The 63,387-nt window shown below is 43.8% G+C and overlaps 1 protein-coding gene across 1 annotated transcript; it reads left to right on the forward strand.

The window, feature by feature from the left end:
• The first annotated feature begins 15,354 nt into the window (after positions 1–15,354).
• Positions 15,355–59,934, forward strand: LOC109860186 (mushroom body large-type Kenyon cell-specific protein 1). Its single transcript, XM_020439109.1, has 9 exons — positions 15,355–15,519; positions 38,583–39,415; positions 39,682–39,999; positions 41,529–41,774; positions 42,300–42,379; positions 48,930–49,353; positions 53,521–53,758; positions 54,545–55,448; positions 55,575–59,934. Exons 1-9 carry the CDS (start codon positions 15,426–15,428, stop codon positions 56,842–56,844), a joined length of 4,407 nt encoding a protein of 1,468 aa, XP_020294698.1. The 5' UTR covers positions 15,355–15,425; the 3' UTR covers positions 56,845–59,934.
• Positions 59,935–63,387: the final 3,453 nt, after the last annotated feature.

The raw sequence follows: 63,387 nt of genomic DNA on the forward strand, positions 1-63,387 counted from the left end.
GACGTGTCCCTTTTTCGTCGCGCGATGATAGTGGCGTGCGTTCGTGCAAGAAAGACGATAGAAAAGAAAGAGCCCATCGGCAGGGAAGGAACGCGGGGGTAGGAAAGAGTAGAAGCCTAAATTTAGCAGAGAGACATCGAAAGTATAGCATCGTGCAAGCGTGCGCGCAAGAGGACGAGCGAAGAAGAAGAAGAAGAAGAAGAAGAAGAAGAAGAAGAAGAAGAAGAAGAAGAAGAAGACGAAGAAGAAGGAAGATAAAACGGAAGAAGAAAAGAGTAAGAGAGAGAGAGAGAGAGAGAGAGAGAGCGGGTGTCGGAGGAAACTCTGTGTATTGGCGGTGTGGTGGTTTAGGGTGGCAAAAGGAGGACAGAGGGTGGAGGCAACGGAGGGTGAAAGGAGGAGGGGGTGAGGAGCGAACTGTTGCTTCCACGAGAGCCGTGCCGCCAACCCGCGCTGCCAACTTCCAGCGCAGGATTCTCGAGAACCACCAAACACAGGATTTTAAGCCTCTCTTCTCCATCCGCGAGAGGACTATCGCTTCCTGCTCTCCTATTCCGCCCCGCGGAAGACGTCTTTACTCAACCGCGCTCACCCGCGTCTCGGCTTTAATTCCTTCTTCTTTGAAGAAACTTTGAGAAACACGCACCACGGCCGGCGCACACTTCAATGATTCTCCGAAAAACAAAAAACTTTTCCAGCAGTCAGGTCACAATTTGTGACTTTTTAATTGGGCAACGATTGTCGTTGACCGCAACTTGTCATTGTACGTAGATTATTACAGCGCGAGCTTGTGTGTATATTGAATTGCAATCATTATAACCGCGGCACAAAGTTACATATTGAATTGCAATTGTATCGATCGCGTCGGGATTTTTTGTTTGCAATATTAATGTAAAGAAAAAGTTTGAAAATACCGTTTGTCTTAATTCAATATGATTATTCGAAATATTGTGGCTCGCACAAAAATGAATGTACGACTTAATATCTTAATATCTTAACTTAAATAAAAAATGTCGTATATTATCGTACGTAGCACGCATGCGCGCAAGTTGCTTGAAGTTAAACAAGAAGGAATATTAATAATCACAAATACGTTACCCGAGTCGAAATTTAGCGTCTACATTGAACCTCAATTTTTGAAAAAAGGAAATTTCGGACGTACAGCAGCGTCAAAGTAGCATCTACTTTTTTTCTTACTCCTACTTTGAGCCTATCAGAGCCTGCAATGCGCAGTCTGATCTGAGAATTNAACCCTACTTTAAAACTTTAGCAGGAAAAAAGGAAATTTCGGACGTATAGCAGCGTCAAAGTAGAATCTACTTTCTCTCTTACTCCTACATAAAAAAAGAGGAATTGAGGTTCAATGTAGACGCTAAATTTCGACTCGGGTATACTTGTGAGAGGGGAAAGCTCTTGAATTAAATTATTCGTGAAACAGGATAGATGTGCGTGAACGTCATCGAAGCGGAAGAAGAGAAAATGTAACGCTGTGACAATATCAACCGACAGTCGGTCAGCTGGCGCGAACTCCATCCGGACAGATTCCGCTGTCCGTGGAGAAACGAAGAAGGAACAAATGCGAGAGCGAGGAATGTATCTTTCTCTCTCTTTTGTTCCTTTCTTTTCTCTTGCTCTCTTTCTCTCTATAGCTACTCTGACCCGAGATTACTCTTTCTCTCGGTCTCTCTGTGAACAACACACAGTTTCCGCGGCGCTCACGCATTGTGTCGGAGAAGCTCTCCGAAGATACTACGCGACGTACCATTTTCTTAAAGAAGATAGTCGCCTCGCACATCGATCTTCAGATTCTGCGAGCGTGTGAATTTATTTTTCAAAACGATTTAGTTTTTTTTTTTTTCGAACGTACGTTCGGAGAATGATTGTCGGGGAATTCTTTGCTTAAGGAGTCGGGAAAAAGTTTTTCGACAAAGTTTTCAATGTGGAAAAATCGAAGAAAAAGATCTATCTCTCTTCGGGGAAGCCCGTTTGTATCTCTCGAAGAATCAGGGAATTAACGAGAAATATTTTCTATTTTAGGAAAGCTCGCAAAGAATTCTCAGAGAGTGTTTTTTATCCGGGAAAATCAAGAAATTCTTAGAGAAAAAATTTTTCACTGAAAAATTATCGCGCACGTACGGGGAAACTTTTTCTTTTTTTTTAGAAATTTTGGATCAAAATTCAGGAAATATTTGATTTGAAAAAAAAAAAAAAAATTGTAATAATAATTTTCAGAAATTTTCTTTCTATTTGCACGACGACAACGTTTGTGTCAAACGTTAGTTATAATCCTCTCTCCATTGCGAGAATGCAACTCTCCGAAATATATATCTTCTCGTCGCGTCTGGAGGAAAATCGATTACGAGATATCCGGGATCTTCTTCGGCGCTCAGCTGGTCTTCTACTTTCGATATCGCTTCCCCGCGATTCTTATCGGCGTGTCCTGGTGGTTCTTGCCTTTGGCAACAAGTTGCACCAGTGACCCGTCCCGACTATAGAACGCCTTTGTAAATACTCGCTGCTCGTGCGCCTCTTAGAAATCCTTTGAGATTTTCTCTGCTGTGTACATCGCAGTAATATTGTAAGCGTACCGTTGCGCGCAACTTTAGCCTCGATATTTATTCCTGTGGCGCAACAGCGTCCTCGTTGTATCTGCAATATTAACGACCGGCGGTTGCACCAACGCGGTTAACCCTGGCTAAATAAGTTTTCTTTCTCAGTGTCTACGTTACAGATAGCGGCTACAATCTATAGAGAGCCGCGTTATTAACTCAAGACCCTTGTATATATATATACATATACATATATACAATATATAGAGTCTGAGATTAGTTGGAGGATTTGCTACTTGGAAATATAATTTCGAGAGCGACGTATATATTTCACAACGGACGTGTTTGAGCGATCTCGGAGCTTGTATATAATCTCGCGAAGACAACACAATCGATGCTAAATAACTTTAACGCGACAATACAACTCTCCCGACTGTAATACACACGTATATATTCGATAATTTCAACATTTAATCAATTTTCTAAACGATTGTTAATGAAAAATTCGCTCGGTGAAGTGATCGCGCTTTGCGTCTCGTAGGCAAACACTTGCTGCTCTATTACCCTTTTTCTCTTGGCGCGCGTTCACGCTCGCGTATTTGATGGCAATACACAGTCGCGACGAAAGCTCGCGAGAAGAAAAAGATTACGGTTATCAAGCAGGATGTCGTGAGCGAGAGAGGGTGAGAGAGAGAGAGAGAGAGAGAGAGAGAGAGTTCGGTCGGCTTTGGCGAACCCTCGCGCCATTAGCGAAGCCCACTTACCCCTTTTAGCCTTTGTTGCGCGAGGAAGCGCGGAGAGCCTCGCGAAACGAGCGATATTATGCGGATTAGTTCGCCTCTCAATGGCCGACGAGGAGTTTTACTACCCTTTTGCTTGCTATTTGTTTGCACCTACTGCCTGCCACCTAAGTAAGGCTATATGTAAGTTAAGAGTGCAAAGAATTATACGTATATATATATATACATATATATATATATATATATATATATATATATTTGCCGCGATCGATAGCCATCTATACGCCATTCCGTTTGAACTTGTCCGTTTGATGCTGAGGTTCCGCTCGTGCCGCTGATATATTCATAAGTATAAAACGCGAAAAGGCAAAAAGAATTGCTTTTTAACCTCGAGTCGATCGAGGTTTTTTTTCCTCGGTCAGTTTTTAATTGACGCGAGAAATGATTTTGCAAAGTCACTTTTTACATCTTTTTGTAGTTTTTTTTTTTTTTTTTTTTTTTCAACAACCGCAAATAATGAATTCGTGTTTTATTTTTTTTATTATCATTTCGACGCTCGATAGATGATTAATTTGAAGCGAGACTGTGAGGCGAGATTCACCTCAGAATGACATTCTCGAACACGGTTTAGAACGGGGGGATATAAAAAAGAGACGCTCGCGCGCGCGCGCGCGGGGGATGAAAGCGGACACACAGGTATACTACGTGCGCGCGGACCAGAGGGTAGTGTCGGAAATATGAGGAGACGCAGATGGAAGAAGGGAAAAAGCGCGAGTCTCGACGAAGGGAGCGTAGAAAGAGAGACGCGCACACACAGGAGGACCATGCGAAAGGGGTGGCGCCGCTAAGGGAGACGAAGGTGGTGGAGTACGGTGGGAGAGACGCGTACAGAGAAGGAGAGGAAGGACGTATAAAACAAAGTAACGACGAAATGCACTTCCCCCCCAGGGTCCATCCCCCTCGGCCACCCTCGCGCCCACTCGGCGTTCACCCGGAGGGAAACGTCGAACGAAACGTTAAAAACCGAGAAGAGGAATGAGAGGATGAGAGGACGCGGGGGATGAAGAAGAAGGGGGAGGGTTAGAGGCAGGAGGGAGCGGGCGTGCTAGGTGGTGGCTCGTCGGTTCGTGGGGCCCCGTGGAGGCGCGAGGCGGAGGTCGGATGAAGAGGGTGGGTTTGCTGTGGCAGGCGGGCCACCCCGGGAGGTTGGCGGGAGGTTATGACAGCCGAGGTATTGAGCGGATCCTTCGTTAAAAAAACGAGAAGCACCGCGCTGAGGCGTGCGGCAGGGAGAAAGAGACGGCGGAAAGGGAGAGTGAGCGAGAACGAAGGTGTGCAAAGGGAAGAGCGCCGGCGAGGCGAGGCGAGGCGAGGCGAGGCGGCGGCGGGAGAAAGACGAAGGGAAGAGAAAGAGGTTGCCGCCGAGGGGGTGGAGATGGAGTGCACGGCTGCTGCCGCCGCCACCGCCGCCGCCACCGCCGCCGCTGTTGCTAGAGGCGGCAGTAGTGGTGGTCCAAGGGGTGAGACCAAGTAACCGAATCCGACGCACCCTTGCCTCGCGCCCGCCGCCACCCCCCCAGTGGGGAAAAAAACGGTGCGCACGGTGCTCCCCTACTTCCCTTCGCTGTCTCGCTTCTCGATCGTCCTCGAACGACTGCTCTTCCTGGAAACAGTTCTGTGCTATCGTCTTCCTCTCTCTCTCTCTCTTTTTCTCTCTCTTTCTCTCTTTTTTACCCTCTGTCTCTTTCTTCCCTGCAGCCGCCCTCTGAAGCGCTCTATCTTGTTTGCTCATCGGCGGCTTCCTTCCGCCTCTGAAAAATATTTTGACGCGGGTGGGCGGCAGCGCTCTGGCTGTGACGGCGATGCTGCAACGAATCGAACGGCACAAAAGGTGGAGAGACCTCCCGGCGCGGCTCTTGATTACTATTTTAATTCCGTCGACGTGCCGCGCGGAGAAACGCGCTCGACGCTAATTAATTCTCTCCCGCGGGTCCCGCGAAATTTGCAACCCCGCCTCGGGAGAGAGGCCGCGATTACCGCCTCGTACGCCGCGCGCGCGCGGAAACTTGCTGACCGTGGATATTAAACTTCTCTTCACGTCGGTCCGTCGTCGTCTTCGATGCCCGCGAGCCGTATCGCGCCTCGATCAAAGGGCTCTTAATTGAAAGAAACGCAGGAAGCAATTTCGCGAGTCAATAAAGCCACGAGGCAGCGCGAGTACACCGAGGTTCCCTCCTCTCTTCCCGACCTTTATTTAAATCGCAACCTTTCGCAAAATTCAATACCAATCTGTGAATGCGAAATAGCAGGATGCTAATTATGATACTCTGATATTTCGCCATCGATATAGGTGGTGGTGATGTTTCGAAATTACACAACGCGACGCGTTTTTATTTAATACAGATATATGACGATGGGGTTTTTTTTTCTTTTTATTGTGTCTTTTTGCGCCCCTCCGCGCCCGGGCGAATCGAGAAGCTTAATTTAAGGGAGGAAACGGAGAGAAATCGATTCTCACCGGACGCGTCTCTCTTTGTTCGTTTTTCTCTTCAACGAATATAAAGCGCACTTTTTATCATCTCTTATTTGCCGATACCGCATTTATTTCCTAAAATTTCACATTTTTTGCCGCAGTCTTGCGCCAACAATTTCGAAACNNNTTTTTTTTTTTTTTTTTTTTTTTATTCATAATTAATTTAAGCCAGCCACCGCGATTAGAGACAAAAACAGAGATAACGCAATAAAAAACAATCCGTGTTTGTTTTTTGTTTTTTTGTTTTTTTTGTTTTTTTTTTTTTTATGTGATAAAATAAACAATTTTATTTTCTGCCGTGTTGGTTATGTAATTTTTTTGAATTTTTCGAGAATCGCGATTGCGTTATCTCGAAATCGGCGGCTCGCGCTGTTGAAAACGAAGGGAAAGGGCGGACTGAATTGACGGGACAGAGGGTTGAGAGTACACGAGAAAGAGAAGGAGGAGGAGGAGGAGGAGGAGGAGGAGGAGGATGATGATGGTGGTGGTGAGAGTCGGGGCGAGGTCGGTGGGAATCGAGAGTTCGTTTGTTCGCCGCGCAACGGAAATGCACGCTGGACACGGAAACGACGGAAAGGAGAGCGTGTATGGGGAGGCGCTCTCCGGATTCGTGTAATGAGAAAATCGATCAGGACGGGGAGCAAGTAAGGTGGTCGGCTAAGGTGTCGCGGTTACGCGCGTCCAAGGTTCTTCGGTTTGATTTAGGGGATGTCGGAAACTGGCCAAGTTTTGCCGCCCCGAAAAAAACGGCTTATCGAGTAAATATAATTATTAAGTGATTCGAATGTGTCTCTGGTAAATTATTTACGCAAATTTTAATACCAATATTTTAATTCGAAATTGTTGATTAGTTTAATTATTTGCGCGTTTGCGTGGAAACTCTTTGTCGCGCAGAAAGATCGCATTTTTATAGAGAACTTTTAGTGAGAGAGAGAGAGAAAGAGAGAGAGAGAGAGAGAGAGAGAGAGAGAGAGAGAGAGAATCGCGAAGACAATATTTACATATTCATAGAATAGCGCATACAACACGATCGTCCGCGAGCGATCGTGTGGATTTTACTTCTAGCGGATTTTGAGCGAGATTATCCCGCCGTCGCGTTTCTTATCAGTGATACTCCTGATGACTCGGTTTCAGGCGGTTTCTCAGAAGAAAAGAGCAACGTTTCTCGCGATAACGCACAACTGAAACCGTAATTTTTTTTTCTTTACGCAGAATCGATGAAAAGAAAATTGTTCAGCGTTCACTGGTTTTTGTAATATTTTTTGCGCATTTTGTCATGTGTGTGTGTTTTTAAAAAAAAAACAAAACAAAAATCAGAATGCTGTTTTGATGTCTCAAATTTCTCGAAAATATATACTATTGTAGTTTCTGCTACGTGTGTATGTAAAATATTACACATAAAGAAACAATGCGTGAAATTATAAATACGTTATGATGCGCGCGTATATAATATACGTGTGATGTGTATATCCGTTTCGCATACGCGCGCGACGCGCGCAATTATTTCCGCGAAATTCGATCTTTCGTAATCTCAAAGGATCTTCAGCGTGCAGTTAGTTCGCGGAGTGTACGAGTATTATCGAGCAGTTAGGGAAGTAGAAGTTTCGCCTCCTCCTCTTGACGTTCTTTGCAACCGGCATTCCACAATGACTCACGTCGTTACTTAGTGACATTCTACGCTTAAATCGATTCGCACGAAACGGCACGGACGTTATAGAACAGGCTTCCTCCACGTATATAGTATATATATATATATATACCGGGGGAACTCTCTCTCGATAATTAAGCGGGCCGCGTTTAAATTTCCACCCGCGCGAGTCTCTCTCAAGTAAACTGTGCGAATTTTATATCCCGTTTATTTTAAATAAATATATATATTCCGTTGAGAATTTTAATTTAAATATATAATAAAATATACGCGATTGTGCAAATTGTTTTAACTTATTGCATTCCGTTTTTTTTTTTTTTTATCACATTCCGCGATTTAGGTGGGAGGACTATATATATACTTCGCAATTTAATTATCTCACATATCTTTTCGATATACTTTTTTAACAGGCGCGAGAACACGTGCGCGCGCGCGCGCGCGCGAACATTTAAGGTAACACATTAAAAAAAGCTTAGTTGACGTTAATTGAAATTATTATTATAAATGTTAAGCCGTGTGGAAATTTATGAAAAGAGAAGACTCGTTTTAAAATTGAAAATGTATTTCGGCGGATTAGTCGTTGGGGAGGGAAAAGGGGGGGGAGGGAAGAGGGGAGAGAGATACACGTGTCTCGAGAGTCAACCCTTAAAAAGGTCGACAACTCGCAGACTTGATCGTTCAATATTAAATTCCGTTTCCGTGTGATCGATACAACTCGTAAGTCGATTCTACCGGATGCGCATACAAAATTGTGCATCCGCGACGTATTTTTCTCGCCACTTCGAAAAGCATTATCGACAAACAGCTTGCATCGCAATGACGTCGATCGCGTCTCTCGAACACACACACACGTTGTGTGCGCGCAACTACGTGGCGTGCAATGTGTATAAAGATATCGACGTTTGTCGTTACATTCTCGATGGAATGATCGATGCGCTTCTCAAATTCGAAATTGCGCTTGCACCGCGCGAGACCGTATCTCCCGCGAGTCGGTATTACACAAAGTGCTTTTTTGAAACTGAGCGCCGGCAAAGCCTCATCCTCGGAATGAGTAGCCGCGGAAAATTCAATGATGACGTCACGCACGCGCGGGACGTTTATTTGCGCGTATTAGATGAAAAGTGCAACGACATCTGTGTGGTGTTGGCTCCTCAAAAATACATAAAAATTATTGCGATTAAGGACGTTCTCTTACTACAGTGGTTAGCAACCTAAAATATCTCTTCTCGTGAGTAAGTTTGTACTGCTGTAACAAAGTTAAGTCGAGCTATTCAGCACCGCTAAGACCCGCTTACTCTGCGCAGAAGTTCAAAAATAGCTGCGGTACACAGCGCACATAAATCCAGCAAAACAAAAAAAAAACCAAAACAAAAAACAAAAAAAAGCTACAGTTCGAAAAAAAAGGTTGCTTGCCATATTATTCAAAATCGTATTTTAATTAGGACACTCTCCACTACCGCATACTTGTTTTTTAAAAAAAATCCAAAGAAAATTTGTCGTCAGTAATTTGAAAAAACCAACCCACTTCACAAAGGCTCGGCATAGGAAATCCATGTTAAAAATTGAAATATAAATCTTTCATATTTTGGAATTTAACATTCTGCTACCCCTGTTATCCAAAAAGGCTACGTATAAATAAGATCGTAAACTATGTATATCGCAAATTTAAAGAAAATCCTAAACCGAAAAAATTGTATCCTTGTTTTGAGGATATCCCACTTACTTTAAGTATATTTTATACTAAAATAGGCGCCAAGAAGAGTTTCTTATTTTAATAGGAAAATCCTCTAAATAGTAATATTGATAAGAATATATACTGATTAGAATATAAAAAGCCTCTATAGAAAAACATATATATATATCACTATCGAAAAAGACTATATTCTTAAATAAAGAATATATTCTTAATTTCAGAAGAATATCATCTAAAATCTTTAAGAAGGTTTTTTAAGTATAAAATCTTCTACTTACGAGAATATAATTTTTTCGGTGTAAGAAAATCAATAATTCGGAGAACGTCCCTTAAATGTGACGTGTAACTCTGCTGTTCGTTCGTCTTCTTTCTTATCACTCTCAGACGAAGCGTGAGAGTGATATTTGTTTGTTTATATCTGTGTTATATCTGCAACAAAGTATATCTTGCGGGTTGTACAATTTAATGTAAGAAATTGGACGACAGATTTTTGTGTTACCGAGTTTGTGTGTCATCGAAAACAGAAAATAAACTTTATTTCGAAAAAATTTACACGATATTTTTCATATTCGCTTTCTACTTCTTCGTTCGGCTGGTTAAGCTCGATCGTGTCATCGCGAACCGAAGCATCTGTATAAATATATGACGATCGAAGATGTAACATACATAACTAAGGATATCGGAGGCTGTGTGTGTGTGTGTGTGTGTGTGTGTGTGTGTGACGGAACGAAGAATGTCTTCGACAATCGTTTTTTTTCGGAAAATCGTTTCTCACACTGTCAAATTATTTGCATCTCCTCATCGTGAGCTAAACAGACAGAAAATAAGTAACAAAGAAGATAATAAGCGCAAACATTTTTGGTTTGAAATATTAAATTGCTATTTTATTCAGAGCGCAAATTATATTGGCCGTTCTTTCCAACGACGACGCTTGAGACGCGACGTCAGGATTTTTTTAATCCCAAGATTAACATATTTTATTTATTTTCTCTCTCTCTCTCTTTCTCCTTCTGTGTCTCTCTACAAAGACAATAATAATTTAACCTCTCAATTCCGTGGGACTAAATAATTCCGACCATTCCGACGCCTGTTGAGGGTTCAATGACGCCGTCGGGAACTCGAGAGTGCCACATTCATATATACTCCGTGGCGAAAGCAAAACGCGCGGATAGAAGAGATAGCGACATTATATATCTGCTAGAAAGAAAGAAAGAAAAAAAAAATATATATATATACATATATATAGAAGAACACAGAGCAATCTCTGTTCGGGACGCGGTTGACTGAAAGTAGCTGATGCGTCCGCGCGGTCCAAGCAATAGGACCAACTAATTATCGAGGTAGCGGAAGCGTCTCCCGTGTGTGCGGTCGGGATCCTCTTCCCTCATCAAACGCGTCCGCGACAGGGTTCAATGACGCCGTACGAGCTTTGAGAGAGGGAGAAAGAGCACCCGGTATGCATCGCGGTGAATGCGGAGTGTACGGAGGGTCTCGAAAGCCCGGCCGCGTTTCATCGATATCGTTCGCATAGGCTCACCTAGGACGGGTATCGAATCGATCTTACGCCGTCAGCGGTACCGCCGAGTTAACCCGGACTGCGAACCACCAAGAGACGCGAGCACACGCGAGCTGAATATCAATCGCGGGGATCAAATGCTTTTAAGGAACATCGCCGCGTTTGTGCTCGCGACTTCGTTGCTCGCTGTAAAACCGACCGGCGATCACGATCGATCGCTGTTGCGCGGCAAAAATCGATCGATCGATCGATCGATCGGGCGCACGTAAGCGCGATGCGTGTATTTTTGTCGGAAACGAGAAATATACTTTTCTTACTCAATTTTTGGATTTTCAAACAGAGGATGAAGAATTTGGAAAAAAAAAGTAATTCATAATTTTGCACCATTGTGACGTGTTGCTCGAAACACGCGTACACCGAAAAAATTATATTCTTGTAAGTAGAAGATTTTATACTTAAAAAATCTTCTTAAAGATTTTAGATGATATTCTTCTGAAATTAAGAATATATTCTTTATTTAAGAATATAGTCTTTTTCGATAGTGAGATATATATGTTTTTCTATATAGAAGCTTTTTATATTCTAATCAGTATATATTCTTATCAATATTACTATTTAGAGGATTTTCCTCTTAAAATAAGAAACTCTTCTTGGCGCCTATTTTAGTATAAAATATACTTAAAGTAAGTGGGATATCTCTTCAAAACAAGAATACAATTTTCTTGGTGTACGTTTATATATATATATACACCAAAAAAATTATATTCTTGTAAGTAGAAGATTTTACCCGAGTCGAAATTTAGCGTCTACATTGAACCTCAATTCCTCTTTTTTTATGTAGGAGTAAGAGAGAAAGTAGATCCTACTTTGACGCTGCTATACGTCCGAAATTTCCTTTTTTCCTGCTAAAGTTTTAAAGTAGGGTTTAATTCTCAGATCAGACTGCGCATTGCAGGCTCTGATAGGCTCAAAGTAGGAGTAAGAAAAAAAGTAGATGCTACTTTGACGCTGCTATACGTCCAAAATTTCCTTTTTTCAAAAATTGAGTTTCAATGTAGACGCTAAATTTCGACTCGGGTATATACTTAAAAAATCTTCTTAAAGAGTTTAGATGATATTCTTCCGAAATTAAGAATATATTCTTTATTTAAGAATATAGTCTTTTTCGATAGTCAGATATATATGTTTTTCTATAGAGGCTTTTTATATATTCTAATCAGTATATATTCTTATCAATATTACTATTTAGAGGATTTTCCTCTTAAAATAAGAAACTCTTCTTGGCGCCTATTTTAGTATAAAATATACTTAAAGTAAGTGGGATATCCTCAAAACAAGAATACAATTTTTTCGGTGTAAATATACATCATATTACGCAATTTTACAACCAAGCGCTCAGGAAACAATACGTGACATAATCGTAATTACACTCTGAAAAAAAAAATGCGACGAAAGATATATATCCAGATAATTTTTGTGAATGTCGGGTTTTCTATCTTGGAATATATATAAAATTGCGTGTGTATAGTAGATATAACGCGCGTTTTGTAAAAAAATTCTCAGACAAAATTATGCAGGTCTTTCCCGGAAACGCGATCGAATCAAAGTCAGGTACAAACGGTTCGTGAATTTACGGCGCGAGGAAAGGTTCGGCGCACGACCCCGAATATATAAAATATGCAATATTCTGCTTCCGGACAGCGGCGTGCGCGCGCGCTGAATCGACACGGTACTGTATGTACAAGTGTGTGTGTGTGTGTGTGTGTGTATGTGTGTGTCGGACGCTCTTTCTGCGCGATCCGGTATAAGTAAATTGCACCCGCGGAGGAAAGAGATAGATCAGACGCGCGTTCGGCACACGCTCCGTCACGTGACCGGGGCGGGAGGGGTGAGCGTGTCCTCGTACTTGTTTCTCATTATTGCGCGCGAGGCATATACGAGGTATAATTTCGCCTTGGGTCAACCTCTGACCGGTGGAAACGCGGACAAACTGACCCGAGGGAATAGCCGTCGTCTCCCCTACTCTGACTTTTCCTCATTTTATCGGTGATCTTTCGGAGTGAGAACGCGGATATATACCGTCGCACATTATTTCTCGCTAATTGGCGAAAACGAGCGCGTCCAATGAAGAAACTCTTTTTCGAGTTTTTGAAAAATTTTCAAATTCATCTTCTCTTTACGTCCGACTTTAAGATCAGCAAATAATTTGATTTCGAGTACTACTGTGTGTTGTAATTATTTGTGTTTTTCAATCGTCAAATTTTCATTCGCACACATTTCGTCGCAACGCAAACATTTGCATGGCAACGAAATAAACCGTGTGGGTGTCGACACGGAAGTGAAAAAATAAGCAGCTAATTAGGTGATGTTTGATCTTGAAGAGAGCCGAGACAAACTTAGGCGCGCGCTAGGGCGGATGTCTCGGCAACGAAGGCGATGGAGTGGCGGAGAGTTTCGCGATGAACTCAAGAGAGAGAATCGGGAGAGGGCGGAAAGGAGGGTGGCGAAGGTGGCCAAGCAACGGGTGGGTTACGAGGGGCGATGGCTCAAGGATAGAGATCGCCGAGACGGAAGAAGGCGTAAGAGAGAAAGAGAGAGAGAGACGAAAAGAGAGAAGAGGGAAAGAGAGAAAGCGCGAGGGGGAGGGAGATGAGTTGCGAGAGAGGACGAGGACAGGGTGAGAGGACGGAAAGGACGCGGGGGCGGATGAAAGGACGCTTACTAGCTACTACCTATTGATCGCCAATTCTTTTTCTCTTGTTGCATATTAGGCGCACTCTCTTCCTTCTTTCTCCTTCTCCTTCCCTCTCGCTTGCTCGTGCCCGCGCGCGCTTTCTGTCTCTCTTCGCCCGATGCGCGGCTCACCCCCCCGTTGCGTCTCGCAGCCAACCTGCCCCCTCGCGGTCGTAGAACGCGCGAATCCGCCCCTATAGCCACCCTCCCGCGTCCCTCCTGCACTTCCTCTTGCACCTCAGCCGCCTCCTCTGCCTCTCTGCTCGTGTCGCCTCACCGCGCGAGAGAGTGCAAGCCGCCCCTACCGCCCATCTACTACCTACCTACCTACCTACCTACCTACCTACCTACCTACCTACCTACCTACCTATCTACCTACCTACCTACCTACCTACCTACCTACCTACCTACCTACACCGACGACTCCGACGCTCTTCTTAACGGCAATGTTTCATTTCGAGCAGTACCCTTCCTGTTTCGGGATGGGGCCGACGGCCGTCCACTAAGTTTTTTTTTTCACGCAGGTGCGCGACGGGAAAGATCTCGCTGGGTGTATAGTCTTTTAAGCACAGAGTGGACACGGTTGAAGGGGGGTTTCGTTACGTGGCTAAGTAGAACGTAAGAAGTTTAACTTCTCAAGTCTTCTTGAGAGAGAGTGCAAACATGTAATGCGATACCTTCGGCAGAGGTATCTCTTCTTCGTAAAAAAAAAAAAAAAAAAAAAAAAAACGAGAAGAAGAGAAATCTTCGATACTCGAAATAGCCTCGCAATCGCACATCCATTCTGACCACGCGCTCTTCGATTTCTGTTTCAGATAGCAACCAGCGATCTGCGAGCGTCTTCACACAAGAGAATTTGGCGGAAGAAAAGGGAGAGGACCCCCTCTCGCGCGTGCGAGAGGTGCGCACACACGCAACATAACACACACACGCGCGGCGGATCGGAAGAAGCAGGAAGAAGGGAGGGAGGGCGGTAGGGTGGCTAGAGGGATAGAGAGATAAAAGAGAGAGGGATAGGACACACGCCGGCGGCGACAGACTGCACTCTCGTGGCGCTCACAGGGCGCAAGCGTGCACGTGTGTTGTGCGTTTCACTGTGCTCTAACCCTGTCCCGCTACCTGGGAGGAGTAGCGTGGTCGTCGTCCCTCCGCGGCTACATCCCCACTTTGCCGCCCCCGTTGCCGCCGTTGCCGCCACCGCCAGCGACACCGACGCCGACGCCGCCGTCGGCTTGCCATCCCTCCGACGCTCGCGGAGGAGAAGCGCGCCGCGCCACGGCCGACGAAACGACGACGGCGACGACGACGACGACGACGACGACGACAGCAGCAGCAGCAGCAGCAGCAACAGCAGTAGGGCCCCCACCACCGCTATCACTACAAACGCTGCTTTTACTACCATCGCGCTACCGGCAACTCGCGACGACGACGACGACGACAACAATAACAACAACAACAACGACGACGACGACGACGACGACAACGACGAAGACGAAGACGAGGACGAAGACGAGGACGAGGCCGATAGTGACTTCGGTCGCTCTTTACGACGTGTTACGTCACGCGTGACGTCGCACCCGGCAGCGCGCACGTTAGCGCGCGGCGACGTGTACACGCGCTTAAATATAACCCCTTTCTCTCACGCACGTCTCACGCTCACGTCGCGCGCTGAAATACAGAGAAACAGAAAGAGGAGGGCGCACAGAACACAGAAGGGGATATTCGACGGAACGTTGGTGGGAGCGACGTAGGGCGAAAGGAGAAAATCGGAAAGAGAGGCGCGGGAAGGGAAACTAGGACCGACTAGGGGAGAAAGGGGGCGCAAGAAAGCAGGAAGGAGGGAGGAGGAGGAGGAGGGTGACAGGAGAACGAGACGACGAGGGCGACAACGGCGACGACGACACGGAGGACGGAGGAGCGCCGGCGGTGGAGGGGGTGGACATCCACGCGGGAACACGAGGCAGGCGCACCCGGCCGGCACGCGCACACACATCCTAAGATGTGATTTCAAAAATGGCGGATTGCCCCTATGCCCGCTGCATACAGGAACGCAGACATATCCGACGGGAGCTGCTGCGATGGACAAAGAATATGGTCTTCGTAGTCGGTAAGTAAAGAGAATCTAGAGAGAAAGAGAGAAAGAGAGAGAGAGAGTCGTCGTTCGTTCTCTCGGTCTCTCGCGTAATAAACGGCGACGAACACGCGTAGACGCATCGTTCGTGCGTAAAATTGTTCCGTGCGTGTAAACGCACTTCCCAAATCTTGAGCGACCAAACTGGTGGCCAATTGTTCGCGATGAAGAGCGAACATAGTCGCGAATAGAACAGAAAAAGATATGCGATGTCACCGCGAACGTGCCTGTTGCGTGTGTTTGTGTTTGTGTGTGTGTCATGACAAGAATGGTATGTGCATCAGCTGTGGTGCGAGTGTAAGTCGTGTGCAGGTACGCACAGGTTTGCCTACGTTCCGCATGGTAAGTTTCTCTGTGTGCCGAGAGTACATAGCGTGTGGGAGTGAGTTGTGTCTGGCAGTGTGTGCGAACGTGGAAAGAGCGAGCGAGAGAGAGAGAGAGAGAGAGACGGTAGGAAAGAGAGGATGGGACGAGAAAGAGAGCGAGAGAGAGAGAGAGGGAGAGAGGAGAGAGAGAGAAAGAGAAAACACGCTAGTGGTTGAGACCTGTTGCGAACCGAAACGCCGAATCCTGGCTGACTATGTGCCAGGCGTGACTCCTACTCGCGCCTGTACGTTCAACAGGGTGGTACCACGTTGCCGGAAAATCCGATAATATTCTGCGAGTAGTTTCCCGTGCGGTTTCAAGTTTTCGTGCGTGCGCGAATTGAGAAACCGCTTCTCTCTCTCTCTCTCTCTCTCTCTCTCTGATCATCCGTTTAACGAAAAAATTAACTTACGGTTCTTCCCCGGGTGTGTTTCTGTGACAATCGCGTCTCGCAATCGCGCAATTATACGATTTCGAAATTATCGAATGCAATCGACGCAATCCGTGCGCGTCATTGTCAGATAGTTTGTATAATTATTTACAGTGATTTAGAGTTTTCCGCAAATATTCCCGATATGTATATATATATATATATATATATGTATATATAATTTTTTTTTATTTTTTAAAATCACGTTTCTGTGAATAGATAATTGTTCCTTATTCTGAGAAACGGGCAATCGATACCCGGTCTATATATAAAGTTCGCGTTCTGCATGCTTCCACCGCGCGGTGATCTGATTGATCCGATACCTGGAACGAACTTAGCGACGGAGAAATAAAAATTTGATGCCAGCTTTTTTATGCCGAAAGACATACGGTATAATTTGGTATTCATTGAAGTTAGAGCATATGCAATATACTCGCGACACGCTCGAAAGCTGAATTATCATAGATCGAACATTTCGACATATAGATTTTTCACGAAGAAGTTTGCTTTTCAAACATATATATATATGGACCGTTTATTTTGAAAGTAAGTGTAAGTCCATTTTCTTTTGTTTCGAGAAACTAGTTGTACATAAAAAAATTTACATTAAATTAAGCATGAATTACGTGATATCTCATTTTTCTTTCAAAAATGGACTTACACCACTTTCAAAATAAACGGTCCGTATATATAAATAGTTACAAATTAATTTTGACAGTTAAAAATAATTTTCTATGTCTCTTCGAGTTTGTTTTATCGTATAATAAACACTTTTCCCATCAATTTAATATCTTTCGAGATCTCTCATCGGAGACAAGAACAAAAGGGTCAATGTGGCGTTTGTTATCGCTTGCGAGAAAGTTCTCGAAAAAGCTGTGGAAGAAGAATTAGGCGTCGCGTGTGCAATTTTCCGTGCAGGGAAGAAGGGTGGCGAAATCAGGCTCGCGAGACAGACTCCAACCCCCTCCGTCTGCCCGCCCTTCCACATCGGCGGCGCTTACCCCTCGGTCGGTGCCGGTCGAGGGGTGGAACGGGAGAACGTCGTCAGACGCGCAGAGAATACTGCACAAGCTGCGTGCCTTGACCACAGACAACCGAGCGCGATCCCGGCCGCCGCCCGAAACCTTCTTTTCTTCTTCTTACGGCTTTCCCATCCTCCTTCCCCGATCCCCGTCTCACCCTCGGCGGTCGCGCCGTCGCCGTCGCCCCACCACCCCTCTCCTCCTCCTCCTCCTTTTCCCCGACTTCCCCTCCTTCGCCTTTCGGTTAGTTCGTCAAGGGGCGAGCTCCGGTACTCACGGAAGGCACGTTTCCGCACGCGTCGGTGTGTTGCGTGCACTCGCCGTTACGCTTCTTCCTCCACTTTTGTGACCTCTCCCTGCCTCTCCTCGCCTTCCCTCCTTCGAAGCCCCTTTCGCCCTCGGTGGTTCTCTCTTTTCCTCCTTTTCTTCCCCCGCTTTCTCCGTCGTCATCGTCGTCGTCGTCGTCGTCGTTGTCGTCGTCGTCGTCGTCGTTGTCGTCGTCGTCGTCGTCGTTGCCGTCGTCGTCGCCGCCGCCGCCACCTCTCGTTCGCGTCGCTCTTCATTTCGGAACGCAGCTGCCGCTGGTGGTCGAGAAATTTTCGCGAATCCTTCCTCGAGGCGCTCACCTTCCGCCCCTCTCTTTCACCCCGGCGCGTCCTGTCCTCCTTCGCGACGACCCCAACCGCCCCTTCTTTCGTTCTTTCATCTCCTATCTCATCTTCGTTCTCTTCGCGGCGAAGAGAGATCCTAAAAAAAAGGAGGCCGAGCAGTGGAAGTTCGACGAAGAACGGAAAAAAGGAGGACCGGCGGGGTCGGGCGGGGGATGGAAACGAGGACGGCGGGGGAGGGGGGGAAGGGGAGGAGGAGGAGAGAACGACACGAGTTGCGTGTGTGCGCCGCGTTCTTCTGCCTCTCTCTCGGGTTCTACCCGAGACTTCCGCGATCTTGGAGGATCGACCAGTGCGCGTTCGGGAAAGGGTGACGGAGGGTGGAACCGGCTTTCGAAATCTCGTCGCGTCGCTTGTGCTTCTCCGAGTGTGTGATATACGCGCGCGGGCGGTCGCACGTCCCGCGACGTGTATCGGGCGGTCCGCGTCGTCGGTAGTCGCGGGGGTGACATCCGTTTTGGCTGTGACGGCGCGTCACGGACACGTCAAGGACCGCGCGTGATCCGAAGGAGAGAGAGAGAGACGAAGGGAAGTGGTCTGACGCGCGCGGTGAGAGCGAGAGATCGTCGAAGGTGAAACAATCGGAGATAAACGTATAAGTTTAGTGGTTGTCCTGAACGAACGCGAAATGAAGTTTTGTTCACTTCACAGTCAGGAGGAGAGATGTCGGTTTAATAATTGAGTGAATTCCGAAGATAAGCGCGGAGATAGAGAAGAAGATCGCCGTTGAAATCGGGGGAAAAAAAAAAAAAAAACTGTTGCTTTCCGCAGCGGGAAGAAGCGGCGGAGAATTCTTCGTCTTCTCGCGCCTCAACGCGCGAGTGTAGCAGTTACACCTGTTACGCGCGCGCGTTCATCGGTGGCCGCCGATATCTCGCGATAAGTTTCGGGGAGAGTGTTGCCGCGAATGCGAGAGAGCGCGCGAAGGGGAAGACTCGCTCACAACTCTCCGGGGGAGAGAGAGACTCGGTGATCGTCACGCACCGTCGTAATCCCCGGCGTCGGCTCGCACGCACGTAAATCGCGCGGACACCCATCGAGAGAGAGCGGACATGGAATTGGACGTAATAATGAAGCCTCTTCCTCCGCGTTGCCCCGTTGCGCCGAGTTTTCGCGGCACCGAGGAGCAGACGAGAGCCGACGGGGCGTCGTCGCGATCTCGCGTGGGCCACGAGTCACGCCGGTTGTTGTAACACGATGTCGCTCGTGAACTGCGTAACTGACTAACGTCGTACGAAACTGTCGCACGACACAGGATTCGCGGATTCGCCGAGCGTGAACACGCGGAAGTGGATCGACGTAACTTAGGTAAAAAGAGAGAAGATATATATATATATATATATATATCCCTTCGCGGGGTTTTTCTTTCCGCGTTGTCCCCAACGCGCGCGCAGGGTTGCGTGGCAACGCGCGGCACGTGCGCGATTAGAAGTGTAAGAGCGAAGAGAGTTTGTTCCTCTCTCGCGCGCTTAGGAGAGATTGATTTTATGTAACCCGCAAAGTGTCTCTCTCTCTCTCTAGGGGCGAACCAGAATTGGAATGAATTTTTTTTAACCAAAAACCCTGATGCTGTAGAAAATAGAGAACGTAACAGAGATTAAGTCTTTCTCTCATTGCATTCTCACGGAGTCAATTCGCAATTAAAAAAAGTTTTTTTCCAAGAGAATGGAATAAAGAGAATTGAAGCATAGAAATTGTAGCCGAGAAGAACGTTATTACAAGAATTTTTATGCGTCACGCGTATACTCTTATTGTCGCTGGAAGTAGGAAACTATTATAGCGCGCTGATAAAAAAAGAAAAAAAAAGAACAAAGTTTTGCGAAACGACATCGCGATTTTGTCCGCGAAGTTGAAAACTATTATTACCTCCCCGTTTCGGAATGTCAGAAAACGGCGAAGGTTCATCGCCGTCCCGGCGCACTTGACTTTCATTCATGCGAGAGGCATAGATTATGCGAGCATGCGCTTTCCCGAGGTAGAGAGACACCGCATCCGGTAATATTTCATTGTCTGGAAACGTAAGATTTATTAGAGGATACAACTTTATATGAAAGATGTAGATGTTAATAAGTTCTTCTACGAGCTGAAGTATGTACGAGAAGGCTTTTTTCAAATAGGCGATAGCTATATCTCACGAGAGATTTGAAACTTGAGCCCCCCCCGGTCAAGATAAGATACCCCGCCGCGCGGCATCATTTCCGATTAAGCTCGATTACTTCCCGTATTCGTGACGGAGAGGCATATTACAAACGAAAACCGGACGCGGAGAGAAACTCGCGGAGGGCAATATATATATATATATATATCTGCTCGACTCGCGCGCGTATCATCATCCCCCGTTTTCATTGTTCAGCCGCATCCGCTCCGTTTCCCGAAAAGGCACGGCAAAAGGCGAGGCGGGTTGTGCGAGCAAAGGGGGGTGGCGGATGGGTGCAGTTACTGCTGATCGTTAAAAGGCGCATAAAAAAAGGGAGAGGAGAAGGCGTTGGGCGGCCGGACGGACGGGTACCGGTGGTAAGGGGGAGGTCAGAGGAAGCGGCGCGAGAAGTAACAATAAAAATTCGTCGGCGTTCGTGTTTCGTCGCCGTGGTAGGAGCGACGGGACGTAAGGGAAAGGGACGAGGTGAGGAGCACCACGACGACGGGGGAAGGGGGTTGCAACGAGGCGAGAGAGAAAGAGACCGGGGCGAGAAAGGGGGGTAGAGAAGAGCGGCTGGGGTGGTCGGTGGAGCAGGGTGCGTAATGAAACGATATTGAGTAGCCCGTGGTAGGGAGGGTCGTGTGAGAGAGGGTGGGGGTCGTCTTCAGCCCTCTCCGTCGATTGACCTCGCTTCGACGGGGCGACGGTGGGGGCAAGCCAGGGGCGGACGAAAGGTAGGGTACGGTGGGGGACCGAATACCGAGAGCCCGCTGTCCTGGGGGGTGGTTGTGGGGAACGAAGGGGGGCGCCTTTAAATTGACGAAAATGACACGGCACCTTCTCTCTCCGTTCGTTTCCCTCCTCGCTTAACTCTCCTTTGCTTCGCTTCGCTTTTTTCTTTCCCCGTTTCGGGCGAGCGATGCCAACCCTGACGACGACGACGACGACGACGACGACGCGACGTCCGGAAACGCTCCCTTCGAGAAATCTCGAAAACCGAACATTGGCACTCGAAGCGGCATGACTGAATAGAAATAAATCGCGATACGACGACAAATCGGATCGGTGAGTGCGTGTGCGTGTGTGTGCGTTATAACGCGCGAACTTCGAGGAGCTCTGTATCGATGAGAAAAAGGGACGGCGGAATGTACTGTGTGTGTGTGTGCAGGATCTAATTAAACTTCCAGCGTGTGCGGACGTGTAGTTGGAATTAAATCAAATGACGTTTCGAAGCCGAATTAAACAAATGTATCTTTATTTCTCACGTTATTAGAATATTGTGCGCGTGTACGTGTGTGCGTATCGTAAAAGTGTAAAAGGAATATTTGTTTTTTTTGAAGGATTTGAACTTTTTAATAATAATAAGAAAACCGTTCGTTTTTTTCAAGTTGAAACAAAATTTAAATCGCGACACGATGCGCGCTCGTTTAAAAAAAAACTCTCGTTTTGAAAAAGTTTTGTGTTTCGCGAAGTGTTCTCTTTCCAAATATAAATCTCTCATACATTAAATCTCACTGCCGCCGGACTCATCGCGGCAATTAAATCGTTCCGCTTTGGAACTTGGCGCATTGCATAACCGGCATTGCCTCAGCAGGACGAAAGAAAAGTTTCTCAATGAAGACTGTGTGCCCCCCATCGAAACGCTATTTTAAATAATAATCATCCGGACACAGGAGCGCGCGCACACACACACACACACACATACGCGAACGGCGTGTGTTTCGAAAGTGGAAAATAGGTCGACGTCCGATACAATCGGATAACAGAGTATTAAGCGATTACATAAACTCCGAGGGATAATTAGTGCGAGCGACTAGCTCGTTAACGAGCAACGTTAGCGCGTTTAGTAGTCGCGGAACGGCAAAGTGACCGTGCGAATAAAGTAATCGGCAAAACACACCGGCGGCCGGCCTATTTTAATGAAGCGAACGAACGAACGATATTTTTGTTTCTTGTTTCGAAGGTGTCCCCGAGTGATTAGCGAGCGACCGAGTCGATATGTGAAGCCTCACCGTCGATGAATCCGTCGTGTATTTATTTGACATTCACGACATTCGGTCTGCCATCGTCGTGTGTATGACGACTCGTAACTCCACAGTTCATAAATCAGTTTGACTCCTCTTCTCTTCCCTCACGACGCCTCGTCCAAACGCCGTCGCCGGAAAGCCCGCAATACGATAAAGCAATTTACAACTACTCCTGTGTTCTTCGCGCACCTCCCCCGCAACAAGTTTCTGCCGCTGCCGCCGCCGCCACCGACGCCGTGCTGGAAGTTAGACGCTAATTTCGCGTAATTAACGCCCCTGGCTTTTAAATTATTTGCGAGATAAATAATTTCCGGCGACTAAATTCGCCACATCGCCGGCTGAAGAGATCGGAACGCGCGTTCGCGCGCGCGCGCTTCTTCAATGTGCGAGAATCGCAATGTCGAAACGCGCGATCTCTACGTACGTCTCGAAGTTGAAACTCGGACGAGAGGTGTATCTTCCTTTGATAATTGTGTGCGGCTTTTTGTTTTTTTTTTTTTTTCAATCTTTCGGGATCACGTAAAACATTGAGAACCTTCTTATCTTTCGTATCTGCCGCCGTATCATCGCGCTCGCGAGGTCTTTCCGTATCTTCAAATGCAACGGATAACAAATTAAATATTTTTTTAATTTTTACTTTTTTTTATATATATTTTCAAGTTACTAACTAAATTAAAGATTGCTATCAATATATTTGTCGTGTTTAATCGCAACATATATATATATTATATTGCGTGAGAGATTATCAGAAATGTAAGATAGCAAAAACACAAAAAAAAAAAAAAAAAAAAATTGAACGTGTCCGTTTTAATGACTCGTCTCACACGTAAAAAATTGTAATTTTTACGAAAACCGAAAAGCCACCGTGTATATACCGTAAATCCCTTCCTCTTTCTCTCACGTTTTTCTCTCATTTTATTTCGCACCTGTCGGATGTTAATAATAGGATAGAAATGATTACGGCTCTCTCTCTCCGCGTAGAGTCGTGGATTCATTTTGAATGACGAGACGCGTTTTGCGCGCGTTCTCTACGCCGCGAGACGACGTTCGGCGAGAGCGGGCCGTCGGAATATCATTTCGCGCGCACTCGCGATGAAACGGCCATATACGTTGTGAAAACGTACGGGAGTTAATCCGATGACGCGGATGGCGGCGGATCTTGTGATCGCGCGCCGTGTTTTAATCGTCCCTCGTGTGCGCGCCGCAAAATTTTCTGAGGCTTCGCTTTGTATTACCTTGGTGCAACTACCTACGTCCTCCCGAAACGCCGATACTTCGTACCCAATATATACGCCCGTCTCGCTCGCTCGCATGCGAATACGCGCGCATATGCTCGCCGCAACGTGTGCGCGCACGTTGAAAAGCGATATTGTGAGACCGGCGCGCACAGAAAAAGAGAGAGAGAGAGAGAGAGAGAGAGAGAGAAAGAGAGAGAGAGAGAGAGTTCTCTCTCGTTGCGTTTTCACCAAGGCTCACGTGCACACGTTGGCAATAGCATCTCTCTTTCGCACGATGCGCTAACTGTTGCATTCTGCATGCATGCGAAATGCGCTCTTTCTCTCTTTCTTTCTCTCTTTCTCTTCGCAAGCCTTCTTTTATCTTCTCTTTTTGGCTTGCTCGCGCTGTTTCTCTTTCGCTTTATCGTCTCGCGCCTCTACCTTACATCTCGCTCCTCTTCTGAAGCTACAAACCACCGTTACAACATTTTCGTCAGCTTGTTATACCCCTCCGCGCGGCATCGCGTTGCACGGGATGTGCATGACGCAACGCGCGAATTAAACGGTACGTTTTCGGAGCCGGAACGGAAGCGGAAAGTTTTTCCATATACATTAAGTCGAACACATCTTTCGTTCAAACGAAAGACGCATCGGTTTTCGTTTCGTCGACGTTGCGATTAGATTTTGACATTTTTTGCAAATCAACGTGTTATAGAAAACAGAGATTTATCGTTTAAGACGCGCGAATTTATTTAGATATTTACAAGTAAAAAACAAACGTTTTTTACTTGTAAACCTCAATTTTTGAAAAAAGAAAATTTCGGACGTATAGCAGCGTCAAAGTAGCATCTACTTTTTTTTCTTACTCCTACTTTGAGCCTATCGGAACCTATTTTGAGCCTATCAGAGCCTGCGCAGTCTGATCTGAGAATTGAACCCTACTTTAAAACTTTAGCAGGAAAAAAGAAAATTTCGGACGTACAGCAGCGTCAAAGTAGGATCTACTTTCTCTCTTACTCCTGCATAAAAAAAAGAGGAATTGAGGTTCAATGTGGACGCTAAGTTTTGACTCGGGTTAGAACCATTTTTTTTTTTATCGTCTTTTTATCGAGTGTCACAATGGACAAATTCTCGGAAGAGGTTTTTTCGAAGTTTCCCGAAATTCTATCAAACGTAATTATTGTTGGTGGTACACCGAAAAAATTGTATTCTTGTTTTGAGGATATATCCCACTTATTTTAAGTATATTTTATACTAAAATAGGCGCCAAGAAGAGTTTCTTATTTTAAGAGAAAAATCCTCTAAATAGTAATATTGATAAGAATATATACTGATTAGAATATAAAAAGTCTCTATATAGAAAAACATATATATCTCACTATTGAAAAAGACTGTATTCTTAAATTAAGACTATATTCTTAAATAAAGAATATATTCTTAATTTCAGAAGAATATCATCTAAAATCTTTAAGAAGATTTTTTAAATAATAATGAATTTTGGCTATTGAAGCAGTAACACTGTTGTTGGAGTGTATATATTAAAATCCGTTTATTAACAATTAATAGTATAATAGCATGAACGCTTTCGACCCTTGTATTAGGTCCTTTTCAAATGCATTTAAATTTCTTAGATAGAAAACGTCGCTCAATGTTGATCAAGGATATCCGCACTAGCCATCCCGACCAACACTTTACAAAGGTGAAATCGCGACTCAGTTGAAAAGGACCTAATACAAGGGTCGAAAGCGTTCATGCTATTATACTATTAATTGTTAATAAACGGATTTTAATATATACACTCCAACAACAGTGTTACTGCTTCAATAGCCAAAATTCATTATTATTTAAAAATTCTTGAAGCTCCATATAATCATCATTACATAAGATTTTTTAAGTATAAAATCTTCTACTTACGAGAATATAATTTTTTCGGTGTACACGTGACGCGAAAGAAGTTAATGATATTCGCGATCGAAGATCGCGAGAGAAGATTGAGGGAATAATCTCTCGCGATAAGGATGGCCTCTTTATTCTTCGATCGTGCTCACCCGCGATCCGGTCCTTCACTGTCATTCCCCGCGTGTCACACCGACGAATCCATCGTGGCCCGCGTATGATAATATTTCGCGACGCGACTCTTCTCGCGGATTGTAACACTAGAACCAACGTCGTGCGATAAATGGGTCACCAGACAACGACTCCACTGCCTCGTTTGGTGTCCGATTACCGCTTAGACGACAACAACGACGACGACGACAACGACGAAAGTCTCGTTAGAGATGTGCGAAAAGGTCTTACCTTGAAACTCTCGCGATGCGAAACAAAAAATTTTTCGCTGATCTATCGGATTTCGCGTCTGATCGAAACACTTGATTTCTTACGTGTTAATGTTGTCGTAGCGTGTTCCCGCGTGATCTTCTCTTGCGGCTAAAAACTGCAAACGTGTCACGACGATCATTGTCGGACGATCGCGTCGAGTTTTGATACTCTCCGTGGTGTGTGCGTCAGGTGTGTGTGTCGCAGGTACACAACTTGGATTCTTCTCGAGACCTCGGCTTTAAAGAGGTTGCAATCGTCTGTGAATGTCGCGCCTGAGTATCTCTCGTCTTTGAAGTTTTTTTTTTTTTAACATATACGCGTGTATGTTGCACACAAAGTAATGGGGGAGTGGCCATTGTTGCAAAATGATTGCGCCGGTTGGTGCGCCGCGGCATAACGAACGATCGTATAATTCCCCGCGAGTATAATGATACTAAAAACCGAGATACGAGCGAGTGTTGTTTGCACAGACTAGTTTGGTTTTTAACTCGCCGGAAATTAATGTCATAAAAATTAATACTGTTAGCGCAATATCGCGTGTTTCTTCTGAGTGTTTTTTTGTTTTGTTTTTTTAGTCCGAGATTCGCAGTTTTTAAAGAAGCGAAGTAACCAGGTCGAAATATAGTTTTTTTTTTTTTTTTTTATCGATTTGTGGATAAATGCACCAATGTGCGTTTATTGCAATTTTGAGAAAAAAGACGAGAGAGAGAGAGAGAGAGAGGCGCGCGGTAATCACTCGCTTTTTTGTATTCTCACGAACGTATCTGCGCGCACGTCAGGGCCGAAGTGCGGACAGAAATCGATGTAAAATTTCAGTTTCCGTACTTTTTTTTAAGTTATTTCGCTCAGAGATGACCACTAGATATTTTCCACCTCAATTTGTTGTATTTCCCAGTCAACTGTTGGAGAAGTGATTGTGCGCTTCTTCTTTTTTTTCTGTGCATTTCCGTGCTTGTGATTAAACAGTTGCGAAAAGGGGACTCTTTTTAAAAAAAAAACAATCGCTCGAAAACCGATTAGCTTCGAGGACCGCGGTAAAAGTCCACCCATCCGACCCTGTTCGCGGACATACAACACGTGCATACACATACGCATACATCTTCATACGACTGTTGAAGAAAAGGAAGCGGCCCCTCGATAGTGCATTGGCTGCCTCAGCGGCCGTTAGCGAGCCCGAAACTCTGAATGAGAGGAGGGAAAGGGGACAAAGAGAAACGGCTCTAAAAGATTCGGCAGCTGGTACCTCGGCCGGTGTCTGAAAAAAACCTCTTTCGGACGTTGTGTACACATTTCGTGAGCGCGCGTCGAACTTTGACGAGCGCTATACTCGCGCCAAAATATCGACGAGTTTCGCCGCGACGGGTTTCGCGGGAAGAATTGTGGTAAAAAAAAACGCAACGTCGCGAATGTCGTGACACATATCATCGTGAAAAAACTCTTCTTCAAAGTTTGGTTGCGAGAGAAAAATTCCGAAGGGAACGGGAATTTGTCACGGTTTGGGAATTTGCCGTCTATTTCGTGTAGAGCGCGCGTGCGCGCGCGCGCGCGCGCACACACACTAATTATAAATACACGCTCGGGCGATTGCGATCTCGCGAACGAGCGCCCGTGGCTCGTGACTGTCCCATCGTGTACTTTCGTGCTCAAGGAGAGACCCCCTCCGATCGGCGGATCTGACAACACAATACGTCTCCCTGGGAAGACTCTCGGCGTTTCGCGCAACTCGCTCTATTCGTCGCGGTTTGTATTTTTTTTTTTATTCTACGATCGCCCAACGTGCAAACGAAGAGTTTCGATACGCGACGTGGAATCCTCGTGCAAGCGTGATTTCGACGACGAGCATCATTTCGAGACATTAATGAGGCACGCGGGGCCGAGCGCGCGCGCGCGCGCGAGAGAGACAGGAGAGGCCTTTCGACATCCTTCGTGCGCGCCGTCGTCGTCGTCGTCGTCGTCGTCCTTCGCCCGCCTCGGAAACCACTAAGCGGTCCCGCCAGGTGAATGGGATTCTCGCGATCATGCAACAAAGCGACGCAGATAACTTGGTGTCTAGGTGTGGACGCCTTGTGTTTTTTCTTTTTTTTTTTTTTTGTTTACCGTCATCGGGTTGGTCGCAACTATTGCGTTCGCTCGAGGTTCGCGCGAAACGAGGTCTGAAAGTAACAGCGATCTAGTTTTCCACGCGCGGCGTGCATTATGCAAACGGGGGGGAGTATATACCCCATTAACGAGTCCATTCGGCTCGCGGCGACGATGTTTGTTCGTCGATGCGACAGTTTTTCGAGCGCTCGTTGAATTAGCGAAAGCGGAGGGGGGAGGGGGGTATTTTCCTGTGATACCGCAAATTGCAACATGTTGATAATTGATTCCATTAGAGACCGTTGTTGTGCACATTAGGTCATACATGTGTGTGTGTGCGTGTGTGTTTTATATATAAATCGAGATTTTATTCCAAAATAAAACTTGCCAGATGTTTTTTTTTTTTTAATTTCATCATTTCTAAACACTTTTTATAACCAGTGTCGAATTAACAAACACTTGCATTGTATATATGAAGGATGTGTTCAATAAAAACAAAAAATTTGACACTCGCGTGCTAAATTAACTCTCGTTACCGCAATTACGACAAATAGGATAATTGTTCCTCATTTGAAAGTCCTTGTAAAGTCACTTTTTTAAATTTTAATTCAATAGAAACAATTGTATACATAAGTACACAAGTAACGCATATAAATTGTTAAATATAACTTTTACAACAAGAAATGTATTTTTGTTGCATTCACCCGAGTCGAAATTTAGCGTCAACATTGAACCTCAAGTTTTCTTTTTTTATGTAGAAGTAAGAGAGAAAGTAGATCCTACTTTGACGCTGCTGTACGTCCGAAATTTCCTTTTTTTCGCTAAAGTTTTAAAGTAGGGTTCAATTCTCAGATCGGACTGCAGGCTCTGATAGGCTCAAACTAGGCTCTGATAGGCTCAAAGTAGGAGTAAGAAAAAAAGTAGATGCTACTTTGACGCTGCTGTACGTCCGAAATTTTCTTTTTTCAAAAATTGAGGTTCAATGTAGACGCTAAATTTCGACTCGGGCAGTTATTGTTAAAAAAAAAAAAAAAGTAGAAAACAAAGACCGATTTATAATATTGCGGAATGCGCGACTCGCCATTCGGGACAGTTGCCTCACGCGATATTACAACGGTTGGGAGACGTTTTCGACGCGATATAGAGTGTCCCAGGCGAGTTTCGGACAAAGGATAGCCTTGTGCCACGTTTGTGAGAGTCGATCGGCGGCCCCACTATCGGGAGAGGAAAGAGCGACGGAGTGAGAGATAGAGAAAGAGAGAGAGAGAGAGAGAGAGAGAGAGAGAGAGAGAGAGAGAAGTAGAAACCGGCCATTTCCTAACCTTCTACTCTCGTCGTAGACCGGATTGCCATTGGTCGAAACGGGCCGGCGATTAGAGAAGGCACCGTTGTGTGATGAAGTAGCTTAGGGACCGAGAGACGAGTGGAGGGCCGACGGGCCGCGCTGAAAATCGCGGCTCTGTCATTGGTCGAGCGGGCCCCTCGAGGCCGTTCGATTTAGAATTGAGGAATGGTGCCATTACATCCTCGCCGTATCCGCGGAGGACAACCGCGTGGAAAGTAGGCTTTGTTCTTGAATTCTCGCTGTTTTGACGGATGAATGCGAGAAATTTGTTGATTTTACCTAACCTAACCGCAATATTTTTTTTTATTTAAATAATTACGTATTGCAATGTTCTCACGTACGAAATTTATTTTACACATGTTACGCGTTTATAAACATATATTCACTTATTATTACGCAAACTTTAATCAAAGATAAATGCGTTAAAATCTTTTATTGTATTAATCACACTCGTGATCGCGTTAAAAAAACAAAAACCACGACGGAACACGCGAAAAATACGACTTGGGGGTTTTTTTTTTGTTTTTTGTTATCTCGCTCTTTGAAAATGCAAGCAGCAAACGAACGACACGAAACTCAAAACGCATCGCGCGAGAAATCGTAGCCGCATTCAGCTCGCGAACGCGGCCAATCTACACGTAGAGAGACAGATAAATGATTTTATTCGTCGAATTGCTTCCCGTTATAGCGTCATCGTATTAATCCCGGGCGTGGTCAGCCGCCCTACTTCTTCGACTTCTTAAATAGCACGAGAGATAAGATTGGTTCGGCACCTCCTGCCTGGAATTTCATCCGAGGGCCGCGCCTGCAGTCTAATTACTTCTGGATGGAATCGATCAAGGACTCGGACTTGCTTCGCCGAGTGAATATATAACGAGCCTGTGTCGCGAGACTCTCTTCAATGAAACAGTTGCGGAAAACTTGTGACGATCGACTGCGTTGTTTCCTTGCCGATCGCGCGTTTCTCGTCAAGGAAAATCGTTAAAAAAACTGAACGCGCGCTTAACTAGACAGAGCGATGCTAATGAGATGTTAATTTGAATAGAATACTATTTTCGCGCACGCATTATTGAGAGTGGAATTTTATTTGCCACTATTTAACATCGCGCTACTGAGCGCGCAAATACCCGATAAAAAAAAAAAAAAAAAAAAAACAATTTAACAGATTTTCTAATATTTTCTAATATTTTCTAAGAAACAATTTGATTTGTACGTTCTGAAAAAATTCGCAAGTTCGACAACGCGTTCGACTCGGAGCGTATTTTTCGCACGAAAAAAAAAAAATAAATAAATAAATCGTCTAACGTGTATATATAGTTTTTCTCTCTGCCATTTAAAATATCTGTCGGTTTACTCTTGCGATGACTTCTCGTATCTCTCTTCCTGGTATGTTATCTATTATGCGCCGGCTTTGTGTCAATGCACACCCGGTAGAGAATCGCACAGGCGTGCAATCGTCGTCGGTGCAAGATGCGCTCACACTTCACCTCCGATGATTGCGCGCGACGCGGATCTTAATGAAGCCAATCCGACCTTACGAGGGAAAGGAGCGTCGCTGCATCGGGTCGATGATTAATCTCGCGATAATCCGATCGCGCGCAGTCAACGCGCAAAATCATTGCCGCGATAAGCGGCTTGCGTGCGTGTATATTGTGTTGCGCGTTGAATCCCCGGAAAACGCGTTGAATCGTCCCCGGGCCGGACTTCCGCGTTCAAGCGCAACGTTGCTTTCTTTGATGCGCGACGCGTTCTATAAATCAGAACTCGCCCGATAGAGGTGTACGTCGTAGCGGATAAATAAAATTTATGCGAATTCGAAATGCGATTGTTTTATTTTTGCAAGTATATATATATAATATATGCGCAAATATATAGTGTAATTTTTTTTCCCGACGAGAAAAACCACGAGAGAGAGATGCCGCCGGCGCGCGAATGTATGCAACGAAAAGAAAAATATTTGTCGGCCAATTGGCGAGTCAGATTTTCATGAGTCATTACACAACCTTGAAGTTTGCACGTTCCGGCGCAACGATGACTTGGCCGATTCCTGTGTATGTGTGTGTGCGTGCGTGTGTTCGATCGAGATGTACGCATGCGGCGCGTTTCCAAAGAAGTTAGCGATTTTCTCGACACACACCGCAGTTTTGTTTTTTTGTGATTCACGAGAGAATGTCGTTCTCGATGAATCGTTTCGATGATGATGATGATGATGATGATTGTCGTCGAGATTTTATATTGCCTTATTTATTACCGAGTATCAAGGCGGATGCAATGAGTGAGAAAATATGAAGATGAAAATTCAGACGAGAGAATATCGAATATCTTGAGAATCCGATTTTAGAAGTTATTTCTGACAAAACAATAAAAAATACGAAGTATGTTAATTATAATTTAGTTTAAGTAAGGTAGTTAATATAATTCGATAGAGTCAAAATTAGATATCATCTTTATTTATTTAATTACGATTCCGTGCCGTGTTAATTATCGCGCCGCGCTAGTGATGCGCATTTAAATTTCGAACGTGTGTCAAATTACATATAGAAGAAATTAATATATCTAAATCTTTTTCGCCGCGCTGTCTGAAACAGTCGCGAGCCGATGTAAATTAACATTGATGTTTGTTAGTTATCGCAAATTGTGCGATAAGACACTCGTCGATAAGCAATTAACGTTACGGAAACGCGTATCGCGAATCTCTTGTTATGCGAGAAATTTGGTTAATTGATAATCGGAATCTCGTAATAGAAGGGACTGAATAAATCAACGGTATTTCCCCTTTGCGAAGTGGGATCGATTGAAATTCGGTGCGGATCGCGTTGAGCTTAGGTCAAAAGGTCAGAGAATTGCATCAGGACTTGTGCGAGATGCAGGACTCGATATTAAGAAATTATTGATCGCGATATTTTTACGAACCGCTTTTGCGTTGGCAAATTATTCTTTCGGCTTTCTTCTCTTTCTTCTAAGAAAAAATTAAAAAAAAAAAAACAAAAACAAAAAAAAACAATCTATTCGACGCGCACAAAACGCGCGCGGTAAACCAATGACGTTTATTAAAAAATATTTCATGCAACAAATCCGCGATGGAAATCGGCAGTGAGTCATCATCGTCGCGCGCGCGCGCAAAACCTTGTTTGCACGTGCTTCTGTCTATCGCAATCGCGCGTAAAAACAAAAAAAAAAGTTATGTGTCTTATCGTAACTCGAAACTTCATTGTTGTCAAATAATTCTCGGTGAGAAATCCAAGACGCGTAGGAGATCGGCCGCATTCGTTAGCGGATAAAAATTGCGTCGAGAACACAATCACAGTATTACACTGACACTGTGCCGGAAAATCTTTCTCAAATTTGTTTCGCAAATAATTTTTATGTGTATACTCTCTCGCGATTTGCGCCGAATCGAGAACATTTCGATCTCTGCACTCTGACCTTTCTCTTCGATATTTGTTCAATTTATTTTTTTATTATTAAAATTAGTTTTATTTTAAATGAAGAGAAGAGAGAAAGAGAGAGAGATCATGTCGCGCAAGTGTCGCTGCAACATTAATGTTTTCGAAAATAACGATAAGGAGTAAGCTGCACTTAAGGCCGTGGCGTTAAGCTCGTCCCTGACCGTAATATCCATCGTGCATTTTTCTGACAAGCATGCGCGAAACACACACACACACACACACACAAATGACAACGTACACACGCACAGGTCTTGCGGCGTGGCCGACGTGGATCCAGTTCGCGTTTCCGCAAAGCGCATTATACCTGTATTTGATAAGCTGCGTGGAAGTAGAGCGTTTAAATAATGGCCGTGCACGTTGGCGATGGACTAGCGCGATGGGCGTCGTCATTCGTTCGAAACGTTCGACAAACAATAATAATTTATTCAGATGTTTTTCATGCGCGCTTCCCCACAGCGCGCGCGACCGCGTTAATTCCTCGAGCAGGTTTCTCGGTTTTATTTCTCAATTATTATTCGCTTGTGCAGTTTAGAAGAAGCCGATTCTCTCGAAGATATATACATAAGAAAAAAAAAAACCTAAAATTTTATCTTTCGAATTTATTTTTTTCTGAAAAATTTCTCACTTCACGCGCTTCTTTCTCCTCTACTTAAGTACGTTTTTTTTTGTTTTTTTGATAACGCAATTTTCACACGCGAAAAAAACCAACGCATATTTGTTTGCAAATTGCGCGAGTCTGTCGTGTTTATAAAAAAAAAAAAAAAGCAAAATTAGATAAACGTAGGTGTGTTTAAAAAAACATGAGTAATGTGTTTGCGAGAAACGAATAGTGGAGAAATAATTACGGCGGTGTATATATAAAATGTGTATAGATTTAGAAACGGCGCTCTGTGCCGCTAGCTGGTTCAAGGATTAACAACATTTCGTTTGCCCGAGCGTACGTGTTGCATAATTGCGAGCTATCCAAGATGATCAATGGCGTTTTCGTTCTTTACGAGGTAATTCGCGCTTATTCATGAACTCGAGCGAAACCGGCGATATATCTTCCGCAATCGCCATGCTTCGCACGGCGATTCCCGAAATTTGTGTGCGTTTCACATAGAGTGGCTTTGGAAACGTTCCGTTCCTTCGCGTTGAAAATCAATTTTCAGCTAACTCCGGTCCAATCTTTCCGGTTAGAAGAGAAACCGGTTGACATGCTAATGTCATATTAATCACCATTAACGCTAACGCGAGCGCTTGTCCATACTGAAAATAAACTGGTACCCGAGGGATAATAAATTTAAGTAACAAGGCTGCGGGCGGTCGCATTAATCCACAATCGTAACAGCACAACTTGACGGCACAACGTAACTGTGCGAGTTCCGTCATTGTGTTGTTTGCCGAGAGGTCACAGTTTTGCAAGAAAATTCAGCAAAAGATCTGAATAAAATATTTTCGCGTAGGTTGCGAAATTGCATTTTATCAAAAAAAAACAATTTTTTTTTTCATAGATTATATTGTATAAAATATAATATCTACATACGTGTGTTAATAATTGATATCAAGATAATTCGAGAAACGGAAGTTGAAACACTACGTAAATATTTATATTATAGCGTGTTACGCAAAATATCTTGCGTAACACGCAAAACGATGAGCACATCCATATCTATGCATATCAATTTCTTCAGGCACTTCGCATCGGATGCTAATATAAATGTAAATCGATAACGCAGTAATTATCGAACGAAACGCATAATTAACGGCTGAACTAATTAACGGCTTGAAACGCATAAGACTCATTACGCGAGATTTCGAACGACGCGACGATCGAGCGACGAGAGAGCGACAATTCGACTTCAATTTTCCTAGACGTTTGTGCTGCTCCTGACGAAGGGGGGGGGGGAGCCCCCATATATATTCGCAAGCTTACGCGGAGTAAGTTGTTTTGAAGAAAATAACACGATTAAAAAACTAAACTCCGATACGCGCCGTTGAGTCAGGCGATAATAATTGCAGCAAAAATACGCGGCGGAATATAATTAGGTGTATGCGCGCGTATGTCCATTTGCGTGAGATAAACCGACCTTAGCGGACTTTAATTTAGAGAAAGAGCCTAATGTACTTTCGCGAAAAATTGCGCTGCTCTCGTTCGAGTTGCGACCTTTTTTTTTTTCTTTGCTTCTTGTTGATGTTGTTTGCACAAAAATTCATCGTCGTCCGAACGAATCCGCGTCGCGTTGCGGAAAAGAAATATCCAGTTTTTTTTTCTTTTTGTCGATTTTTCGACGCGTCTTAACGCTTCTTTTTTTTTTATCGGCAACACATTGTCGTTTTCTATCAATATTTGTTATATAAAAATATTATCAATGTTTATAAATTATAGAGTTTTCGATCGAACACAATCGTACGTGCTAATATAAATACAAGCACGTAAAATTTGCGAATTAATTGGGTCACTTTTGCACTCTTACTCGTTTAATATATACGATATTACTCTTCGTAAATTTGCTCGGGCAAAATTGCAATTGTTGTAATAATATCGCTTCCATTATTTTAAGCGCTCCGAACTTTCTCTCTGAATTTTTCGATGTTTTTACCACAAAGCCGTCGCTACAAATTGATCCCAAATTAAGCGGCGCAATATCAACGTTGCATTTGGCGATCCCACGTTAATAAGGTTTATACTTTCGAAACAATATTTTTCACGAAAAAATTATGATCAAAGAGCCCATATTGATAAAATTCTGATTTTGGGTTTTTTTTTTTTTTTTTTTTTTAATTCCAGGATCACACGCCCGCTATTTTTTCTTGTCCGATCCAATGAAACTTCTTCTTTCTCCGTTGCATGTCGATACGAATGCAATTAGAAATCTCTAAATAGCTCGCTAAAATTCAGACTGTTGAACGCGAAACTAGTTCACGCATGGTGGACTAGTAGGTTCGGACGAAAACTCCGAAATTACCAAGAGTATATATCGGAATCGCAACGGCAGAGCGTCAGAATCGATCCTCGAGCGCAATTTAATTTGCGAATTTCTCGTCGTTCCGCAGAAATAACGCGTTTTCGCGGAAACGTCGTGCCGTGGTTGACCCGCGATCAGTTTTCCGCGGCCCTAATGACCGTTTCCCCCGTTCGCAAACGATCAAATCAATTCAAAGCGCTGCGAAAGAATGGACAGGCGCCATGAAAAATCGCCGCCAGACTTGATTCGCACGCGATACATTTTTCTACTATATAGTGTCTGTCTGTGTGTGTGTGTGTGCGTGTGTCTGTCTGTATGAACGGATGAGAAGAACTCTCGTGCGTGCGCGTGCGTGCGTCAATCGCGCGAATACGACGAAAACGTATACTTGTTTTGTGCACGTGGGTGCATCATACACACACACACACACACACGCGCGAGTATATATACGCGATATTGGCGTGACGGTACGTTGCATTTGCGGCACGCGCGCCGTGATACCGGGTGTCCGTCCGAGAAGCGCGCGGCTGATTGTCGCATCCTAGCCTGGTAATTGGCCGACCGTTGTCGGGTTTGCGTTTGATCGGCGATAGGACGCGCGGAAAACGCTGTTTGAAAGATAAAGGCCGGTTTGTGGTAGCGAATTCTGTTGTTGCCTGGCAGAAGCGCGTATAAATCAAAAAGAACCGCGACGCAAAGTCACGAAATATTACATGTAGGTAGCTGAAAGGATTAAAAAAAAAAGATAGATTTTTGATTAAAATAAAAACAAAAATTTCGCACGTATAAAAACGGTTAATAATAATCTCGTTATTTTTTGTAATTTATTCTATTTAAGAGAGAGAGAGAGAGAGAAAGAGAGAGAGCGGCGGAGAGGTTTGTGCGCGCGCGAAAGATATTTCATAAAAATTTGTGTAGAGATTTTCTCTTCGTTTTCCCGCAAAACACGCGAAAAGTTGTAATCGAGAAGTGAAAACGTTTGACGGCAGGAGGATTAAATTGAAGCGCGTCGCAAATCGAATTATTTTCACGGTTTCTTGATGACAAAATGTACGATAGATCGGCGAGCTTTTACTCAAATGAATATCGAATACTGTTTGCTAAATTAATGAACGAACGAAAAACACAAGCTCGCGCTGGCGGGCATATTTCCGCGATGTTAAATATTTATTCAGGAAATTAACATCCGTCACGAATGCACACGTATATCCGCAAACGTATACTACGGCGCGCGGCTCTGATAATTGTTTCGACTAGCATAAATATCATAATTTGTAAAATCCCAGCCTGATGATTTAACACACCAACAGTATCCGCGCGCGCGCGCGCGCGCGAAAAATCGACGCTGTGCGTGGAAATCTTTTCGCCGAGACGACGACAGACAAGCGCGACTGTTGCAGTTAGGCACGTCATGTGCGATAACAGTCAACTATTCGGCCTTTGGATAAGGAAGTGAAAAATCCCGTTATCGCTGTCTGTATCGCGAAACGTTCCGGGGAGCAGAACGAGAATTCTGGCGTAACACACACACACACACACACACAGACAGACACACTCGTGTCCGGGACACAAAAATTTCATATCTTCGACACACGTTAGATGCGCACTCAAACGCGCTCTTTCTCTTCAAAAGAGTTTCGCGCAAGAACAAACATATCTATCTATTTCTCAACGCACTTTCAATCAGCAGCAAAGAACAAACGCGCTTCCTACTGGTTATTCTGTTCTTTTTTTTCTTCTTCTTCTTCTTCTTCTTCTTCTTCTTTTACTCGGCATTGCGGTGTGACAAAAGTTTTGCGCGACGCAAAACACGACGCGATAATTGCTCTTAATTACACCACCGAGCACAGTGTGTTGAACGGTGCTCCGTGGAAATTATATTTCCATACGTTTTAATTCGCGCGTCCGACGATAATACGGTACATATATTTGTCCAGGTTGTTGAAAAAGTTAATTAATTAGATCAACACGTCTCATTCTCTCCCACGCACGTGTAATTAAATTCTCGAGCGTTCTCAAATGCCGCGATGAATCTTCCGTAAACTGCGCGAAAAATTCGCGCGTTTTAAAGTAAAAAAAAACAAAAAAAAACAAAAAAAAAAGGAAACAGAGAGAGAGAGAGAGAGAGAGAGAGGGACAAAATGTCATTTTTCTCGCTAATGCGATTCTTCTCGCTTTGCCGCGCGGTTGCAATAATGCAACCCGTGTCCTTCGAAAACCACCGTGTCCGGTTACTCAATCGCACGCGATCTGCATAATTTCGCATCTCGCATCTCGCTGAAAGAACCGTATATATCCGCGCGGTTCTGTATTCCGCGATGTGCTTTTCTCTGGGAGAAACCTTAATCATCGTTCATCATTTCCTATGACAAACGACGACCGGTCGGATGCGTTGTTATATGGGCGACGACGCGCGCGCGCGCGCGTGCGCGAGAGTTTGCGGCAAGCGGGGTTTTTAGGATATATATATCGTCACACACAAACGCGCGACTGCACATTTTACTCGCAACTCGCTCCAAGATTATGCAACCGCGATTATAAAACCGCGGGCTACCTATTTTAACGCATTTATACGATTACGATAGCGACAGTTTGCATTCAGGAAAAATACGCGTTCCGATAGTAAAACTTTTATCGTTCGACTTTTGACACACATGGTAATGCGCAGTTTGTGATTTTTTTTTTTTTTCTAACGAACTAATTGCAAAAACGAGAACGCCACGTGATTGCAAAGCATTTAAACGCGATGATGATATATTACTGAGAATGTTCAGTTTTTTTATCTTGGATTTTTTCTCGTTACTGTACTTGGTTTTATCTCTATTAAAGATTTGAAATTAATCTTAATTCAATGAAAACTTTAATTCCGATACAAGAGCTAATGACCGATTTGATCTTTGAGATCGTTGGTCCCAAAATCGTATGTCTTGATCGGGTGTGAGAAAATCATTCTGCAACCTGTATCGCGATACGGGTTTCGGGTATGCCGGTGCACATCATTGTTTGATGTAGTTGCGGTGGTCTCGCAGGTCTGGAACGGGTAGCGGAAGAGTTGATGGGCCGTAGGAGATGGAAGCAATACCAGGACACCCTGTACAGCGGCACCCGCAGCAGCGAATCAGCGACGGCACAGCCCCACCATCGGCTTTACCCGGCGTTGTCCTCGTCCTGCAACCAGATACCCGGGAGCCTGGACCAGATTGTTGGGCCGCAGCTACATCACCCGGCACCCTCGTCGTTGCCGTCGGCGGTTGCGCCGACGGTGCTGACGACGGCGACGACCACGACGACGACGACAACGACGGCTATTACACTCGCGAGCGGTGTGGTGAAGCAGGAAAGCCTGCAGAGGCATCATCTGCAAAACCACCACCACCACCTGCAAACGCCGGTTCAGGATCATCCGCAGGAGGATTCGCGTCGTCTGAGGCCGGCCGAGATCAAGGTCGAGGCCGGCGACGAGGAGGCGGCCGCGGACGGTGTCGCGCGAGAAGACACCGCAACGAGAACGACGGACACGACGGCAACGTCGTCGACGACAACGACGACGGGAGGAGCGGCGGCGGCGGCGACGACGACGACGACGACGATCACGTCGACAACGACAACGGCGACCGGTACGACGACGATAGCGACGAGACGGCGACGCGTACGCCGGCAGAACGACGGGGAGGACGCCGAGGGCGAGGAGGACGGAGACGAGAACGACGAGGAGACAGGACGTGGCCAGAACGAGGCGGAGAAACGGCTCAAGCTCGACGAGGACGCCGACAGGTCGGTGGTCAGCCCTCTAAGGACGGAGAACGATCGTGCGACTCGGGATCATCCGACTGCCAACGCTACCGACACGGAAGGGACCAAGGTTGGTCGGAAATTTGTTGATGTTTTTTTTTGTATTAGAGTTAGTACCGATAATTTCGCAGAAATCATTTTTTTTTTTACGCTTTTATCTAGTTTCTGATAAGTTTTCTTTATCTCTGTCTCAGTCTTCGATAAAGGCCTCTAATCTCTTGTGGCATTAAGTTACTCTTTGTGTAAATCACTATCTTTAAAATGAAAATATAGTTTCTGAGGTTTATTGTTTTTTTTTTTTTTTATTTTTTAATTTTTTGTTATTCTCCACTTCAGGAACGGACGGAGGAAATTACGTTGGAGCGGGCACCGGTAACGCAGGGCTTGCTGAGGGTAAAAAAGGAAGAGGAGCTGCAGGAGGTGCCGAGTTCTGGTGGCGGAACGACGATACTTACGACGCCGGCGACGGACTCGGAAGGGACCAGGTCGGGGTTGTTATGCCGCGAAGGGAACGCGGCCGCAACGACGAGCGTAGCGACGACGCCGTTTTTCCTCGGAAGACGCGCGAGTCCGCCACCGGAGGACTGGAAGCCGCTCGACAAGTGTTACTTCTGCCTCGATGGCAAGCTACCCCACGACGACCAGGCGCCCCTTGTAAGTATATATCGCGAGGTATACTACTGCCGAGCCTGCCGATTGCGAGATTGCGCATGGCTTGAGCACACACGGGGCTGAGACCCTCCCCCCCCTTTATCCGCAACCGCTAATTTTCCGTAGAGACGATCCTTAAGAGCGACCTCACAGAAAATTGAGATGAAAACCCGAGTCGAAATTTGTTCTTCCCTTTCTTTCGACACTTACATTACAGAGTTTCTTTCTCTATTCAAATCACGTTTTAATATTTTATAAAAAAATATTAAATATAAAATTGTTACGAACAAAAGAATTTATTTGGCTATTGAAGCAAACACATTTATTTGGGTGTGTATTATTTTTTAATCCGTTTATTAGAAAACTATAACATTAACGTTTTCGACCTTTCAATTAGGTCCTTCTCAAATGTATGTAAAAATCTTAGCAATTATGTGTCGCTGAGTGCTGATCGTCCATGTTGCACGAGCAACACTTTACAAGAGTGAAAACGCGACTGAGTCGCACTTGTAAAGTGTTGGTCGGGACTGCTCGTGCAACATGGACATCCACGATCAGCACTCAGCGACACATAATTGCTGAGATTTTTACATACATTTGAGAAGGACCTAATTGAAAGGTCGAAAACGTTAATGTTATAGTTTTCTAATAAACGGATTAAAATAATACACACCCAAATAACTGTGTTTGCTTCAATAGCCAAATAAATTCTTTTGTTCGTTACAAAATTTCTGAAGCTACACTCATCTTTACATAATAAAATTGTATTATTTTAACGATCTGAAATCGAAAAAGATTCCAAACTTCAGATTCGAAAGAAAGGAGGAACAGAATTCGATTGGGGGGAAAAAAAAAACAAAACGAACAAACGAATAAAGTCGTCCTTGCGCGGAAATCCCAAAGATCCGAAAAAAATAGCATCACAAGCACACGCTTTCCGGACAAATTAGAATTATCTCAAAATCAAAAAAAAAAAAAAAAACCTTGTGGACAGTTTTTTTACTGAGACGATCATCAGTGTATGAAAACTAACTGCTCGTCTTTCGCCTGCTGCTTACGCGATCGCGACACATCTCGGAGGGGGGGGGGTTACATCTCGTTTCATTCCCCGTTTTTCTTTCACGCACCTGTTGTGCCGACGCGACTCGACTCTGACCTCAGCATCTGCCGCTTCTGATTAAGTCGAGCACCTTCGTGCCTGGGCGCCACAGACTTGCCTCGCTCTCTCTCAGCTTTTTTGATCGCTTTGATCGCGTCCATAAAAGATTCACGAGGAGGACTCGCGAAGACGGCGGTGGAGACGCGCGTTGCTTGCCTCCCCCCCGCCTTTTGAGACGACACGAACTCGATCAGAATTCGATACCGCCGCATTCGCGCGTTTCTTGCCTCGCGAATCTAATCCCTTATGGTTGTCTATATATATCCTTATTATCTCCGTTTCCTGTTTGCCAATCCCGCGTTCGGTCATTCGGGCGTTCTTTCCAATCGCGCGAGAGCCGGGATGACACGTTTCTTCGTGTTGTGACCCGCAGAGTCCGCAGAGCGACAGTAGCAGCAGTTCGCGATCGGCGGAGTCACCCATGTCGTCGGTTCAGGTGGACCCCATGGCGGCGTCCGTGGTCGCTGCCGCCCTCAGCGGCACTTATCCCACCTTACTACCCCAATGGTGCTTACCGCCGAGGGAGGCGCCCCTCGTCGGGGTGCATACCCACCAGGACAGCGCCGCGGCGGCCGATCAACCGCTCGATCTCTCGGCCAAACCCGGAAGAACAACTCAGGTAAGTTGTCGAGATGCTCTTCTGTAGGCGCGCGCACTTCTTCTTTTTCACTTCGGCTTCGTCATTTTTTCTGTCTCATTTGACGTTTCTCATTTGTCATTTGTTTTCGTTTGAATGAAGGATTGTACGAGCGAAAATAACGATTTGCGCACATATAATTTTTCCAGTAAAAACTTAACTGTCTCTCTCTTTCTCTCTCTTTCATTCTCTCTCTCTCTCTCTCTCTCTCTCTCTTTCTCTCGACGATACGCGATTATTTTCTTATTTTACACGAGACTCGTCGCTGTATTAACGCGTATATTGCCGAAGATGTAATTCCTCTCATATAGTATTGTTTTATTAGAGCTTTATTAGTCGTGTCATTGACTAACGCTGACGTCTGAGTAACTAAGCTGTACGCTTGTGTGATAATATCAGTTTTTATTTTTTTATTTTTTTATTTTTTTTTTTTTTTGTTTTGTTTCGTTACGTCTCTCTCCTCGGTCGTTTCTCGTATTAAATGTCGTTATCCATTTGTCTGTTCAGGACACGAACATATCTCTACTGGAGCAACAGAAAATACCTCTGAGGATGCCGACAGGCATCGATCCCAAGAGCATCCTCAAGTAAGTAACGTTTGTTTTTTTTGTTTTTGGGTTTTAAATGCGATTTCTCAAAAAACAACGAAACGGCGTGGAAAAATCTTTTTTTTTTTTTTTTTTTTTACTTTTTGTCGACCGATCGACCATCTCGACTTGTCAAATCAAACGCGAACAATAAACTCGCGACACATCTCGCTGCGCATTTAATTCAAATTGCATATTCTCTGTGTTATTCATCGAAGTAATCGATCAACGGTAATAAAATTCGAACGAAGGAAATTAAAAACTCTGATAAACACAACTCAATCGATGAAAGTAAAAAATTGCAACAAAACTGTGAAAAAAAAAAACTCTTTGCAATTGTGCTCTCGCGTCAAAAATTTGATTTCCTGCGTTTAAACGAAACTCTCTATGTTTAATTTGAAAATTTTCACTTTTGCAAATTTTACTTTTTTGCATCGGTAAATTTTGAACACATGGTAACGTAAGCGTCTGCATCGCAATGGTGGTATAGCGTAAGAACGACGACGTTCTTTAAAGCGCGTTTTGGAATAAGTAAAAAAAAAAAAAAAAAAAAAAAAAANAAAAGGAAAAGAAAAGAAAAGGAAAAGAGTTCAAGTAGCAGAAGCGAAACGAAAGCAAATGGCAAAAATCGCATCCCGAAGAGGGAGTATTCGGGCACGACGGCAGTTCTTCTCGACGTGGAAAATCGTCGCGCGCCAACGACGACGACGACGACGTTTCGCTGTTATCGCTTGCAGCTCGCTTTACACCTCGAGGCGAGCCGCGCCGCGCTGATACCGAATATATGCATTCCGTACGTACCGAACGACGAGGAGGAAAAGAAAAAAAAGAAAAAAAAAAAAAAAGAGAATACGATCCGCGATCGCATTCCGTAGCGAACGTTCCTCGTGATCGAGTGGGCCGTTTAAGCCGGGGCCGGGCGTTTCGATAAGGCGTCGATTAAAACGCCGCCGGCAAACACGACTTTCAAAAAATCGCGAAACTGACAGCCAGTCGATCCGGAATGCCGTCGCAATTAGGTGCCAATCACCGAGACCGGGGGCATAACCGTGATTTATCTCCCTCGTAAAGACGTCATACGCGCGACAAACGGAGGGGAATCCCCCGTATCGTTCTCCGAATGACATTTGTTCGGAGCCCGATCCGAGTTTTCGCGTTCCGCCGCGCGCGCGCGCGCGCGCGCTGCAAAACGCGACGTTTTCGGATATCTGCTACACTACAAAAAAAAAATATATTAGACGCGACGGAATCTATTATTTTTGTGCATCTCACACACACGTGTGTGTGTGTGTGTGTTGTTGTTGTTGTTGTGTGTGTGTGTGTAATCTCGGACAAAAATCAAATCTTCATATACTATTTTTTTTACTAAAAGCAGAGATATAACAGCACTTTTGGTTAAATAATTCCTTCTGTCAATTTTTTCTGTGTCGTGTAAATAAATAATTTTCAACTTTTTTCCACAAACGCGATATTTTTTTTTTTTTCGCAATTCCAAACTATCGCTGTATATCGCGCGCGTGTGTGTGTGTTGTGCAGAAATAATGATATAATCTAAATAAAGTTTCTAAAGAATTTTATGCGCGCGCGTCAGGCAACAAACAACGTCGCATCAGATACCCGATAATAATAATAATACGTCGGCGAACTGTCAATTAATATCCACATTGGATTGTGTGCGCCGGTTCGAAAAGGTAAAAAAACTGATACTTGACGGCGATTTATAAATCAATCTTCAGAAATTAAACTCGTACTTTGCTCGCTACTGTCATCGTCGCGCTTATTATTCTCGCGCAAGTGTGCACTTATTTCGAACTTGCATGTTTGTCTTACTGAAATGATAATCGATCGTTGTGTATCGTGTGAGAATTAATGATTTTCTTTCTCTCTTATCGTCGCTTATTATTTTACAAATCGTACTACGTCCGAGCGCGTGAAAAGTAAAACACGGTTGTTCTTTGTATATTGAGAAAATGTCGCTTGTTCTTCGATCGAACTCTCGCTGATGAACGGATCGCGCGATTCTCGTACGTGTAAATGTTTGATGCATTTCGCGCGGTGCGAAACTGTTTTAAACTGCGCGACAAAATTTCGTTGTAACGCGTTTGCAACAAGCAGCAGCTATCCAAATCATGATACAATCCGGCCGAACTTTTTCAACCCTTTGAACTTTAAACTGCTACACGTCCGCCAACGCACGTACCACGATAAATGCATAAACAATGCGTTTCGCACTGTATCGATGCAACTCGGTCTCTCTCTCTCTCTCTCTCTCTCTCAATTGCGAAACATGACAGAGCAAAAATTTCGTGAATCCACTCGCGCGTTCAAGTAAGTAATAACAAAAAGAACAAAAATTTTATATTATGTGCTTTGTTTTGTCTTGGAAAAATGTTGAGAGAATAAACGTTATCGCGTTAGTTCGAACGGGTGGAACTCTTCAATTATATCGATCATTCGCAGAGAAATATCGCGTGATTCTTGAAAAATAAAACGTATCGCGGTTCGCGGGCCAATCGCGAATGCTTGAGGCATTCTCAGAGGCGTGCGTTGCCCTCGTGTTTTCGCTGATTTCCCCCCGCGAAACACATTTTGCGCGTCAAATTTTTATCGTCGTCTATTATTAGTCCATCGTAATCTGCACCTCCTGACACATCGAAGACGCGGAGCACTCTTCGCGCGCGTTGCATTACGAAGAGCGTAAAGAGAGAACTGAAACTCGAGAAGGAAAAGAGAAAGAACATAGAAACGGGATAGGAAATGCGAGAACGAAACAAGTTGAAGAGAGAAGAAAGATCGGAAAAGAAAAGAAAGAGAAAAGCGAGAGAGAGAGAGAGAGAGAGAAAGAGAGAGAGAGAAATCGCTTCGACGCATGTGCGATGACGTAATTAGCGATAAGATAGTTCGGCAAAACTGTGCGAGTCGAAATCAAAGGCAAATTCAGATACAAAAAAATTTATTAAAAACAAGTAAAAAGACTCAATTATTTTAGGTACTGTTAAATATTTTATTTTTTAATATTTTTCTAGTCACTCTTATATATATATATATAAATAATAATAATAATAAATAATAATAATAAAATAATAATCAATGCACATGTTACTGTTTTCGAATTAAATTCAATTTTCTTACTGAGACGATGGCTATATATATACGCAATCAGAATTTTTTCACATACTCGCATAGATACATAAAAAATTTTATCGAAGGTTCGTGTAATGAGAAAAATGCAAAACCAGTTGATTAGGTACATCTAAGGACACGTGTATCTTTATCTTTCTCAAGTCGCGAACAAAATTAGACGTACAGAGTTTGCACTTGCGCGTCCGCGATACTGAAAAATAGCCGCAATAAAACCAGAGACAGGGATATATACTGAGGTAAAACCGGTTCGTAGAAGGCTTTGAAGGAGAAGGTTCGCTTGGCCAAAGCGGTATTGACGCCGCCGTTGCGAAGGACAAGATTACGACTATCTAGTTCGCGATTGCGTGAGTCTTGTGATTTATGCGAGAATTTTACAAAACCACCGAACCAGTCCAGTTTGATCGAACTTTCAGGCTTCCGGCTTCGTGTTGCATATAAATGTTGATGATACTTGTTTTTGCTGCTCGGTTCAGATCAATTTCTCATCATAAAGATGTCGCACGTTACACGAGTTTTATTTCTTAAATTTATTAATCTATCCGCGCGACTTTTGATTTTTATGAATTAACGCGTAAATAAAATTTTATAAATAAAACGGCAACAGTCGAAATTTAGCGTCTACATTGAACTTCAATTTTTCTTTTTTTATGTAGGAGTAAGAGAGAAAGTAGATCCTACTTTGACGCTGCTATACGTTCGAAATTTCCTTTTTTTCTGCTAAAGTTTTAAAGTTGGGTTCAATTCTCAGATCAGGCTGCGCATTGCAGGCTCTGATAGGCTCAAAATAGGTTCTGATAGGTTCAAAGTAGGAGTAAGAAAAAAAGTAGATGCTACTTTGACGCTGCTACACGTCCGAAATTTTCTTTTTTCAAAAATTGAGGTTCAATGTAGACGCTAAATTTCGACTCGGTATATTTTTCTCACCGATCAAAAATAATGCACGAATGAAAAATCAAATTCTCTACCGCTCTATAAAAGTTGAGCCTTGCTTAAAAAAAAAAAAAAAACAAAATATTCTCTCGACGATATATAAAAGTTTGATATTTTCTGCGCTTAAGAAATATACGTGCGACGAATTTAACGAAAATGCGCAAATAATTACTTTTCCCTCCTCGTGGAACGTTGAATCTGCGCGTCGAAACGCGACCGAGTTTCCGACGATGTTGAACGTGTGAGGCGTATCGTCGCGTAAAACCGCAGACGAGTCGACAAACAAAAATCTCAGATAAATCAGCGCCGGTCGATGACTGACGTAGCGGGATTTATCCCGGGAGGCTAACGTCGGTCGAAATGCACTTTTTATCAGCGACGCAGGTCGACGAACTTGCAGAGGGGGCTCCCGGTGTACACGCGAGCGGGGGTGGGACGATGAAAGGGGAGTTTGCGCTGATGATTCCTTACGCCTAATCTTATCGTTGCGCTCTGTGACAAATTACACCGGCCCGATACTCATCGTCTTCGTGCCACGTCTCAAGTTCTTTTATGTATGTTGCAAGAGAGCGCGAAATATTATTAACAATTACTTCCACGCCAAAAATTGTTCCCGTTTGCTTTTTGTTTTTTCTCTCATATTCGGATCAAAATTGCAAATAACACGTTATCGAAACATGTGAAAAATTGATTATTGCACACTGAGAGAACGATAGGAGAAACTTCAATTTGCGTTTACTTTGCTTTGAATTTTATTACCGCGAAATTGAATAATAAATAATTCGTTTAAGTTGTAAATTTTGACGTTTAAATTGACAACAAAAAAAAAAAAAAAATGCTCGTAAGAAGTTTGACGTCACAGACGCATTAGAGAAGTGTTTTATAACAAAACAACTGCTTTGCAATTGTAATGTGTTTTTGAAACTATAGCTACGTGACACTAAAATTTATGATAGTGATAAAAAGAGAAAATTCTAGTAAAAAGAACATCAAAGTTATTAAGAATCGCGCGCTAATCTCGCGACGATGCTTAAAAGTGATGATGTGCGTTGTTTTAATTCGCCGTCTCTTTGACGTAAATCTTATCTCCATAATGTAAATATCGAAAATATGCATTTGAAAATACGCAAATGTTCCGAGAACATAACAAGTTTTTTTTTTCTTTTCTGGAAAAACTGGTTGCAGAGACAGAGTTCGATCAAATTGCAAAAAGTCTCGACGTATATAAATCTTTCAATCTGACCGCTTAAAAAAAAAAGAAAAAAAAAAACTTAATTTGCATTGACTCAGTGTCGCGCGAAGCCGAGATCAAAGTTGCACGGATTCGCGCAGTTCGAGCACGACGTCAAACACGTGTTAGACGTCGAAACCAGTCACGTGGTCTCGTTTAATGCGAATCGTCTCTTGGGTTAGTCCGGTAGACGCGCGAGAGCACACGTGAGCTTGCATTACGAGGAGAAGCGACAGAGAACCTGACTTTGTTATGAGATTCGCAGCTTGAGGGAGTATCGATCACCACCTATTGGCCAAACGATTAGCAAACCACGGTCTTCTGATCCCTTATGCTTACGGCGATATTCGCAGCGAGATGTTCGAAGATTGAGATTGTCTCACGGTTGACATCACCACGATTAGATAATATCTATTTAAACAACGTTTTATTTTTTTTGTTTTTTTTTTGCATCTGCCTGTCAGACGGAAAGTCAACCATTTTGTAGAATATTTTAAAGATTGTCTGATGTGTAATAATGTTGAACGACAAATTTATGATGTAAACTATGCGTGTTACGAGAGCTTGTACACTCATTAAAAAAAACTTGTCTCACAATAATCGCAAACGCGGAAAATCCGCGTGAGATATAAAAATAAATTTTCTTCTAACAGGCAATCTCGATAAAACCGACATTTTTTTTCCGTTACGAGATATCTCTCGATTTTTACACACATCGAAAAAATTATATTCTCGTAAGTAGAAGATTTTATACTTGAAAAATCTTCTTAAAGATTTTAGATGATATTCTTCTGAAATTAAGAATATATTCTTTATTTAAGAATATAGTCCTTTTCGATAGTAAGATATATATGTTTTTTTTTCTATAGAGGCTTTTTATATTCTAATCAGTATATATTCTTATCAATATTACTATTTAGAGGATTTTCCTCTTAAAATAAGAAACTCTTGTTGGCGCCTATTTTAGTATAAAATATACTTAAAGTAAGTGGGATATCTCTCCTCAAAACAAGAATACAATTTTTTCGGTGCACAAACAAGTAGAGATGCCAATAACTGGAAAAGAACTCGAACTCCTCGAACTCTCCTCGAGAGAGATTCGTCTATTTTGCTTGATTTATTTCTATATGTAATTTTGCAAATTACACACGGACAGTTCTCAGCTAACGTCAAATTGCAGACAAAAAAAAGAGCATCGAATACTGACGCGTCCGGTGTATATAACGTTGATTAACGCTGTTTCAGCTCGTACCGCGCGAAACCGCGAATGACCGGACCGGTTGCGGCCGCGGCGGCGGCGGCGGCGGCGGCTGCGGCTGCGGCAGGCGTCGGTGGTGTTCCAGTGGTGGGTGCCGGGGGCGGCAGGAGAACTTATACCGAGGAAGAGCTGAAGGCCGCCCTCAATGACATCCAGAGCGGCAAGCTCGGCACGCGGAGGGCGGCGGTGATCTACGGGATACCTCGTAGCACCCTGCGCAACAAGGTCTACAAGCTCGCGATGGAACGCGAAAGGGAATCCCTGACTAGCACCCATTCACACCCTCACGAGCCCGGCGCCCCAGCCACCACCACCACCACCATCACCACCACCACCACCACTACTACTACAACACCACCAAATACGACCCAAAACGCCTCCGCGACCACTCCGCCCCCGCAAGTGGACGAGGTAGGTTTTGGGGACAGAAAACGAGAAGATTAAGTAGACAGAGAAAAAATATGTCTCTTATAAGAGGGAGAGAGAGAGAGAGAGAGAGGGAGAGAAAGGGAAACAGAAAGAACGAGAAAGAGAGAGAGAGAGAGAGAGCAGAAAGAGAGAAAGAGAGCGAGAGTGGGCGAGATGCAGAGAGCGGGGGGTTGGAAAACGTGCCATCGACACGTGCCGAAGTACTCCGTCGGTCTTTTACGCGTGTCGGGGAGAAAAGACGAGGATGCAAATTGGCAGGCAGCGACGGGCTGTGAATCTCGTGAGGGAATAATGCGACGAGACGTTTTACCACCGAAATGGCTACCGAAGCGACGCGCAAAGATGTCCTCGTCGAGTCTTCTTCTTTTTTTTTTTTTTTTATCTGTACGAGCGCCTGATGTAATATTATGGACTCTTCGTTTTTTAGTATAGTACATCTTTTTTTCATTATTTGCGGATTATACTTACAGCGAGAAAATAATAACTTACGTGCGTGAGCAAGAAAAATATAATTATAAAATTGTTTAAAATGGAAATATATATATATGTATGAATCAGATCTTCGATCCGTGTGTGCGAAAAAAAAGTGCGGAAAGTGTTCAACGTAATAAGAAGCGGAGAAAAATATCTGTACGGATTTTTATCTTACTTTTTTTTTTTTTTTTTTTTTGACTTGACGTCAAATCAGGAAAATTGCGAATCAAGGATTTAGAATAATAATTTTTTATTCGCACATTGCGATTAACTAAGTTCTAAGATAAACATTCGCGTGCGTAATGGGATAGAAATTTCTACGGATTTTTTTTTTTTTTTTTTTTTTTTTTTTTTTTTTTGACTTGACGTCAAATCAGGAAAATTGCGAATCAAGGATTTAGAATAATAATTTTTTATTCGCACATTGCGATTAACTAAGTTCTAAGATAAACATTCGCGTGCGTAATGGGATAGATTTCAACGGTAAAATGCGCGTACGTGTATCGATCGAAGATGTTATATATTTACAAGCTCATGGTGTGTTAAAAAATATTATATCAGGCACTTGTGAAATCTCGATATCTATCTGTGGAATGTGTTCGCGAGTTCGACGGTACAATTTTCCGTTTTGATTCAAATGGCCGATATTACCGCGCGGAGGAACGCAGAAGGATGGGAAACCGAACGATGCACAAGGGAGATTTCTCGGCGGTAGAATTCGCGCGCGCGAATACATACCGTCCATTTTGTAATACCTAAGTGTGGTTTTGGTTTAGGAAGAACGAACGAAGCTTCCCCAAAACATACCTCTCGCACGGCGATCGTGGATCTCGCGTGGACCCGAGAGCTCGCGTCTCGTGTATCGCGAAATGACACTCTGTGGTCGTCTGTGAAATTCAGACTCGGTCGAGTTGTTCCGGACATTTCTTGATTGTTATATAACTTTAATCTAATTTCCCAAACGGGTTATGAGATTTTTTTTAGTAACAATTTTATGTCTTTTTGTCGAACATTCCGCACTTTCCGATGTGTCAAATTTTATTAGGTCTACCGGAAAGTTCTGTCCGATTTTGGAATAAAACAAAACACCAATTTTTCTTACCGTCAATAAATCTTTATTAAATAATATAATTGCCTACGTCAGTATGTATACATTAAGTGATAAAAAATAGAGAGGCACACATGCGCCAAATAAACATGTGCTTAAACGTGTCGAAACTTGTTGTGATAGAAACGGACAGAACTTTCCGGTAGACCTAATAATTTTTCGCCACGCCGCGTGTTACATGTTAAAAGATGTAAAAAAATTAATAATAATTTACGTACGTATATTGAGGAAAATTGATTTTCTAAATTTTGCGCTGACAAAAATTAGATAATAAAATGTGTGTAAATATATATCGATCCAGTCTGAAAAAAAAATAAAGCGACGACAACCCGTGTCTTTTGTTTCGGTGACTGACCGAAGTCAGTTTCTCCCGAAGCTGAAGAAAATCATCGACGAACGCGGTCTACGCGCGGCTCCAAACCGCGGTCGCCGTGATTGCTCAAGTAGTGTCCAGTGTGTTTTTGCATGGGCTGTTTTTAACTTTTTTTTTTTTATCTCACTATTTGTAGTTTAACACACGGCAACTTGGTGTCCGCGAGGTTGCAAGACTCGAGGTAAGTTTTTTTTAGGAAGGACCCGCGTCGCGTGCGAGACGGGACGAGAAGAGGATCTTTTACCGGGCTCGATCTTCCTCTCGTCCTTTGATCGACGCTTTGTCTCGGAATTCCGCGTCTCGGAATTCATATGTGAATGTTCAACGCTTCTCGGACCTCGACACTGCATCCTCGATGTGTCGCGCATATATATATATATGTATATATATATATAACAACCCTATCCGCGCGCGTTAGAGAAGCGAGACGTCCAATCAAATAATTGTTCCGAAATAGGCGGATCGCAATTTCAGTTGCGCGAAACGCGCGCGCCCCGTCATGCATGAAACAGTCGCGCGATCGAAGATTACGGCGGATTAAACACGACCCGATTTAATCCTCATCATCTGATAGTGTCTTTTGCCTTAATTCTCGATCTGATTGCGATTAATTTCGCTTAGCGTGCGCAGAGAGATCGATCCGCGTTTTGTCGAGAATTTCTAGAACATTCGAATGAAAGAACTTTCGATTTAATTTTGCAAAAATATTAACACAATTATTGTTTCTTTTTTTTTTTTATTTTCGCAATTAACAACAGTATCAGAATTTTATTTTGACTCCATAGAACAGCATTCTTGTTAAGACAAACACGCGAACGAGGTGGAAAACATTGTCACGAAATATTGCGAGATTAAAATTCGGGTCGTTTTGTTGCACGTAGTCGATAAACAAAAAATTTGTCTTTGTCGCATCGTAATTTGCTTTCGAAAATCATAATTGCATGGCACGATTTGTTCGTTTATAGATGTTTTAATAAGCATTATGTTAAAACAAAAAAAAAAAAGAACCGCCGGCCGAGCTTCGTCTCGAGCATGAACACCATTTGAACGTTAGTTTGCGGTACAAGCTTGTCGAGCTCGTAAGCACGGTCTGTATGCACGGTTAGAGTCTCGTTTTTTTTTTTTTTTTGGTGTCTGCGTTTCGTGCGATCGCGTACCGCGTGTGTTTGTGTAACGTAACAACCATCATCATAGAAGGTTGTTGCTTCACTTTTAGCGCGATGCATGCCGCCTTTAAACGAGTCCCGAGGGATCTCTGCACTTAAATTCCGAGTGTAGCTCGTCGAAACGCACGTCAAAGATAAGTTTGACTCTCCCACGCGAAGTTTGCTCTCTTTTCTTTCTATCGAGGGGAGACTGGCAAGGAAGAAAAAAAAAAAAGGGAAAATAGACGTCTGTCGTCTGCGCGAGCGCATCGAAAACAGTTTCGCGTAAAAATACTTGCCGCTTCGTCGAAAAAAAAAAAAAAAAACAAACAAATGCCGATTAGCAAGCTCTCCTGCATGGCGCTTGGCTATTCCGCTGCTCGATCGTGAAATATGTATACCGAGTGCTTTGCGTAAAGTGACCTGGTCTCTATATTCTAAAGAAAGTATTGAAAAAAAAAAGTAAAAAAGAGAAAATTAAATTTTTTACGAAATAAATTAACACTCTGTACGTTGTCAAAATTATAAAAGAGTTCAGAGGATTTTCGAGATTGTTAAAATATTCTCTCGAAATATTTTGCGAAAATTAACATACACTACTTTTTACACGAAACATACAACGATCTAGAGCCGAAATTCCTTTCTTTTTGTGCTCGTTACCGTTTTAATACTTTTTTTTTGTTTTTTTTTTTTTGTATAAATACGCAATGCATACACGGTTGCTCTACGGAAAACACTGCGTGTGTATTTACATGGACAATTGAGACCACGTATACACGATACAGATACTCGTACACTCGAGACACACACCTCTTGACGAAGCACCTCTTGAACACGAAGTTGTCATTAACGAGCAAATAATGATCAGTAATGATCATCGGTGATAAAGAAAGCACTGCTTCTATTTATGTCCCCACGGGGACGCGAAGTGGAAGCTTTTACTTTCTTCAAGAGGACAACTTGACTGTGATCTGCAATTTAGATTGTTGCTCTTTCACAAGAGAAACGAGAGTACGCAGAAAAAACGCTAGAAGAGATGTTTTTAACAGGTGGACGACAAAGAACTATCCGGCGCGGAAGAGGAGAAGGAAGTCGAGAAGGCCCTGTTGAAACCTTTGCTGTCGTTGGAGGATCTTGTCAGGTTCTCCGCGCTCGAAGGAACCGGCAGCGATTCCCTTAGGAACCTGCTACAACGGGGTCACGAGGCGGGAACCGAATGGCCGGGATTGGAACACCCGAACATCGGTCCTTACATTCAGAAGATGTTGGCCGCCGCCGCACCAATGGGTAACAAGAAAAAAAAAACTTCATTTATTAAGAAATTTTTTATACTTTTACACTCAAGTTGAAATCTTTGAATTTTTTATATTTCTTTACTTGAATTTTAAACTTTAAATTTTCGTACTTTTTTATATTCGAGATAGTATTTTTTTTTTATTCTGGTTACAACGCATTGATTAATACAATTTTGGTTGGTGATACACACACACATGTGTGTGTGTGTGTGTGTAAAAGTAGTTGCGCAAAAGAACTATTCACTAATTTTAGCGTCGGAGATTTGGGTCATTTCTGACAATTACTGCGTTTATTTTATCCACAAACCGAGCAGCCAATCCGCGCCAAGAAACAAAAGCCGAAAAGTATATTACGTCGCGATAGGACTTCTCTAATCGATAGAGAAGCCCAGACCGGTTAGAGCTAGCCAGTTAGCGCTTGCCGATACATTTTTTGTCTTGAAAGACTACTAACTGCTCTGAGTAGCTTAAATTCGTAACTCGGAGTTATTGACAAACGTTCGAAGAAGAAACCGAGAGACAAACAAAGACAAAAAATATATATAGTTTTGTTACAGTCGTTTGGAATAACGTTTCTTGCTAAGTCAAATAATTTATTTACAATTTCGTTTGGATATGTAACGAATAATATTTTTCGATTATTTCGTCAAATATATGTGTATACATATATATATATATATATTCAAGCACATTCTCTGCATAACATCTTGCAAAACGGCCCAAACAACCCGATTTGAATTTAATTAATTCGTTATTTTAATATTTTTCGAATTCGCAGGCTTAGAGACGCCGAACTATCGCATACCGGACGTGGTGAGAAAGCTGATGACCGAGGACAAGAGGCTGAACAAAAATGTGAACGGCGATCAGTCGCAACCGCACCAGCAGCATCATCATCAGCAACACCATCCCCTCGCGGCGCATCAGCAGACCCAGTCGCAGCAACAGCAGCGTACGTCCCTGTCGAACGACGATTTCAATCCTAACATCGAGGAGGAGGCCAGCGACAGTGCTCAGGGCAGAGCGATACTGAAGATTCCGTCCTACAAGCCCGCCAGCACGCCGGGCTGTTCCAGTAAGAACGGCGAGCCGACTTCCGCCGCATTTGCTCAGGGCTTCGCGACTGCGGCCTCGAGTCCGAGTCTTTTGGAGCGAGCCAGTCCAGCGTTCTCCGGCACCAGCAGCCCTACAAACTCGCTGGTTGGCAAAGCGGTAGCCGTTAACTTCCGCGACGTTATTGCCAAGAGCATAAGCGTTAAGTTCCAAGAGGGCCAGACGCCTGGCGCGGCTGGCATGCCAAGTTGCCAACCGGCCGGCGTAGTTCCGCCTCAGCAGGTTGGCAGCATGTTGACCGATCCGAGTCCGTTCAAAAGGGGCCGTTATACGCCCCCGCAACCGCCACAACAGCAGCAACCGCAAACGCCGCAGCAACAGTCGCAACAGCAGCAGTCCAAACAACAGGCGCAGGATGCGAACAAACCGAAGCCGGGTACAGGCGGCAAAGGCACAAGGCCGAAACGCGGCAAGTACAGAAATTACGACAGGGACAGCCTCGTTGAGGCGGTGCGCGCGGTCCAGCGCGGCGAGATGAGCGTTCATCGTGCTGGCAGCTTTTACGGAGTTCCGCACTCCACCCTTGAGTACAAAGTCAAGGAGCGGCATCTCATGAGGCCGCGAAAGAGGTAAATTTTTGCGAAAAGTTTTTTTCGAAAATTTTATTCTTCGACAATATTAATAGATAAATCAGGAGCTACAACATTTCTTTGTTTGTTTGTTTGTTTTTTTTTTTTTTTTTTTTTTTAACGCAGGGACCAGAAGCAACCGGACGACAAGTCGAAGGAGACAGCGACGACGGCGACAACCGCGGCTGCGGCGATGCGACCGAGCGCTGCTGGCGTTGACAAGAAGCCGCAGCTGAAACCGCAAAAGCCTTTCACGCCGCCGGGCGGCATACCGGGTCCAAACGGATTGAAGATGTCACCGTTTATGGAGGGTATGCCCCACCTGCCGTTCGGGCCATTTAACTTCTGGAACCCGACGCCCTTCATGCCCGCCCCGTTTATGGGTGGCGCGCCAAACGTGCCGATTCTGCCAGAACAATACTTCGCGTCGCAGAGAATGCGCGGATTGCAGGAACAACAACGAAACGCGGCTATAGTGCAGCAGCAACATCAGCCACGAGACCGGGACGGAGTCGGCGTATCCGGAACGGCGGACGCGGCTGGCACTTCGAACTCACGGGGCGCATCGATGTCGAAAGTTACGCGCGAAATGGCAGAGATCTACGATACGCCCGGGGCGAACGGCAGTTTTCTGGACAATCTGATCAGGTCGAGCCTTGAGACGGGCATTCCAAGGGACCAGCGGGCGGCGATGGCGGATGCGAGAAACCAGCAGTCGTCGTCGTCGTCGTCGCAGCAGCAACACCCGGAAACGATGAGCAGCAAAGCGCTGATCGACCAGCTCTGCAGAAACTCGAGGAGGACTCCGCTGCCGCGGATTGCGCAGGATAGCAGCGAGGACGAAAGTTATCGAGGACCAGCGGGCAGAATAGTGCCCGAGAGGCCAGAGCGCGTGCCCACGGTCGATCTTAGCCCTTCGCCCTCGGAGAGAGGTCGCACGGAGGACGGCAGCGACCGGCTGACGTCACCGCCAACACCCTTGTCCATAACCCGTGCGGGCAGCAGGGATGAGGATAGCACCCGTGACTCGCGCAGCAGCAGAGAGCGCGAGGTTCACAACGGCCAGGAGGATCGTGATCGGAAGCAGCAACCTTTGAGCCTGCAGCAGCAACCGACACAGCTGACTAACCACTACCCAGACATACACAACCTCTACGCCGTATCAACTGACAAAAAAAGTGCCTGTGATAGTAAGCTTATAGTAGATCATTCGAGCCAGAAGACTCAGCCGCAGCAACAACAAAAGGATTACGCTGCCGTGAGCGGGCTGGTCGTGCAACTGCAGAGGGGCTACAACACCGCGAGCACCAGACCCGGCGAATCGACTAACAGCCAGCAGCCGGCGTCGGAGCAACGCGGCCCCACGCTCAGCATGGAGGACTCCGTAGAGCAGTAGACGACGAAAGTCAGTATCAGTTATCAGTAAAGTATACAAGTTATAACGAGTACAGTAAAACAAACAAACAAACAAAAAAAAAAAACAAACTCACACAAAGGACCTGTTATACAGTAAGCAAACCCACATTCCCGCCCAGATCTCTCCGCCATCTCTCACACGCACCGATCCCGTGCGCCTTCTTCGTAGTTGCGCGCCGCGAACGGGATTTCCCTTTGGCCCACAAAGATTTTTCCCAAAATCTCTCGCGCGAAAAATCTCACGCGCGTTTAATAAATGATCGACGATGTAACGCGCGTTCGAAAGATTGATACACAAGTGTAGGAAGGGAATCCTCAAATACGTTAGCGTCCAACATACGATAGCATCCCAACTTTTATCCCAACAGCCCTTGCTCCCCCATATTGACCTCTCCGTTTACAAATCGGAAGAATCCTCGTTGCGAGGCCAAAGTCTTAGTGCAAACGAAGGGGAGAACGAAAATGGCAATGCATGATGCTGAACCGACCGTAATGAAAAACAAAAAAAAAAAAAAAAACAAAACAAAGGAAGAAATAGAACTCACTGCGATTCCGCAAGTGTAAACGCGTACTCGCCGCGTACAAAAAAAACCCGCGTCCAGCTGGCCGCGGCCCGGCCGATCTGGGATCAGGCGCGCGCGTGCAGGAAATCCTTTCGAAAAAAAAAAAACCACGCGAAAGTTCACATTTCGAACCCGGAGTATACGGAACGAAATAACGGATATAAAAAAGGACACACGCGATATATATATATATATTCATCGTGCCGAGTATACTCACACACGCGACACGCTTTATAGCAGATTTATAATACACTACTGATCCAATTCTAAAAAAAAACTTTGTTTCTTACAATCCAGACATTCCAGCAGGACACACACGACTAATATATACACAAAAAAAAAGAAACACACACAACAGATCGACACACGCATTTAACATACAGACGTAAGTATACGTTAGTATACAAGAAAAAAATAAAACGGGGGGAACACGTAATGAGATACTTAAAGTGTTGCGCGTGTGCGCGCGTACGCGAAGCGTAAAAAAAGTATTGCGGTCGTATTGTTGACTGCGTTGTCATCATCAAAGGTTTCGCACCGCGCGAATCTCGAAGATTCTTCAATGAGGTCTTACTTATTACTCTTCACAATAGACGCGAGTTGAAAATTGATACATCCATATATCCGTTGGACATTCCGCGATCTATTGTGGACAGATCCGCGCTAGCACGTACTAGAGCACTTGTTGTTCACACAAGGTCGGGAGGGGGGAGGGGGTACGCGCAGACACACGTGCGACACAAAAAAAGAAAAAAACTTTAGAGCCGTTCGATGATTATTATTACGATTATTAATTAATATAATTGATCCACCCAGTATCATAATCGGTGGATTGACGACGACCGTCGAGGGTCGAAGAGAAGAAAAGAAAAGAAAAAAAAAAAAATGAACCGATGGAACAAAAATGCCGATGCGACAACATATTTTTTCCTCTATGAGTGTAAAACTATCTTAATGCAAAAGAAAAAAAATTCTTATTACCTACTATTAACACTACTTATCTCGTAAGGAGCGATACATAATTATATTAAGGAATAATATATTATATATACATATATTTTTGGTCATTACGAACGTGTGCGAATTGAGAGAAAAACGAGCCAAGGCTTTTGTTGGCGCGCGTAGGTGGGCGTTTTTTTCACGAGGCGACAATATTTCTAATAATCGCGGTTGTTTCGAGGTCGTTCGTTTCACGAACGCTTTCCCACGTTTCGGGGTAAGGTATAGGCGCACGGCAAGGAAAGCAAGCAGGAAGAGCCACGAGTGATAAAATATCGGAAAGCGGTCTTCGTTGTTGATTATTGTCCGCAAAGTCGAGCGATCTTTTTTTTTGTCCTAACAATCAATGCAACGGCACGTTCAAGATAAATGTCTACATCCGTTTATTTCTGGCTTTCGTTTTTATTTATACAAACGATATAGGTAAAGTGAGGGATTTCTGTGGAAAAAAAAAAAAAATATGTAGCACACCGCGAAAGGGTGTGTCTCTCTTTTTAAATACGTTTAATTATACTTTTTTAAACTGTTTTTTTTTTTTTTTAAAGAGATATACACAAAAGATTGTACGAACAAAAAGACGTAAAGTTAAATAAAAAGAAGATAATCTCTCGAATGTTTGTTTTTACGAGCAATTTGCAACGACGAAGTTCGCGATCTCTTTCGAGTTCCCGTGTCGCACTGTAATTATATGGACTGGAAAAAAATCGCGGTCCAAATTCGGGCTAAGCAAGAAAAATGCAAAAACGTAGCAGAACGTGGGACAATGTAATAAGGAGATTTCAAAAAAAAAAAAAGACAAAAAATTAAAAAAAAAAAGAATACAAAGAAGAAAGAGATACTGTTGCAGCGCGCGCACCCGCTCTCGATTCGGTTTTCTCCGAATATACCGAAAATGCAGACGTTTTTCTTAAAACGCGAGATATCCACTTTTTGATACGAATACAAATTTTCTACCGCGTAGAAGGGAAAAGAAAAAAAGAGAGAGAGAGAGAGAGAAAGAAAGAAAGAAAGAAAGAAAGAAAGAGAGGCTGCAGTTAGCGGCAACGCGAGCGGAGGTGGCGTTGTATCGTTTCTTCGCGAGGAAATAATAAAAGACTCACTCGAAAATCTTAGGGAATGTTTTAATCTCCGTTTTTTGTTTTCTCATCGGCTCCCGCGAGCGACATATTCATTGGGAACCAACTCGTCGTGACGCGTCGGAACGGATTTTTTTTTTTTAGAACGGACACTTCGAGAGAGGGAGGGGGAGGAGCATCTCTATCTCGTCCCCGACAGAGAGAACGGAATTTTCAGTAACGACGATACGAAATATCGAACGAATGACGAATCGACATTTCGAGCGCGGCCGCACGTCTCTCTCATTCGAGATTCTTTTTCGCGTATTCACGCGGTCGTGCACGTCCAATTAATTAAGCTCGCGATATATTGTGATACGAAGAACACATATCCGAGAGTTTTTTCGGATTATCGCGGTTTTTCGAAAAAAAAAAAAAAAAAAAATCGCTCGAGAGAAATTTCAAGTCTTGAGACATTTTCAAGTCTCGTATCGTGTGCAATTGTGATATATAATTACAAAAGAGAAATGAATAATCTCGTCAAAATTTATCTTTATTTTGACGGGATGTGAAATCGAAATAAAAAAAATTTGATAGAGACGACGATTATGAAAATAAAAAAAAAAAAATTTATTATAATTCCAACATAAAAAAACTTTCTCCGAGTTCGTCTATGTATATATATATGCGTTGAGAATAAAACTCTATTGAAAATTTGTAGATATATAAGTCTATATTTTGAATTTGTACATATATTTTTGGGACATATCTTTGCGATTGTCGAAGCGGTAAAGAAACTAAAAAATGAAAATTCTTTTATTTCTCAAATGAGTCCGAAAGAAACGTGCACGACCAATCGAGCTGTTTTCGTCGCATCTTTCTCGTTAAAATTACGTTTTTTCGTAGACGGATCCCCGCGAATCGCTGCAAAAAAAAAAGAGCGATTTCGTCATTTCGTTACTTATATAGCAGGCAGATCGTTGGACCAAGACGAAATCGACGGAGACGAAGGCCGGAGTAGGAAGGTTCGGAGGCCAGACGAACGCGAGAAAACGGCGACACAAAAAGAAAACGAAGAAAAAAAAAAACAAACAAACAAACTAAAAATGGTGCTGTAGTGCGGGCCAGGATTTCCTATGTTTCTCGCATAGTCGAGCGTAGTCGGGAGAACGACGCGAAAAAAAAAAAAAAAATAGAAAAGAAAAAAAACGAAAGTGTGTAAAAAAGAGAGATATAATAATACACAGAGCAGCGGCAAGAAACGAAAAAAGGATGATCCACACTCATCTCATGACTCTCTTTAAAAAGTAACGACTGAAAGACTCTAGGCTGTACATAAAGTATAAGGCATGTATGTTCGGTGTTTTAAAAATGCAAAAAAATTCCTTATTAACGCAAAAAAAATTATACTTACGAAAAAAAGTAAACCATATAAGCAAGGCTACTCTCTCGGTGTTTTTTGGAACTAAACTTAAAATTTACCCTATTTAATGCAAAAAAAAAAAAAAAATAAACTCGTGAATAATGTAACTTTAAAGGAAGCGCGCGTATAAAACGCGCATGAAACAAGTTATTGAGTGTACACGTTAAGGTCTCCTTAGGGTTAAAAAAAAAAAAATAAAATAAAATAAAATAAAGTAAAATAAAAAACAAGCTGAACAGCAAACAAAGCGAGATGCAAGCTAATTATGATTGTGTGTAAACGTAAACTTTAAACCTTCCTTCGCCCTGTGTCCGCTATAAATCACTTTTTGACTGTTCACCCACCCCCACCCCTTGTTCACTGCCCCTTTCTTTCCCCCTTTACTCCTCTTCTTCACTCCTCTCCGCAGACACACCTTCCACAAAATATATTAAAAATCACTCGGTGTGATCTCGAGATGCCTCCGAAAGTCTTTTTCTAAGCGTTCACCAGGCATTTGAAAACTCTTGCGAAAAGGAGGGAAATATGTTTATACACTTGTTCCGACCACTGACTCACACTCACTCCCCCCTCTCTTTACCCCTCCCACACAAACGCCTCTTCACTTCCCCAAAATACCCGCGAATTCGCATCACCCCCCGACACACCCTCAGAGAAGTTCAAGCCCGATTTACCCTTTATCGAAAGATTTATCGTTAGATGTGAAAATAAAAAAAAAAAAAATGATATTTATAGTGCGGATGATAGTAAACGTGCGTACACTATTGATTGTCGTTAATTCAATTTACGGTTATTACGAATATTTCGTCGCGACGTTTTGGTGCGGTCTACAAATCGGCGGATCTCAAAATCTCCACGATCCATCGGGTGCAACAACGCGGTACGTTTCTCGTTTTTTTTTTTTTTTCGTTTCCGTTCACGCAAAAAAAAAAAAAAGAAAAAGATGGGGATCTACATCTGCGGGGGAGAGATAGAAAAACGCGGAGCAAAAATTCGAAACTAATAACCGGCGCGTTCGCGTCGCCGAAAATAATTCGCGGTTGCCACGCGGATGTCTCTCTTGTCTCCTTCGCGCTGCGTCTTCCGGTAATTGGATCAAATTCTGCAAGTAAGAAACGGTCGGCGGAATGAAATTGCTGTTGATTTTCTTTCCGACGGAGAAATACAATGTTATTCAATTGGCCGGTGCAATTTTCGCCGAAGCTTGACTGCTGCGAAAATTGGCCGGTACGGAAAATTCCAACGTATTGAACATTGCAATTTGCAACGTAACGAATATAATGACGCGTTTCCGTGTTTTGCGCTTTTAAAAATTAAATAAGAAAATTAATGCAAGTTGATGCGATGTGAAAAAATATAAAATTTAACTATTTAGTCTCTGTAAGTTCGTTGAAAAAATGTGGTCGAAAAAAAAAAAAAAAACACTTGTTTACAAATCGAGAGCAATTGTGGATGTGTTGATATTTTTCAAAAATGTAGAAAAGATTGGATGTATCTCTGCATTTTGTTGTAAATTAAAAAAAAAAAAATGACGAGATGTGAGAATTCTTACTTCGCAAATTTGATTGCTTAATTTAACCGCGCGTGAAGACGCCGCGCTGCCGAGACACATCTGACATATTTTCGACGACGCGAACTTAGCATTTAACTTAGAATAGAATCGATTAGTCGGTCATTTTGATGTCATAATTAAACGAGACGTCCGCGTGTAATAATGATGATCTCCCAGCGACACACACGTCGACGTGTCTCTGCCGTAGCGGTTTAGACTTATATCCACAGACGCGCGTAACATACATACATACAACAAACCAATTTGTTTCTTTTTCGCGGCGAGACCGGAAGATCTTGGCGCGCGATACGATACTTCGAAATAAACACCGATTCCGCGAGATGATGTGATTTCGTTTCTTCTTCGTGAATTATCGAGAAAGAAAGATCGAGGGTGATTGGTTCGTCCATCATTTCTCGACGACTTTCTCTTCGAACGAGATCCGAGAGGAGGAGAGGAACGCTCCCGTTCTTTAAAAAAAAAAAAAAAAAATTTGCTACGCGCGATCGTCGGGGAGATGAAAATGAGAGAACTCGAGGCTTAGGCAGGTACCGTTGCAGACGCGATTGTTGAAGCACTGTCGATTTTTCGTTCTTTTCTTTACGGGAGAGACGGCGGGAGACGAAGGCACGAATCCTTTCGAATGGAGATCGCATTGTTGCTCCCTGTTATTGGGAAATTGAGCTTAGGATCTCTCTCGTGCGCGCGTTCGCAGTCGCGGCGAGATGACAATTCTCGCTCGATTCCTTCCGAAACGGAAACGCTCGAAAATCAGACGTGTGTGTTTCGCGCATCGTTATCTCGAGGAGAACACAAAAAAAAAAAAAAAAAAAAAAAAACTACGAAAGAAATATAAACGAATAACATTCGAACAAGAAAACGTCTGAAAGATTGTGGAATGTTTTAAGAACATTTTCGTGTCATATCTTTG

This window comes from Pseudomyrmex gracilis, unplaced genomic scaffold, assembly GCF_002006095.1.
Source record: "Pseudomyrmex gracilis isolate BER0280 unplaced genomic scaffold, ASM200609v1 scaffold_342, whole genome shotgun sequence".
Classification (NCBI taxonomy): domain Eukaryota; kingdom Metazoa; phylum Arthropoda; class Insecta; order Hymenoptera; family Formicidae; genus Pseudomyrmex; species Pseudomyrmex gracilis.

Coding starts and splice junctions, on each gene's coding strand:
- LOC109860186 (XM_020439109.1), top strand. CDS start 15,426: ATGGCGGATTGCCCCTATGCCCGCTGCATACAGGAACGCAGACATATC. Junction 53,759..54,544: donor GGCCGCCGCCGCACCAATGG/GTAACAAGAAAA, acceptor TCGAATTCGCAG/GCTTAGAGACGCCGAACTAT. Junction 55,449..55,574: donor CTCATGAGGCCGCGAAAGAG/GTAAATTTTTGC, acceptor TTTTTAACGCAG/GGACCAGAAGCAACCGGACG.